Source organism: Dermacentor variabilis, chromosome 10 (assembly GCF_050947875.1).
Source record: "Dermacentor variabilis isolate Ectoservices chromosome 10, ASM5094787v1, whole genome shotgun sequence".
Classification (NCBI taxonomy): Eukaryota; Metazoa; Arthropoda; class Arachnida; order Ixodida; family Ixodidae; genus Dermacentor; species Dermacentor variabilis.
This window is the reverse complement of record NC_134577.1, coordinates 60,009,307-60,081,395: the sequence shown is the minus strand read 5'-3', so window position 1 is coordinate 60,081,395 and position 72,089 is coordinate 60,009,307. Positions and strand designations below refer to the sequence as shown.

Sequence of the window (72,089 nt, the reverse complement as noted above, 5' to 3'; positions counted from 1 at the left end):
TTCCTCCGTGCCCGCGTGGCTTGTAATGGCCACGGCATCATTGCTGCCGCCGCTGCTGCTGTAGACTGGAAGTGTAAAACCGGTGGTTCTGGTTTCTTTGTTGTGTGTATACCCTGAAATCAGAGGCGCTTGATCCACACGGTGTCACACACCTGCTAGGAACGCGAGGGGAGCAATAAGTTTTCGCAGAGTGTTGATGCTATTAAATCCTAACAGCAGTGATTCCGTCTGGAGCGATTCTCTAAATGCAGCAAGAAAACACGGAAGGCACAACGTGACACTACGAAAACGAAAGTACGCGTAATGGGAGTTCATTGTTTCATTCCTTGGTCTGATACCTGGACTAGTGCATGGTTTATCTTACAAAGCCTTATCTTGGTTTGCTTGCTTCTGGTGTTTGGATAAAGCAATGTCTCCGCGATAGGCTACTAGGCGTCGGCCATCGCTTTGGCTTGTCACAGAACAAGATTGAACAAGAATGTATGCACCAATGGCTACACATACAACTGTTCTGCTGTTATTGAAAAGTTTAACGACGGGAAAACCGCATGGTTATATAGTAATTTATTGAACTCGTATTGGCTGCTCATTTCCAATTTTTCTCACTAAATGGGAAAGCATTGCGGAAGATCAATGGGCGGGGGTTCTTATGCAGACGCGAGCCTAATGTAAACTCTCCATTTTTTGCGTCCAAACCCCTCGCACAAGATCCGCCTTATAACTTATGTGTTTACCTCGAAAGGCCGGGAAGAATTCATGAAACAGAAAATTCTCATCCGCCAGGCCAAGAAAAATTTGTCCTCATCTGACATGCTGTTAGAAAAGCTATTTTTAAAAACTTCAAAGCTATCGTTCTTAGAAACGGGAATAATTTTTTCCCGTACATCTGTGGTATACCCGGGTACAGGACAATTCTTCCTTCAAGAAATTCTGCTTAGCTTCGGACACCTGGTCACGTCGAGGAGGAATCCAGGGTAGCTTCCGGTTTATAAATCCTCTTTTTTATCTGCAGAAGAAATTGTCGAAATACCACGCACTCTACGAACTTACGTAACCTGGCACCCAGCAGTGTTTGGAGTTGCGTGAATTCTTACTTCATTTCATTTATTAATAGTGTTAGCCCATTTTTGGGCCGTTACAGGGTGGAAACTATTTGTTGCAATTCAGTAAATGCATTGGCAATCACAGCCTTGCAGACATGCAAATACAAAATAAAGTTGGCGCAGACAACCTGCGGTTCACAACGAAATACAAATGTGGTAGTAGAAGCACACACAGCAACATTCATATATTCAAGTAGGTGAAATTCGCTACAAACGAGCTGTCGTGGTTAATTTGGCAGGTCAAGGTAAAGGTGTATTGATTTTTCAAACAAAGTGGCAGAGTCTGTTTGCGTTATGTGCTGTGGCAACGAGTTCAATTCTTCAATTGTTCGTGGGAAGAATGAATATTTGAATGTGTTGATCCGTGCTTGGAGGGTTGTAAGTTGTTCGTTGTGACTGTTTCTTAATGTTGGGGCCGAGCGCTTCGTTATGTACAGTCCGGTGTTTATGGTAAAGAAGTTACCCCGCAAAAGATAGAGGAACTTAAGTCGAGCAACTATTCGCCGCTCTAGCAGTTGGGGTAATTTAAGTTCTGACAAAATCCCCGAAACTGAATCCGTGGACTTATATCTAGACAGAATAAATCTAGCCGCCCTTCTTCGTACTTTTTCAATCCTTGCTATCTGGTTTTTTGTGTAGGAGTCCCACACGATACAGCCATATTCCAAAGTTGGTCTTGCAAGTGTCAAATAGGCGGTTAGTTTCACTGTCGTGGTTGCCTGCCCTAGTTTCCGGTGTAAAGTCCACATTTTTCTCTCGGCTGCACTACATAAGCTATAATGTGCCTATCCCAATTTAAATTTTCATTCATCGTTATGCCTAGATACTTGAAGTGGCTTACTTTCTGTAATTTGAGTCCTTCAATTTCGTATTCATGTGGAAGAATATCTTTTGTTTGTTATCCTTATAAATGACGTTTTGTTATGATTTATTTTCATTTTCCATTTTGAGCACCAATCATCGATACTACTTAATGCCGAGCTTAAGGTAATTTGATCTTCTTTGGATGTTATATGTGAGTAAAGCAGGCAATCGTCGTCGAATAACCGAACCTTAACACCTGAGGAAACTGTCTCTGCAATATCATTGATATAACACATAATAATAATATTTGGGGTTTTACGTGCCAAAACCACTTTCTGATTATGAGGCACGCCGTAGTGGAGGACTCCGGAAATTTTTGACCACCTGGGGTTCTTTAACGTGCACCTAAATCTAAGCACACGGGTATTTTCGCATTTCGCCCCCATCGAAATGCGGCCGCCGTGGCCGGGATTCGATCCCGCGGCCTCGTGCTCAGCAGCCCAACACCATAGCCACTGAGCAACCACGGCGGGTTTGATATAACACAGAAACACAGTCTGTAGGCAGTAATACTCGCCTTCTGATGGCACAGTAGCAAGACAGCTCAATGTCATCTATCCTCTCCCATAACGAAAGCGCTTGAAAAATTGTATTACCAAAAGGCTCCCTTGGTGGCGCCTTGGCAATTCCCAGTATATAAATGAAATTTGCAATGGCGCCCGGCAAGAGCCCCTTTGATGAGAGGATCCTCTAGCAAGCATTCAACGTGAAGAATAAAACATGCGGTTGGCTTGCTACGCATTGCAAAGCTTGTTACTCTGACCCAATTGCAACATGAAATTCAAGACATATCGAGAAGCCTACATTGCCTTTTCGAATGAATTCATCGCGTTGAAAACGAATTCATTCGAAATTTTAGTCATGTAGAGTCTGCGTAGTGTTGTCTCTATTAGCACTCAATTCATCTGCATGAATTTCACGCGGGCTGCTTAAACAGCAACCGACATAGTGACGCTAGTAAGGTCTCCGTATGACCAATAAAAGCACCGCCGTCATGATCGATTGAAATGCTGCCTCCTCTCTGGGTTGGTAAGCATCTTGTGGGCGGTATCCATGGGGTAAGGCCATGCCGCACATACCATTGACGTCAGTGGCATCAGTCCGGCTGTGCAACGCCATCCACGCCTCATTGATGCATTGCTCAGAAGTCCTAGGATCAGGCATTGGTATGTGCCTTCGACTCTGTGCTTCCAGGAAGAGCAGAAGACATCTGAAGAATGTTTTTGGAAAACAGAATTTGGAACAAGGAAACTGCTCTTTTGTTAATGAAGGTGTTGCTTGTAAAGAATCATTTTATCAAAATTATCACTTGCTATTGACACATGGTTCGTAGAAGATTCCAGCGGAATTGCTGGAGTTTGCGTGCCTTCCAGAAAGCACAAATGTATTCGCGTTGTACGTGCTACTTGATAACGAAAGGTTGAACAACAGTAAAGCAACAAAAAGGTAGAATCGACGATATTTATGGAGAATGTTCTGATGCGTGCAGCTGCGTCACGCAGTGGGCAGAGGAACTTCAGATTTGGTAGTCGGTGAAATGCGCTCACAGTAAGAAGGCATACAACTGCGCGTGTCAATAATGTAACTAAAGCTGTATCTCACTCGCATAGATACGTTTGTCACATCACACTAAAAAATTGTACTGCTCTAAATAGTGTGGAGTACCAGTCAAAAGAGACGACTTCCGAGTGAATAAGAAACTGCACTTTAAAACAGACAGAGGTTCCTACTCAATACAGCAACACCTAAAATATTCGTATTCGTAAAATATTCGACAGTCTAATACAGTTTCACTGTAATCAACAGCATGATAACAAAAATTTTCGGTATGAATACAAGAGCCAAAAAGAGAACCAAAACAGTACGTGCACTGAACACTTTGTAAGGGAAATAAATTTCCTCGTGTTTATGTCTATATATTTCGTAAGAGCTGTCTCTGGAAGGCAGCAAGGCCTAAGGACTTCAATTATTGGCAGATTTTTTTTTAGTTGACAAGAAAACAGTGCTTCCATTTTAAATGGTTCCTAATGAGAGGTGTTCCCTTCTATTCACACTGCAGAATAATTAAAAGGATGGTTAGGTAAAGCTTGTTTATTAGCACACTGTTAGACCGCTTGCACAACTAAACGAGGTGTGAAGGATCTTGGTGCCAATATTTCAACCTTCTAGTTACACAAAGCACGAACTGCAGCCGATTAATGTTTCTCTAGAAATGAGTTTACTAGTGCTACGTTGGCTAACAACATAGTTCTGCAAACAGTGAGCTCTAGCCGCGACCTGCAGTATACTTCGACAATCAAGCATTTCAAATTCTGTTGGAGACGACGTTCTGTCTCGGAATTTGGAAAAATCAAGCGGCATCCTTTGCGTCTTACATGTTACTCAGCAGTTTTAAACGTAAAAAAAAAAGCCCGTCTCTCCACACGATGAGTTTGGTTCGTTTATCGCCCCTGCGGGTGAATGTCTTTTCCCTGCACGGCTTCATGGTCACCTTCCAATGCGAAACCCGTGGGAGATTTACTGCACTTCCGCACTAGTCACGCTGTTATGACTGCCCACCCATATGCTTCACGTGATGTGCGATCAGTTGAGATGCATCTCTAAAGCAATCTGCACAGAATTCGCACATACTATTCTGGCAAAGATCTGCGTCGAGGTTTCGTTTCTTTCCGAACCCAAATCCACATTGCTTGCACTCGTACGGCATTTTGCCTTCGTGAATTGCGTTGCGGTGTCTTCGGAGATGTGCAATGTGCTTATAGGAGAGACTACATGTGTCGCAAAGGAAATGCCCGTCGTTACTGTGTGATTTGAGATGACCGTTAAGTTCCGTTGTGTATTTGAATGGTTTAGTACATATTTGGCAGATATGGGGTTTCATGCCGGTGTAAATTCGTTGATGCCTACATAAATTCAACTTGTCCGCGAACGATTTCTCACATATTCCACATTTGCATGGTTTCTCGCCGGTATGCGTTCGATAATGTCCAGGTAGATTATGAGCCCCACTTATAAATTTGCCACATGTTTCACATTTGTGCTACGACTTCTTTACAGACGATTGATCACATGCTGTGACACCGCGAGACTCTTACTGTTCCGTTCCTCCGGTTGCTGTAGCATTCCTGCAAAACCACGGACAAAGCAGCTCAAAATGGTCGACTCATGTTATGAGACGACAAAAACACCTTTTGCCAATTTAGAGGTTGACAAACTAAACCGCGAGTTAATGGTAAGTCGGCTCGCTCTATTCGAGCGCTAAGTTCCTTCATTGATATTTTGCGCCCGATTTGGACTCTACAGTTACAGAAATTGAACACTAGTGCTTTTGGTGGTCTGTGATGCCTGAACTTGACAATTAGAACCATCTTCGTTCGAGGTGCAAGCAACCTTCCTTTATTTAATACATCACGTATAGCCCACATGAAACAGGTGCAGGTGAGTAGATATGTATGTCAGTGACGGTTAGTTCATAAGCTGACCGTCATAAGTATTAAAAATACATCTCAGTCTTCAACATGCTCACAAGGAGTATTCAGGCAAAAGTCGTGAAATGTGCCCTCGGAAGTGATACGTTATGCATTGAAAAAGACTTGCGTCAGCTAAAATACGTCTGCGTTTTACAGCCCAGATTTTGATTACGCGTTCCTGCAGTAAGAGTCGGCGGCGCAGCCGAGTGAACAAGCACAACAGCGAAAGATGAAATACGCGAGCCGAGAACGACTGGGAGGTGGAGACCAACGAGATATGCCCCTTCAGTGGCGTACGCGCAGGAAACAGGTTTCATGCGGACCCTCCCGACCGCTCCTTTCGTACTAGCATCTGATCTCAGCAAGAACGCTCGTTTCGTACTATCTTCTGTTAGCGTCTGCTCTTGCTTACGCTTGTTTGCTTTGCTTTGTTCGGTTGTCTTGGCTTGCGATTGTTTTGCGATCTGATTGTGTGCGCGACTCGAATTGTGTAGTATTTTATGGAAGCCAACAGGACCAGCGGTTGCACTGGATCATTCAACCAGTCATTTAGGTCTCAAAATCTCTGCCTCAGTATATCCCGAAATGGGGACACGTATTAAGCTCCGCTGAAATATTGCATTATGGGCTATCGTATTCTTTGGTTAATATTTTAGGACGCTTTGTGTGCTAAGACGTGTAAAAAAGTTTGGCAGGAAGCTTTACTCTTCTAACACCTGAAGACGAAAGCCTGTTGCACGCATGCTAATGACTAATGTTGCACGATCGGACAGGTCAGATTTTTGCAACACATAATGAGCCGCAGTATGAAGTAAACGTTTAGCACTGGAGATCGACCTTCTCAAAGTCATGCGAGAACGTAATGGAATACCTGAAGGTCCTTTCGTTCTTGTTTTCATTTTCTATCTTTATTTCCGTCGTTCGTTCTTTCTTTCTATTATTTCTTTCTTTCCATTGTTCATATTTGGCGATTACATCTTTGCTTGCTTACGCGGGTATGAGCCATTCCTGTAATTTTTTCTTTGTTTTTTTGTTATTTTCGCCTTTGTTATTCTGCCTTTTGTATTTCTTTGTTTTATGATCCGTACCATTGAACTGCACCAGTGCATAAACCGCTGGGCCATCCTTATCATTAAAGCCCTCTCTCTGTCGCTTTTTGTGGGCACGAGCCATTGCAACGAGTCACTTAAGTCTTTGGCCTTATTATTAATTGGAAATGGTACAAAGGCGAATTATTTACGTGATTTCTAAAAAGTATAGGTGGGCTGACTACCTTCCGCACATCACACGTCTTAACTCAAGCCCTGCATGTCCAATACGAAGAACTTCCGGGTTCAAGTTTTCGTGCAGCGTTTGTGCCAAGTCTTAAATTTCGACTCGAATTCTGAATGGGCGCCGGTCCTGCTGAAGGCATCGAACTGCCAACGCGTACATACTAACATATGCCCCAATCGCAGCCAGCAGAAATACGCTAAATACTTCAGTATTTGCAATCTTCGTTGATCCAACGTAAATAACCTGTATTTCTCTCCATTTTGTTTCCATGGCCAACGCCATTTTTCTGGATGAGTTAACGCACGCTGCAAGCGTTGAGTTGGGGCATTACTGCTACGACATCTTTTCTTCCGTTTATAGTAGAAAAACAAAAACAAACGGGCTGTAGAGCAAAAATGTGCGCGCAAGCTGTATGTCTTCTCTCCTTCCTATTGCGCTTTTTAAATTGGTCGCTATTGTTGCGGTAATGTGCTATTTACTTGCATACTTGTAGTTATACTTCTTGTGGTTGTTCAGACGACTCCTGCAATGCTATGCTTTGGTTCAAGTCGTGGTGTTACCTTACACGTCGTTTCCAATCATTCCAGCTTGACTGGTGTTCAGACCGAAGTATTTAATAAGGAAACTAACTAGAACTATCAAACAATCAATTTTTTTTTGCTTGAACTAGTTTAATTCCAGCAAATGTATCCATCATAACTTGTGTTTAGGTATGTAAGTGGAAAATTACATAGCTAAATTTAAAAACAGTGGAAGCATACAATCTACAACGTTACTTACTGGACAAAATATATCGCAGTTCTATTAGCTGCATCTCTTGGAGATTCCCAAGTGGACAACTTTCTTTGTATCTATTTGCAGTTCGTTTGAAATCGTAACAACATGTGCGAGCATTGGCGATGATCTACTCGTAAAATAGCAAATTTCAGATTGCAGTGTAATAGATAAAGTTTGTGCACATTACATGCATTACATGCACGTTGTTACTAACTTATATTGTTCCTTTTTATTGTAATCATATGCAGCTTTATGTAGCTAATATGTTTCATGACATTTAGGCTGTGCACTTGGCTGCTGTTTTCATTTGTTATTGTTGTTAATTGTATGTACTTGATTGTATGCCCCCCTTACTCAATCCCCAAGAAGGGGCCTTGTAAGGTATTTTACAAATAAATAAATTATTTGGCGCAGCCTAGAAACGTAGTATAGTTTTCGTTGCAGAGATACAAAGATGAAATTTTGTTTCTTGAACTTCTCAATGCTTTCTTAAGTATATGACAACTTGAAAATGTAATTTCTTGAGTTATGATAATATCAATTTTTTTTAAATGCCACAAGCTTCAATACTCGTACACTGTCTTGCCAAGCACATTCATTCCTCCCTTTCAATGTACTTAGGCAATAGATCCTGAGCTAAAGCTTCTTGTTTGCGCGGACACCAAATTGTCTGCACAGAAGCTGATATATGGCAGTTAGGTCATCAGAACTTCCACCCATCGTACGTGTGCGTCAGTGCAAGCTTAATTCTTGGAGGAATTCAGGTATAAAAGAATTATTACAAAAATTGCTCACCTAGCTTCGTTTCCCGAACTGTCAGATGCTTCCTCGGTGCCAGTCCGGCTGGTACTGGCTACTGCGTAATCGCCACCGCTGCTGCTGCTGTAGACTGGAAGTGTGAGACCTGTGCTTTCGGTTTCTGTCGTGGCCATATGCCCTGAAACCAGAGGTGTTGATTGAGAAGCAAGAAAAATGGTAAACAACAAGTTTTTTTTAGATCTTTGGTGTTACCATGGCGCTTTTATGGGCTGCTCATTCTCAAAATTTTGCTCAATAAATGCAAAAACATTTAGGAAGATCAGTTGCTCTGGCTAAGGTAGTGCTGAATTAAACTGCAAGTTTTACCTTCGAAATTGCTAAGGCATAATACAGCTTAAGAAGAACTAGTTAACCCTAAAAGGCGGTGAAACGTTCCTTAACGAGAACATTGTCAGCCGCCTGGCCATGTAAAATTCGTACTTATCAGGTTTGATGAAAAAAAAGAACGTTTCATCTACTGCAAAGCTCTCACTCCGAGAAACCCGAAAACGTTGTCTTTGTACATTCCTGCTGTTGTCGCAGTTTCGGATGCCTATGGTCATGTCAAGGATGGATCTGCGGTCGCGTACATATTTGTAAAGCGTTTTTTTCTAGAAAAAAAAACATAGTGGAATTACAACGCACCGTGGGAATAAAAGTGATGCGAAGTATTTTCTATTGCTATGGAGCATTTTTGGTGTTCCGCGAAGCCTTACGAAACGGACCAACGTGTTCGAATAAATGGAGTAGTTGAGTGCGGGACGATGGCCACACGATTACTACGTCGAATACGATCGTATGTCGACAGCGACAAGACTACCGCAGCCGTCTGACATGAATTTATACCTGCCAATGATTGGATTCAGCAGGAGGGCTTAACAGGTATTATCGAGAGACTGGTATGGCGACGTAATCTGCGTTAGGAATTAGCCTTATACAACGGTATAAAGTGCTTTTTATGTATGTATTGCACCATTAATGTTGAAACGATGACACCACTTGTATCAGAAAAATTTATTTTCGAATGTGTTCGACCTTGCCCGATCATAAAGTGGCTACAAGGCCGCACAGGTTTTACGAAGCACACACCATACGTTTCACAGATATGGGTGCCTCTAGAACGATAAAAGCACGCCTGCGATCACGGTCTAATGTCTTTTACATCGTGGCCAATTGGGAAACCGGCCTTTTTGCTCGACGGATGATGTGCGAATCAGTCATCGGTGACGTACTAGTCTTTTTATTGAAACAGCCCCAGACAAGTACCTGCCTACCATAATTCATTGATTTAAGTAAAGCGATATCACACTTATGGAGAATTTTTGGTTTTGTTGGAGTTCCGCAACTCAGTATTACAACGGCGCCAAACAGACGAACACAAAAAACCTGCCTGGAAATACGTTCTCCCGGCGTTAAATGAAACGCGAACGGCGGAGCGTGTGATAAGGGCATAGCGTGGCAGTTCAGTAATCACGATTGGAAGGCGCAGACATACTGTTTAACAGCAGTGCGGGAGGACACTCCCCCTATAGTGAGATATTGTCGTTTATGTTCTGGTTCTCATATCTGATAGCGAGAAATGAAAAAAAAAGAAAGCAAGAGCTAGAATAGCAAAGTATAGACCGGGTATGAGCGCACACTGCAGCGATACCGTATGCGCAATAGCGGCGTCCGGTGAAACACGAACAGCGGTTCGTGTGCTACAGTTGGCGCTGTCATCATTACCGCGGCGTCGTCTTTTCTCGCCTCCGAATAAAAGGTAACCGGAAGAGGAAACAAAGCATCACAGTATAGTGGGAGCATCATCGCTCAGTGCAGCGAAACCGGATGTGCGTGCCTGTAAATTGTGATGACTGCATAGCGCGTATTTTACTTTCAGTTATGCGCTCTGCTGTTCGCCTTTCAGTTGACAACGTTAGTACATACCTTGTCTTACGTCGTCTTCATCTACGTCTGCTGTTCCACGTTCCATCTGAAGACTACGATTTTTTTGCACGATAGTATTTGCGTGCAGTCTATGCTAAGAACTTCACGCGCAGCCCAGTTCGATTCATAATGCAGTTACTCACTTCAGTAAACAGCCCCAAGAAGAAGCATTGCTAGTAATCCAAGGTTTTAAGAGGCTTACCGCTGATTTCTCATTTCACGGCGAGGGCATGATATCTTGTACAGTAAACTCGCAGTTGGGACAAACACCTCAAATGGCCAGGAGGTGTCTTGTGGTGCATGTTGCATTCTGCTTTTTTTTTTGCAACCCTCTACTTTACAAATACACATATTGCTTTCATACCTCTGTGAAATGTGCGTCCGAAGTTACTGAAAGGTAATCTACGAATCATCCTAGTGATTAGAAGAATTTTGTGACTATGAAACCAAGCAGAATCTTCAGCTCAGGTTGCGCAGAACCATGTAGCTCCGAGCCAGCGGTGATGCTGTTTGAATGGGTCATGTGCTCCAGCAGACGTTACGTTCATCAATCACCTTCAAGGCGAGACGTGGTATAACAGCAGGTGACACACCTTCTCAGACTTACCGAAGTCGGTGGACGTGCTTTCAGCCAGTTGGTACTGCGTCTTCTCTTGGTGAACCACGGTTCTCTCGGAAATTCTAGAACACAAGACAGATAGTCACATGAGCTGTAGGCCTCAAGTGGGTAACCGGGGTCGAACAATGATTGTAGCTGAAGCCAACGTTTCGGCAAGGGCACGCAACTCACGAGGTACACAGATATATGTAGATACGCCAATGCAGACATTCAAACATCTGGTACACAGATACGTTGATCTGAGGCAATATAACGCAAGCTACGAGATCGAAATGAAAGACTACCTTGCCAAGACGAGTGGCGAAGCTACTACAGATATAGCAAGGTATTAGATCATTAAACAAAGTAGAGCTCGTGGCGTTATAGACAGTGTAATGTCCAATAATATTTCTCTTATTAACCAAACACTTATTGGGGCATGTGCGCCAAGACACACATAGTAACCTAGCGACTACGAACACAGGTAGTCACAACAATGGCTTTACGAGGAAAACCAGTAAACTATAGGTGCTTGTTCAAAACCGAAGATTCCCTGATGCCGCTCCCTTTTACACTTGATTTCCGAAGCACAGATGAAGCCACCTTCAATACTTGGTGATCGGGAAGCCAGTCCGTCCCGAGGAGTTCTCTGCTCGCCGTATCTTGGTCAAACCCCCCCCCCCCTTTTCCGGAGTCCACAGGACTTCCAAGAGTATGCCTCGGCCTCACATGTATCGTGAGACTTAGGACAGAACGGTGTTGGCAACGATGCGAGCAGGCCTCAAGAGTTGCTGTGGCTAAGTTTCGGACAATATTACCTAGAGGGAAAAATCTGGCGCCACCGTCTATGCCAGTTCGCTAACGGGCGTTGGGCCACCTTGGAAATGCCGGAATATGTGTGTCCGAGGCGTCGTTTCCAAAGGGGCATGATCTAAACATAGTCATGGCTTCACAGATAAGTATGTCTTCAAATGAAATATTTGTAAAATGTTTTCCTTAACCACCATTTGGTCTTTCAGTAAACTTTACCCACCTACAGTACATAAGCATACGCTGACAAACTGTTGCAATGCTAAAGCAAATCTTGTTTTTTCTCCAACTTCACCAGGCCGCTAGCACTATATGCGTTGCACATCCCACCCCATGTCACCACAATTCAATAACATTTTATTTGTGCAATTAAAAAGATACTCCTCTGTACGTACTGTACTGTTCTTTAATTACTGATTTCGTAAACAAATGAACCCTCATTTAAGACAAAAAGGAGCTTCCCTGGCCCTGATTAGAGGTCTCCTGGCTACTCGAGAAACGTTGCTCATCCATAGTCCCCACATCTCGCATTCCCATGCATCCAACGGAACGGCGCAGCGCCAGTTTTCTTCTAATATAGTCCGAACCTATATGGCTCCTGTATTTACACGCAACAAAGAGAATGCCCTTTCTTAAGCGCCTACTGCGATTTTTGTTCGAGGTAAAAGAGCTAATGTACAGAACTTGCGATTACGGGACGACTCACCTATGCAGGCGCTTCAGAAGATAGACAGCTTCCGTGGATGCGTGCGCAAAGGTGTACACTATTATTTATGGTGGCCGGAGCTTCAACTTGTGGCATCTTCGAATGCAGCAAGCTGTTCAGACTGTAACGAAGGTCGTTGATGGCTCGCCAGGAACTGTCGAGGCACTTAACGTCTTCCGCTTATCATCTCAAACTCGTGCAAAAAACAGCGACGCTGACCATCTAGCGATTGTTCATGGTGGAGACATGCACACCCATCTGGGAACAGCGCAGCGTCATTTGTCAACGCGTCCTGATGGAGCTGCTAAGGCCTGTATTGTCGCCCTACGGCATGCTATCTTTTTTTTCTCAGACGCCAACCTTGACGTGCTACGAAAGTTCCACCGCGTGAAGAAGATAACGTAGGAAATTGCTGCCGCCACCGCACCAAGTGAGAGTACATGTTGCGGGAAGGGGTAATGGTTAAAGTAAGCATTGCACTGCTTGTAGTTTTGTTATAAAATAATGTCACCTTGTAGCGACCCTGCACACCGACTAAGTATGAAAACTGGGTGTTACAAATATAACTCTTTATTGGGGGAAGTTCCGCCCATCAAAACATGTAGCTCTCATGCACAGTGACAGCAGTCAGCAGTGTCGGCGAATGTCGAAAACTGGATCTGCGGGGCAAGTGCATTGTCTTTTGTGTAGGGGATCCCAGCTAAATTTAGCCAGAGGTTAAAGATATGCCGATGCACTCTAATGCGACGCGACCAAATACATGTTGCTGACTGTTGAATAGAGTAAGTCACACTATATTTTATTCGGCCTAATTGTATGGGGGGGATAAAACTTCATTATAGAACCAGCACTTTATGGTGACCAGGCCTAAGCCTCCCATGAGGGGACGTCGACGGCTTGCCTCGCCGCCGCCTCACGGGAGTGCTGGGTCGCCCAGGTCTGGTCGTTGAGGGCTGAGCTCCGCAGAGCTTCACGGAACCTCGAAGAGAGGGTCTTGGTGTTAATCTGTGTGTGCTGTGCTGGAAACTCCCACAGCATATGCGGAAGCGTAGCCGGATGAGTGCCACAGCACCGGCAGTGGGGTATAGTGTAAACGTCTGGGAATATAAGGTGGAGGCCGACGGGTGAAGTTACGTGTTTCTTTGTAGCAGACGCAGGGTGGTAGGCTGCACCCGGCTGAACGTAGGGTGAGTTGGGGTAGAAGGTTCGGCGACTGAGGTAAAAGGCCTTAAAGAGACCGTTATAAGGGGTCATATTGTCCGCGGTGTCCAATTCGTCTCAGGTGACTTCGGCGCGGTTGACTAGGCCTCTCGCAATTGAATGGGTGCCATCGTTGAGATTGTGAAGGTGTGGGTGGACAGCGCCCGCATGGGCTGGGATCCATGTCAGGGAAATTATGCTGTTTTTAAAGTGTGGTGCCTGGCAGAGAATGCGAAGAGCTTGAGGAGAAATACGGCCTTTGCTGAAGTTAGTAACGGCTGAGCGAGTCACACACGATGGTGTGACAGGTGGGATCTAGAATGACCAGGATAAGGGCCAATTTTTCAGCCGTCTCGGCAGTGGGGCTAGTGTCGCTGGAGGCGTGGTGTAAGACTCCACCGCGTGTGGCAACGGTCACAAATCGTGTGCCATGGGAATATTGGGCTGCATCAACAAACGTGATGCCAGGTATGTGATGAAGAGCTTATATGATAGCTTCGGCCTGAGCTTGGCGCCGGGCCATGTTATATTGAGCGTGCATGTTTCTAGGGATATGGTCTTGTGTAGATCCAGCTACGGATGTCAGGCGGGAAGGATTGTTTCGGGCCCTCTTGCTGATAAGTGAAGCTAAGCGTGGATACAATAAAGCGTCCCGTTTCAGTATGGGTGCGCCGTTCAAGCTGAGAGCGTTGTTGGGCTTCAATGAGTTGGACAAGGGTGCTGTGAACTCTTAGTTGGTTGAAGAGTTCAGTGCTGGTGTATTGCAGGAGGCCATGTGCTTGCTTGTAGACCCCTCGTATGAGGGTGTGGAGCTTGTTTTGCTCAGCCCGGTACCAGTTGAGGTATGCAGCAACGCAGGAAAAGGGACATGAGAAACGACTGCACGAGGGGGAGAAGGCTTTCTTCTTTGAGCCCCCCATGTCGGTTGGACATACGTTTAATATGGCGTAGGGTGTTTTGAGATTGGGCACAGATCTTGTTGAGAGCCAAGGCGTTGGAGCAGTTGGTAGAGATTGTGAGACCAAGGATCCAGATACTAGGGACGTGTGGGATAGGACTGCCATCTTGAAGGCGTAGGTTGATAGCGTCATAAGGTCAGTGATGAGATTGGTGTTTGCGAGGGCGTCCCCACTTAAGGAGCTTGTAGAGAAGAAGCTCTGATTTAGCCGGCGAACAGCGCAGTAGTGTTCCTTGGAGATAGGCTTCAACCGTGTCGATCGCTGTTTGGAGGGCTGACTCCACTTGAACATCACTGCCTCGGTACGCCCAGGTGGTGATGTCGTCGTCGTCGTCGATGGCATGGTTGATATTGTCGACTCGTTCTAGTTGCTTGGCAAGGCCAATCATGACTAAGTTATTTTATTTCATAGGTTAGGTATTTATTACATGCTGTATACCCTTGGGTGCGAGCAGGCGGGTAGTCTTAAAAAAACAGTTATAATAATAACCGACAATACAAGCTGTTTGAAGAAATAACATAGAAAATAAAACACAAAATATCAACAATATAATCTGTTTCAAAATTAGTGTAATAAGATATAATACAACTGAGTACAAAACAACAACGGAATCTGTTTGTAGATTAGTGCAATAATAGTGCTACAATAACAGATGTGAAATGGTGCAACAGTGATACTTCGGTGTGGTAGTTGAGACTAAGATGATGTCTGGATTACTTCGTTCCAATCTAAGAGCGTGCGTGGAAAACAGGAATACTTATAAGTGTCAGTTCTTGCAAAATAAGGTGTTAAAGTTAGGCTAAATATGCCTTGAAGGGTCGGCTTAGTAAGGGTGATAGATACGGTGATGGATCTATCGCAAGGTTTTGTTTAAGAAGCAATGAAATGAAATCGATTCGGAACTGTTTTCGACGCGTTTTAAGAAGGGGAATGTCATTGGCTGTCATTATTTCGTATGGAAAGTTGTTGTTGTTGTTAATGCTAGTTGTTAAATAATTTTTAACGTAACACCTAAGTATTTGTAATTGTCGACATTTTTCAATGACGATGTGCCAAGTCTACGTAGAAGACAGAGGTGTCTTTTTACGCGTTATAGGCGTGGGAGAGATAACTGAACCGTGCGGGGTGCCTTTGCTGTCATGGGGAAGCTGGTCTGATCCTAAATCCCTGGCCGAGCGGGTGGCCATGCGATGGCAGAGGAAGTCAGGGGTGTAATTATAGGCTCGTTCTCCCAGGTAGACGCGTGAGATCTGGACAAGGATAGCTGCATGGGAAAGGCTGTCAAAGGTTTGAGTAAGATCGACCCCGAGGATGGCTTTCGTGTTACGGGAACAGTCGTTTAGTACTTGATGTTTGAGCTGTTACATAGCGTCTTGGGTAGAAAGGTGAGGGCTAACTCTAATGATGGTGTGGGGACAGATAGAGTTGTCTTCGAGGTGAATGTTGACGCGTGTTAAGAAAGCCTGTTCCGGCACCTTACCTACGCATGAAGTGAGGGAGATAGATTGCATAATTAGTCGAGTGTTTGACAAAATTCTCAGGCAAGAAAGTGAGGCTCATAATTTCAATTAGGAACTTTCAGAACACTTTGCAACATGCCAAATTTAACAGTCTCCAGCTTTCTATTAGGTAGTAGCGCTTTTCCGCTTAGTGCATATGCCAGCGAAATACAAAAAGAAACTCCACGTTACATGCCCGCATACCATCTTGATTGCAGCGCTCCTAAAATTTCCTCGTTCCAAAGAACATAGCAGCTTGCTGAGAATCCTGACGCTTAAATGGCGACAGGGCAGTGACGCAGGCTCTGGCTGTGTAACCGACGTCACCGATGTGCTTCCGTCGCGGCGGTTGATGATAGCCATAAGCAGGTGCAGCGGCAGCACATCCGGCTAAACGCTATGTTCCTTTGTACACGGAGTGTTTGGGAGCGCTGCAATCACGTCGCGCAAGCGTACATGTCACATGGTATTTTTTTTATTTCGAGGGCATCTGCAGTAAGCAGAAAGACACTAATGCCAAATATATAGAGAGTGGGAAACTGTCTAATCGGACGTTTTGCAAAGCGCTCTACAACTTTCTTAGCGGAATTTTCTTGCCTGACTTAGTTGCTTCCAAAATTGGTTAATTATTCTTGACTAATCATGCAATTAAGCAGAATAAGAAAAATACTGCGACTTACTCTATGGAAGAGTCAGCATTGCATTTGGTCGCGTCGTCTTAGAGTTCATCGGCTCGTTTTTAAACTCAGGGTAAAACTAGCTGGGGCACTCTTGTGTATGACTCGTTGAACGTTCCATCGTAATCGCTGGTGCCCGCTATCCTTCCAGAAATTACTATGCAATTCGCCTCACGCTTGGAATCCGATTAGGCAGACAGGTTGCTGTGAAACTAAACAGATGCAATCAAAGATAATATTCGATTAAGTTCAAAATAAGGCCGACCCTTCTTTCGCTGAACGACAACACTGAGTTCTTAGCGGGGCAATACAGTCTCCGGAAAAAGATGAATACTGTCACTTCTCAACACCACCAGTGGAGTTAATTGAACGTTTTCCCATGTGTCAAACCAGTACCTCCTATCCAGACGTCAACGCGGCGTGGACAACGACTAAATGCGCTCACACCACCATTACCTACAAACCTGAGAAAAGGCTGACAGGGAGGGAACAACAACGACTAATTGATAGGCGCTGTTATGTAGACGAGTCAAATCTTCCCGCTTCCCTCGGCACTTGTTCAGCCGTTAACACAGCGTGTAAACCGGCTTTTGCAGAGTTCCAAGAAAAGCCCTCAGCCCGCCGTTCACCTAGCAGCCAGAGTGAAGTAGTCGCGGGGGAGGGGGGGGGGGGGGTCGAGCGAACTAGGTGCCAGCAGTTGATTTCTTTCCACAGATCCCACACCAGTTTCTTCGGTGGCGGCTTTACTGCGGGTTGTGTCGAGCATGGGCGTAGTATCGCCACGGAGTCGACGATGGTGATTTGCTACTGGACAGTCTTCAGATTCCCTAGTCGATTTGCCTAGGGGAGACGAAACTATTAAAAGCAGACTATTTTCGAGAGTGAGGACAGCTGGTCCTGATTTGAACTGAGAGGCTTAACTTGCCCCTGCACTGGTGAAATCGAGCCAAGCACATCGACGTGACTTTTACGATTTATTTCTTGCTCTCACAGGAGAGATAGAAAGGAAGTGCCAACTGATATCAAAGTAGGGTCGTCTGGGCTGGTGAGGATGCTGCCACATGGTTACACAAGCAGTTCAACTGGCCGTCTTACCGGTACAAGATACGCATGCGCCCTCTGCCTAACGTAACACGTGTCAAAGTTACATATCATGCTAAGTGCAAACTGCCTCTCAACGACAAGTACGGCATGCTCGGCAACTGATTAACAATGTGCTACCCAATAGTTTTCTTCTTGTGGTCTTTGGAACGTTTTCAGGGAGGTAAAAATATTTAAAATATTGCCACCTGCAGTAGTGGGGACAGGGCAAAAGAGACAGGAAAGAGACGAAGGAAGACGTGCGTGTTCTAGCCAACCCGCTCGATGGCCTGATCCCACCGCCGCTGTTTTTCAGGGGCCAGTGGTCCTTACCAAGCGTCGCCAGTCCTCTTTGAAAACACGTGACTATATAAAACCTAAACTCTGGGTTATTACGTACCGAAACTATGGTCTGATTATGAGGCACGCCATAGTGGTCGACTTCAAGTTAACTTCGAACACTCTCCTAACTGCCGGCGTACCCATGCTGAATTGCCTCGGTAAACTTGAACATATCCCTGTTTCATTTTATGTGCCTTAGATCAGCATCTTTCCTTCACAACCTTTATGTATTCCATAGCGGGGAGTGAGTAAGCAGGTTACAAACCTGCAAGTGTACCGCACATTGCAGCGCCTTAAAACGATGGAAAATCGGGTGAGCTTGTGTAGTTCGGTGGTTGCGGCATGGGGTGTGCACAGTGCCATGTGGTGTTTCCTCCTTACTCTGTGCTGGTCCGGTCGCGTCCTTGCAAACATGAAGTATGTCATTGCAGGCTGCTCTGGCCGAACGCCCAAAACTGCCAATGCAGTACTGTTTGAGCCATCAGAGCTAGACCTCCCAAGGAGAAATTACGAAGTAGAGGCATGATTGTTACACGGGTAGCCATCCCAGTCGTCTTCGAGTTGCTTTGCAGTGGAACTTTTCTAAATGTGAACTTACGTGGCGCCGCCTTCAAAATTGCCTGATGCTTCCTCCATGCTAGCGCGGCTTGTCCTGGGCCTTGCGTGATCGATGCTACTGACGCACCCCAGTTGCTGGTAAATTGTGATACCATTGTCAGGGACGCCTGTATGGCATAAACGTATAGTAAAATGTTCATTCGGCGTAGTGCAAGGGCAATTAATGAAAAATTGATATTTCATGCTCATTGCGCGAGGCAAGAAGCTTTTAGTGGTTGGGAAACTTTACTGTTGTGCTTCCGTACGCAGTGCTTTTTTCTTTCTGCAAGTTTCTTTAATGCATACAAGAATTTCGTGGTGATGAAGAAGCCAAGCAAGATGAAGATTGTGCAGTATTGGAATCTTTCGAGGATTACAACGTTTTATCTTAAACCGCGAGCAGAACACGAAAGTGCTCGAAGTGAAAAACGACATGTCGGTTTCTTGTGCGTGAAAAACTTGACCCAATATATATTTGCTGTGTTGTCCAGTAGTAAGAGCAATAGATGGCTCACGAAATTCTTGCTTGTTGTTCATCTATTACGAGCAGCAGGCCTATACGACAAAGAAAAATTGAGAGGCCGCATTTCTACCGAGGGATTTTAAATTTTTGTTTGATGTATGCCCCTAATTTATTCACCTATGACAGATAGGTGCGTCGGCGAACAACCTACTCGCCTTTCGGAAACTGGTTATCCGAAACCCATTTGGTGACTTCTTTAGTCGAAGTTTGTAAGCACCGGCTGTAAGCAGTGAGTGTTTCCAGCTCATCACGAACGCTAAAACGCCTGTCCTCGCCAGTCTTCGTGTGTAGGCCATCAACAGACTACAGGACATTATCAAAAACATTGCTCAATGCGCATAGGTAAGAGTCATATTGCAGACACCAGGTGAGCTTGGAAAGAAATGTGTAAGTGTGAATTCACGGGGCAATGCCACTGAACTGCGCAACGGAAAGCGTCAAAGCGCGGTAAAAGGGGGGAATGTATGGATAGCGCTGCAAGTATTGTACCTAGGTGCACATGTTCGTTATACCTGTGCAGAAATTGAGTGAAATTGAGAAGAAAACGCGAGAGACCTAAAAGGCAGAAATTACGGCCGAGCCTTCCTCAACATGACCATCGACGCTACTGCAATTGGCTTTAAAACTGCAGGGAACGCTGCATTGTTGAATAAACCTTTAATAAAAATAAGAATGGGAGGGGGGAGTAGGCTAAGAATGTTTATGGCATTGTTATACCGACACGCCTGAGTCTCTGCGCCTTAGTACGTCACAGAAAAGATCAAACTCGCATTCCCAAATACCGGAACTAAAAATTTGAGTTTCATCATCTTTGACTGCGGAGGAACTACAGTGTGATTGCATAGGCGTAATTTAAGAAATTCATTTTTATTGTCTGGCATTCTGAATTTTATCAGTCGCGCCGTTGAAGTCGCAATGTTCGACAGGCGGCGAAAGAGGTTCCAAAAATACTGGCAGAACGAATGGTGCTTTATGTATGCAAGGAATGCTAATCGCCTTACAAAAAAGAACATTCAGTTTGGAATGCCGGTGTTTCGGCATGGCGTAGATTTTCTTGTAATCAAGTCATTACAATTTTGTGGTAGTAGCACACGCATTGGAAATTGTTGGGTGCTGTGATTGGTGCCCTGTCAACACAAATAATGCTAGACAAGCCTATAGTTATTTGGTAACGATTTATGGCATAATAGCGCGAACAACTACCTAACAATTTCGTGCATCATTGTGTTCTATTTTCATTAATTTGTGAACGTTGTTTATGCTGCGGCTGCTACTTGGCTTGCTTGGTATGAAAGAACCAAAGCATAAATGTAAACTGTTTTGGGCTGCCCCAAATTGCATGCTGTAACTTCTGCAGTCGGCCGCAACGGGATACGTCCGCTGCTCGAAACATGCTATGGGTGAGTGATTATCGCACTGTGCCAAAAATGTGCCCGTACCCTTACGACCATCCAGTGAAGACATCTGAAACGCCTCCCTAATTGCCCATCTTACTCTGCATTCACATCGAAGCACTTCATTTGCCAACCAGCTTGATCAGTTTAAGAGAAACATTATCCCGATGCATGCAGGACAAACCCACTGAAATTCTGCTTGGAAAATAAACTTGTAGACCAATGGTCAAGGGATGATTCCTTTACGAGTGATGTAGTCACAGCACGGAATGAACAGTCTCGGCTTCTGCCAATATTTAGGAGTGTCCTTTACTAGCTCACCGATACAAGAACATATTCATTCACCAGCCTCTACTCCATAGGTTATGTATGAATTTGCATGTATTCAGGTAAGCACAAATTTCTCAGGACTGTTATAAGCTGGCTCATGCTGAAACCGTCTTCACAGCACTGGAAAAGTGCATCCTTGTACGCAATAAATGTACCGCTGTCACCGGAACAGTAGGGGCTGTCTCTTGCTTTTGTTATGAAGTGTCTTCACAAGTTCCACCGGTAGCAAATGGCCATCGCCTACGTACCTTCGACATTGTAAGTCCCGTCGGTTATCAGCGTGGGCTGTGTGTTCCACTGGTACTTCCACACGTCATCAGGAATGCTGCGTTAATAAATTATTGGTCAGACAATTACTAGCTGAGACAAGAATGGTTGAATTTACGCTTTATTAAAACAAAGTTCTGAGGAAGTAAAGACGTGTTTCGTAAACGCGCTACTTCCAATGGTTCGTTCTCATCAAAGACTGACTATGCTGGCTGTCTTAGTACGAACGGAACACCCGAGGCATTACACGGAGCTGAGCACTCATCCACTATAGTCGAAATGGCACCTTCACTTGCACAAAGTACTTACAAAGGTTCGCTTACAATGGCTTACAAAGTTACAATGGTTAGTACTTACTTTAAAGTACTTACAATGGTTCCTACGTAGTTGTCTTTATAAAATGATTGCTTCACTTGCCACAGTGAGAGAATCCTAACGATAATTTCAGAATAAAATCTTGATGCATGGAACATATTTTTTGCATGAGTAAATCAGGTTGAAGTATAAGAATGACACTGTGCAGACGGTTTCTGCAATTATGATGAAAACCTGCCCTAATATTTGAAAAATTAGTATTTGCACCTTCCTGATGTTATTCGGCATCACCGTGGTGAACGTGGCGTTTTCCCGTCAATTACGATCAGGACTCATGGATCCGGCGGCTATGACTCATATGTCATAGTTTAGGTGTTATATAAAATTCTGGGCTCAGATGACTTGGACTGAAGAATACGAACAGATTTGTGTCTCTTAGCCAAGCAATAATTTGAACACTGACGAAAAAAACGACTAGATCGAATGAAATAATGATGAGCTAGAATGGTATTCAAAGATATTTGTTTCCAAGCGATGCTAAGTTTACTTCTGTGTCACTCGCCCGAACCTATCTCAGAATTCTTTGAAAGATAAAGCTTATTGTGAGAACAGCATGAAAAATATCCTACGAAAGATACAATGTTTAACAAGAAAACAGCTGCAGTGCGGCGCCCTACTGCATTTGTTCACAAATGGTAAACGGTACCGTAGAATATCATGACTTTCCACTGCTTTATCGGTGTGGCACAAGCTACCCCAAGTTATATAGTTATTTGAAAAAGAAAACAATTTAAAGCTCCGTAATCTAAACTTCACTTGTTAAAGCATTAAAAATAGAAACAAATACCTTCATCGCCCAAACAACTCCAAGCGGGAAAAGTGTGTTTGCTCTTTAATGCGCATTTGTTGCCGTTAAGCAACACATGGAAATGGAAGAGCAATAGTTTTAAACCAACAATAGTTTTAAAACAACAAAAAATAAACCTTTGAAACGGGCAGTACCTTCTTGGTCACAGTTTCTTTTTAGTCTACAAATGACAGTATTGTTGTGTACCTAGACCTGTGCCTTGCGTTGTCTAGAAAACACTTACACGGCGGCGAAGCAAGTGTTCATTGCGGTACAAAATAATTCCGGGGTTTTTCGTGGAAGAGCCACGGCTTGATAAAACGCATGCCGCAGCAGTGAACTGAACGTAAATTTTCACCACCGTTGCTTCTGTAACGATCACATAAATTCAAACACCAACCTTTTTACAGTGTCCTTTCATCGAAATTTGGCGGTCGCACCTGGGATTGAATCCTGGACTTAGAGCGATAGCATTCCGAGGCGGGTTTGCAGTGCAACGATCCCAGACACAAACAAAAAGTATTTTCTTCTTTAAGTACGTTCGCCTAATTTCCTGAGAAATCTTAGCCTGAGCGCTAAACGGCTGACTTTGCGCTGAACATGGCAATATTTTCAGACTGCCCGTGCATTGACGCGTCTTGATCTAAGAGAACCTCAGACTTAAAAGCTCAAGTTTCCTGTCGAAAGGACTCGTTTTCTGTGGGAATAAATGAACAGATATACATGCCTATTTTATGGGTCGTGTCTAAGGCTGACAGTACTGAATGAAAAATTAACAATCTGTAAAACTCACGTTGTGTAGGCGCCCAAAGAAGATGAAGCGCCTGTGGTACCACCACAGCTTTTACTTGCAGTTGCCTCGTCCGTCATGATAAACTCAGGAGGCGTGTATTCGTAGCTTCTTTCATCAGCCATGCCTGATGTTTCGATGGCGTGGAACTGGCGTGCATTCACGGATGCGCAATGTTGAATGACCGCGCATGCGCACTCAATGCCAAGAAAGGACAGAAACTAAAAAAAAAAACTTTTGACGCTTCATGATTTCGAATAAAATGATACCGCACAGCCGGGAAAAACGAGGCGTTTGAATTTCCCACTAGCTTGAAGCGACTGCGCAAAGTACTGAACGCTAGCAGAGGCGCCCCAATAGACCTTGCATGCTATCTTTCCGCCGAATGTCCTACCCAAACTAACCCTCGCTTACAACAACAAAAACGGAAATGTACAGGCGCCGACAAAAGTGGCATACTCCAGGCAGCGGGAGTCGGAGCAGCGGCAAACTGCATCGCAACGCCATCTACAGGCGGCATCTGGGATCGAGACAGCCAATGGGCGCCATTTATTATCGGCAGACATGATCCCAGATTGTGTCTGCCGTCCGGGGAGGATCACGTAACAGCAGATTTGTTGAAGGATGGCGGGCAGATTGTTCTAGAGAAACTTGCCACCCTGTATACGCAATGGGTAATGACCTCGAGCGTACCGAAATCTTCGAAGAACGCTAACATAATCCTAATCCATAAGAAAGGGGACGCCAAAGACTTCAAAACTTATAGACCGATCAGCTTACTGTCAGTTGCCTACAAACTATTTACTAAGGTAATCGCAAATAGAATCAGGAACATCTTAGACTTCTGTCAAGCAAAAGACGAGGCAGGATTCCGTAAAGACTACTCAACAATAGACCATATTCATACTATCAATCAGGTGATAGAAAAATGTGCTGAATATAACCAACCCTTATATATAGCTTTCGTTGATTACGAGAAAGCGTTTGATTCTGTCGAAACCTCAGCAGTCATGGAGGCATTACGGAACCAGGGTGTAGACGACCCTTAAGTAAAAATGCTGAAAGATATCTATAGCGGCTCCACAGCCACCATAGCCTTCCATAAAGAAAGCAACAAAATCCCAATAAAGAAAGGCGTCAGGCAGGGAGATACGATCTCTCCAATGCTATTCACAGCGTGGTTACAGGAGGTATTCAGAGACCTGGATTGGGAAGGATTGGGACTAAAAGTTAATGGAGAATACCTTAGCAACTTGCGATTCGCTGATGATATTGCCTTGCTTAGTAACTCAGGGGACCAATTGCAATGCATGCTCAATGACCTGGAGAGGCAAAGCAGAAGAGTGGGTCTAAAAATTAATCTGCAGAAAACTGAAGTAATGTTTAACAGTCTCGGAAGAGAACAGCAATTTACAATAGGTAGCGAGGCACTGGAAGTGGTAAGGGAATACATCTACTTAGGGCAGGTAGTGACGGCGGATCCGGATCATGAGACGGAAATAATCAGAAGAATAAGAATGGGCAGGGGTTCGTTTGGCAGGCATTCTCAGATCACGAACAGCAGGTTGCCATTATCTCTCAAGAGAAAAGTGTATAATAGCTGTGTCTTACCAGTACTCACCTACGGGGCTGAAACCTGGAGGCTTACGAAAAGGATTCTACTCAAATTGAGGACGACGCAACGAGCTATGGAAAGAAGAATGATAGGTGTAACGTTAAGGGATAAGAAAAGAGCAGATTGGGTGAGGGAACAAACGCGAGGTAATGACATCTTAGTTGAAATCTAGAAAAAGAAATGGGCATGGGCAGGACATGTAATGAGGAGGGAAGATAACCGATGGTCATTAAGGGTTACGGACTGGATTCCAAGGGAAGGGAAGCGTAGCAGGGGGCGGCAGAAAGTTAGGTGGGCGGATGAGATTAAGAAGTTTGCAGGGACGACATGGCCACAATTAGTACATGACCGGGGTTGTTGGAGAAGTATCGGAGAGGCCTTTGCCCTGCAGTGGGCGTAACCAGGCTGATGATGATGATGATGATGCTTGCTAAGCATGTTAAACACAAGTAGTTAATGTAAATCTAGGTTAGAAATTGTTGTCAAGAAAAAATATACCACAGCCAATGTTGCCTTCGATGATGTGCTTGACTAAACTAAAAAAGTGAATTCCAATAAAGCTTCGATTTTGATACTTCGCTCAGTGTTCTCAATAGCCCGCCATTGTGTCGGCCCACTCTGCGACTTACCTTTTCCATCTTATGAAATTTTCCGTGCTACAGAGTCGGCGAAGTATGCCCGGTGCTTCGTTTTGTTACTTTCGCATCTTTTTGCAATCCTCATTCAACCACGGGACCCGTTTTCTGCATGTATTGCCATTCGTTTGTGGAACGAACGTTATTATTGGGATAGCGTTAAGAGTACCGTGTCGCAGAAAATGCGGCGTCGGCAGCGTCCCCTCACGCGAAAGTTCCCAAGCGTATATTAATGTATATGCCACACCTCGCTTTATGGCATGCTGTATATGCGAATTATATTTCAGCATCATTCTGTCAGAGAATTTGATCATACCTTCTCTTACATTTTTACAAGGTATTCTCTCGGAAGTTATAAAATGTCAGGCCGCAAAAAATGACATGAAGCAGAACATGGGCGCCGCATGCCTTTTCTGTGAAATCTGATAAGAGTTAAATATTATGAGTGCGAAACAGCAACGGAAACCAGAAAGTGACGTAATTTCTTTTTTTTCTTTTTGGCGCGGCTGTGCACTATCTTCCGCATCGGCCCATTCAAGAGGCCGCAGCTTCTACCCGAACGCTCTCCTTCGTTCATAGTGTTTGGCACCAGAGTTTGTCGGCAAATACTACGGTTACGTAGTTTGCAGTTGCCGGAAAGCATGTGAAGCATTTGTGGATCTTTGAATGTTATCTCGTTCCGCCCTTAAAGGCGAAGCTTAAGATTCGTGCAAGTATTTGCTGGAACAATAATAAAAGCGCTTAAGTATGCTACTGCGTCGTCTATCCTAAGCTCCCATATATAATATCCCGTTAGGTATGGCGATTCTTTAAAAATCTGAGACCACCTTAGCACTTCTCGTTAGTTCTTAATACAAAAGTGTTGTTGTCCAATTGAAGGCCCTTGAGTGAGCCTTGAAGTTATGAACTCCTCTCGGGCAAGAAAGTGCGCTTTGACACTTGCCCGACGCTTCCGAGATAATAAAATACCGGTGCACTTCGACCTGAGACGTCTTGCTACTCTCTGACTGCCATAGAATCTATGGCGACGCTCCCGAGCAAGTTGTGATTTGGAGGTCACCGCTTTCGTCATGCTGCGTGTGGCAGTGGCAATACCGGTTCAACTAGCCGGATGTCACAAATCACATTGCACAAGGTCTGCTATCTACGAGGTGCTGATTTAGCCCTGTTTGTAAGACACTCGGCTTCTGAGCGTGGGGTCGTAGGCTAGACACCCACTACCTCATGTTTTTCCTTTCATTTATTTTGCCGTTTTTTATACATCAATTTGTTTGTAGCGAAGACTCAGGCGTAGTTAAGACATAGGCAAGAGCTTGCGCGGACAAGCAACGCGCGGAGAACAAAGGCACCCAAGACCAACCTTGACGTGGCGTCGCGGCGGTTCCCTCTCCCCTCTCTAGTAACATATGGCGCACCAGCGCGCAAGTTGGTGTTGCCTTCGCTATCTCTCCTTCTTCGAGGTGTGCATGTGACGTGACACCAATGGTGACGGGAATTTAGGTGCCGTTGTGTTGCTGCAGACGCCGGCTTTTTGATTATTATATGCTTTCGCATCAAAATGCTACCAATCGGCCGAAGCTAGCTCCAACATAACGCCATGCGGAAAAGAGGCGTGTTCCTGCATTAAAGCAAATGCTACTTTTAAGTGGTCCTTTCCTAGGGAACCAAATAACATTCCATTCCAAGTTGGAGAGAAGAGTCGCTTGAAAATCGCTAAATGAATGGAAGAATATGAAATGTGCGTTATCTTGGAATAGGTGGCCTCCTTCTGATCTAATAAGGTTTACCTGAGCTTACAAGAACGTGCTCAGCGAGCCGGCCTGTTAGATCACTCGGAGAGCCTTCCCCCGAATTGTTGATCATTAAACTCACGAACAATAAAAATCAAAATTTGAATAATATGCAATTAGATTGAATTTGGAGAAGGAATTTTAACCAATCTATCAATCTGGATTACTCGCATGGACAACGTCTCCATGGGCATTATAAGTTGTAGATGTTAAGTGGCAGAGCTGTCTAAACATTGTCACACCACCAAATCATGGAACACCATCGTCAAGGTGTTTCAGACAATGGCATATCACCGCAAGACGTTTGATTGCTCCGAGCTTAATTGCCTCTCCTGGACTCAAAACGCCTTAGGCTTGAAGTAAACTACTAGTTTTTGTAGGTTCATTAAGGTTGCGAATTAGTCCTCTCGTTTGGAATACATTATCCGTAATAACACAGTATTACTAATAAAAGGAAATCGTTGCACGTACCTGGAATAAATTGAAGTCTTGTTCACTTAATGTAGCCGTGACCAATAATTTTATTGCCTTTTTCCTGCGGTCAAGTGAACATTACTGAACACCTTCCTTATACGGGCTTTCGTGAAGATATTCTGTTTGACTCTTAGGGCGACGACTTCTTTTTTTTTATTTCCAGTTGCCCCATGATCGTAAATATGCAGCATGGTCGCCATCGCAGTTTACATCTTGCAGTGGGCTGTGTCACCAAACTCGTCGGAGTTGCGGCCTTGGAAACCACGTTTTGCACAGGTAAGCTGGCCACTGGAGCTATGTTGATCTTGGTCATAAATTTGACATTAAAAACATTGTCGCGTGCTTGGAATGTAGAAACTTACAATTTCCAGGTATATTGCTGTTCTATGGTCTATGACAAATAGCTAGATGGAAAGGCCAGTATGAGAAGCACAGTGGGCATTCATTTTTATTTCAACGAGAGCATCACACCGGATGTGTGATGCTCTGTGCTGAACGCAGAGCCTCAACAGCCGATGTTGATGCTCTGTGGATTATTCACCTTCCGTTATTTTTAGTCCTCGAAGAGCTCTGTTCCGGCAACTATTGATAAGATCGGCCTCAGATATTACTCCTCGCGTGCTGCTCATGGATGAGTGGAGTATGAGGGTGATTGGAATACCTCCCAATTTCGCAAGATTGGTTGGCTCTTCGTAGTGCGATATGTAACGAACCTCGAGCAGGTGGTCTCCGCTGACAATTGTTGTCACGCTATCGCCAACGCCTAGGGCGTCAGCCAAAGCATTGCCAGCAACAAAAGGAGAAAGTATTCTAGTTTGGTTTTCAGTTCTTTCGCACTTTGCTACATGGAAACGGCGGAAAGTCTTTCGGTCGAGTGAAGGAGTTGGTAAGCCTCCATTGATGCGTCAACTTATTCGGAGTGTTGCACTTAGGTAGTGAAGGAGATTTCAAGTTTCAAGTTTCAAGTTCATTCATCAACGATGTCAGTTTTACAAAGAATTGTAAACAGAATTAGCACTACACAGAGAGTCCCAGCGTTAGAAATTGTCAGGGGGACTCATATACATGAACAAAATAAAAAAAGACGAGATACAGATCAAGCATTGGTTACGGTGACATTACTGACAATTTCATAAAAATAAGGAACAGTGCAAAAAAAACAAGAATATAAAGCTGTTTAGTAAGACAAAAATTGCGAAGAAAACTTCTGTAGTGAACAAGTAATGGAAATTTACAATAGAATAAAGATTGGAGTAATGTGACATATAACATAATAGCCAAGTCAATTATTATTACAATCACAAAAGTCAGTTGTTAGGATGAAGAGAGTTGCTGCATATGATATTTCTTGACTTGGTTCTTGAATATATGCTCTGTGGGGGATGATTTAATGATATGTGTTATTGAATTCCACAGTTTTATTCCCGCAAATGTGGTAGTGAACTTACCATAGTTCGCGCACTTTAGGTAAAAGACGATTATCGAGTTCAGAGAACCTAGTATAGTGTTAATATTTACAAACGTTTCAGCAACGAAACCATCTATATGTGCAATATTGCTAAATAACTTGTAGATCACGATTGTTAACTCGAACTAAAATAGCTTGTGAAGAGGATGAATGTTTAAACTGCAATACAGTGGTGATGAATTGGGTAGGAAATGGCTGAAAGTCATGAGACGAAGCGCCTAATTCTGCAGGCGTTGAAGTTGGCCGAGGTGAGCAAGGTATGTGTTACCCCAGGCTGATACGCAGTAAGATAAATGGCTGTGAATGTGAGCATGATAAAGGGAATGGATAATGTGCGGCTGAAAATATGAGCGGGTTTTCATTATGGCGCGTAGTCCAAACGAAATCTTACGGACAAGCGACTGCGCATGGAGAGTGAATTTCCGGTGCTTGTCTAAAACTACGGCAAGAAACACTGCGCTATCAGACATTGGTATTAAGTTGTTGTCAAGACACACGGATATAGATTTCGAAATTAGTGTCGGGAAGGAATGAAAAACCATAAAAACCATTTTTAGCGGATTGACGCGCAACATGTTCTTTTGACACCAGGAAGTTATGTTATGCAGATCAACGTTATCGTTTCACTGTAGCTCGACGACATTATTAGCGCAAGAAAAAATAGTCCTGCCGTCTGCATATAATATACAGTCGCTAGTGGTCAGAACATTGGGTAGGTCATTAATAGATAGTAGAAACAGCAGCGGAACAGCGCGTTGCTGCGGGGTGACGTACAAGGAGACGCGCTGGCTTCGTATCCCCCTGGCGGTTGCTCCGGGCATTGTGCTGTATGTATCTGTTGTATCTGTTCGTCTGTCCATCGAGAGGCCCAGTGCCAAGCGAGAAAGGCGGAACAGCAAGGCAAGCGGTGGCAGGTCGAGCATGAGTCGACCGACCCCGAAGTGGTCGGCAGGCGCCGGGCACGAGCTAAATAATACAGGCAAATGGCGGGGGTAGGGCATGCCAATCACAATGCCCAAGAACGAGCCAATTTGGTATGTCAGGCAAAGGGTCGTAGCCCCTAGAAATTCCGAATAAACTAAATAAGATTACGCTGTAATAATCGTTATTCCTCAATATTGTCACGTTGTAGGGAGGGAGAGGCACGCAGTAGCAATAAGCGTGAGTTAGGGAACCAATTTTTTTATTTGTCGAGCATGTGTCGACAAAAGTCACACTCGTGCAATACGTAAGCGCCGAGCACATGTGTCGATCGTCGTAAAACTGGTTTGCGACTCAAGTGCGTCGGCTGTTTATGACGGACAATTCGAAGATTCCAGCGTAATCGCATATGCTTGTGTGCCTTCCAGAATGTACAACACTATGCACGTGACTCATACATCTAACTACCATAGGTCCCACTAAAACATAGGCGACAAATTCAATCAGTGAGGATGACCGAGAATGTTCTGACACATGCGAGCGCTTCATAGCTTTTCACTCAGTCAACGTCGGTGTGTTGGGGTCCAAACGCAAACACCATCGCTGGGCTGCTGCTGCTCCTCATATCTTCGTCGAAGATTGTAGGATCGCCTGTCCATCCTTGGCTAGTACTTTATGGGTAGGCATGCAGGTTATCGCGCTTCTTCGGCACGCTGCAGTAAGGTGGCAACGTCGAGATTTTCTTCTGGGGTGACGTGCGGTAGCATTGCATGTCGGCGTTATCAGCTGACCTCCAGCTGCCTGGATTCGGAGGCATTATCATGTAATCGTAACTTGCACCGACTGCACTGTGAACGATTCCCTCATGACGGAGTAGTCGGCTCCTGTGTGCACTGAAGCGGAGACTGTGTGAACATCGAGCAACACGTCGAGGTTGCTAGTTACTATTGCTGCGTTTGTTATTCCGTTGCGTCGAATGAAGTCTGAAGCGCATAGTCTCCCAGTTAGGCCGCATCCTCTGTAGGCGGTGTGTTTTTCCTTCGGAGGTTCGTCGAAATTACAGCGTGTCGTTGCTACGTCGCGCATTCTACTGAATGTGTCTTCATGAAAATACTGGCCACGTATTAGGCCATTCTACTGAGGGCACTGCTGTGAGAGGACGATCGGGAAAATCGTCGGGCTCTCTCCCCGAGTTGCAAAGTAGTTGGGAATTTAACGCGGTCGCTCGCCTCACTATGGACGACGAGATTTAGCGCGCGAAGCATGGTTGTACCATGTCAAGGTAAGGTTATCGACTGTAGACGTGGCCTGTATTTCCGCTGTGACGGCAGAGCGGGGGGTGGTCGGGTGTACACCATACGTGTGTCTTGCTCAGGGAGTTGAGTAGGCTGATGGGCGGCTGCCTTGGTGGCGGCAACTGGCGACGGAATACAAGAGTTCCAGCACTCTGGTGCCGGAGCGGAGAGGGGCGTCGACGGCGGATGACAGCGACGTAGGTCATCACTTCCTGCTTGAGCTGCGAAGACCCAGGCACTCATAATGGCTGCTGGATAGGCCCTCAGACGATGTCCGCAATGCAGGCTACTTGAGACAGCGTCGAAGCGAACATCCTACGCATTTATTCGCGTACAACGGCTCCAATCGGCTTTGGGAGCTTGCCGGAACCAAGGCCCTGTATTTTTCACTTCAGCGAAAGCACTAGGCGGCTATGTTCCCGAGTGCGCATTTCCAGCGCTTTGTCGATGGGGCTTCTGTTAGAAATTTCGCGGCGGTCTTGGCCGGCTTACGAATCAGTCCGGCGTAAATCTCTCGCCTCAAACCGCGCATGAGGAAACACGCTTTCTTCTCCGACATGTCAGGGTCGGCGGGCCTAACAAGCGGTTCATATCTTCCGTGAAGATCGTGATGTGCTCTTTCGGTAGCTGCACACTAGTTTATATCATGGTTTTAACCGGATTCTCGCTCACGGCGCCCATGAATGTTTGTAGGAAGCCCCTGCAAAGCAGCTCCCACGCTGTTATGCCGGAGTCTCGTTTTTCAAACCCCGTCCTAGCGCTGTCTTTTAATGAGAAATAGTCCTGACACAGCTAGTCGCACTTTCATTTGTTATATGTGGCGATTTAAGCTTCGGTTTGCAGTCAGCTTTCCGGATCTTAAACGATGATCTGTGGATAACGGTGGCTCCATTGGCTGTGGCAGCGTGATCGTTGCTGGCGACACAAGGGTTGTCATTGGGCCTGCTGATTCGGCCATGATGTTCCTGGTATTCTCGGCCACATGAGCGTGCACATGCGCTAGTAGTATGTTGTGCCAAGCTCGCTAGCCGATGACAATGCGTACGTTGTTTTCATGGCTTCCTGGGTGTATCCGGTCACAATAAGCACCTCTACAAGATGCCACATTGTAGTGACGGTGAACAATGCACTAGCAAGAAACTTCAGTCACGCAACTAACTCTTATCGGGTAACGGGAAAGCACAAAACGAGTTACATTCGGGCAGGAAGATAGTGACGAGCGTAGACATCAATCGCCAAATCAGTGATTGGCGGCTAACGTTTGTCGGATATTGATGCATCATTCGTTGAAGATCGTAGCCTAAGCGTTGGTGCTTTCAAGCCTTCAAGAACGCACATTTGTATTCGTATTGAGCATGCAGCTTGGTTACGAAAGGTTCGACCACAGCACAGAAAAAAAGATGTTTGATTGGTGAGGAAGATCTAGAAGATTCTGATACACGCAGGCGCGTAATGCGCTGAGCGGTAACCTAACATTTTTTAGCCGGAAAATAGCGTTCGCAGGAAAAATATAGAAAAGTAAGCGTGCGAACATGTATGAAAACTTGCTTGTCATGTCAAACATTTATTGTCATTTTTGCACAGAAACGTTTGTCACATCAGGCTAAAAAGATTTTACAGCTGCTACTGGAGAGCAGTCCGAGTCAAAACAAATGAATTCCGAGTGGATAAAAAGCTGTCTAATAAACATCAGAAGTCCTGCCACTATAAAACAACTAAATATTTTCCTAGAGGGAGACCATGTCATACAATGAATTTCCAAATGATTTGAGTCAAGTACTGTCTGACTATCGTCATCGGCGTATTTTATGGTATAGAAAAAACATTCTCGGTATGAATGCAGGCGCCAAAGAACGGTCAATGCATTGAACAAACTTTCTCAAGCAGATACTTTTCATACGCGTACGATGTAGATAAGCATTGTCGTAAAAGCATCTGCAAATGCTTTCTCTCGAAGGCAATTTTGCCTCTGGACCTCGATTAATGGCAGAAATTACTTTTTAGTTGACAAGAATACAGTACCTCCTTTCTCAAATGCTTCCTAAACAGAGATATTACATTCTGTTTACGCTGCAATATTATTACGAATGTGGTTCATCAAATCTTCGCTGGTACACTGTCAAAAGACCTGCACAAGAAGTTTCTCAAACCAAATGGGGGTCACTGATCTTTTGTGGAGATTTCAGCATCTAATTACACAAAACGCTATCTTGCAGCCAATTAGTGTTTGTCTGAAAGTCAGTTTGATAAAGCAACATTCACCAACAAGATAGTTCATGAGACAGTGAGCGCTGGCCAGGACCTGCAGTATTTTTCGACATCGAAGCATCCCAAATACTTCTGGCGACGAGGTCTTGTCGCGCAATTTCAAAAAACCAGACGGCATCGTTCACATCGTGCTTTCCTTCTGGCACACATGCCTATCGCGTGTTTCTTGGTCTGCAAATCGACATCTGCACTGCGTACAGTCATATGGTGTTTTATCCGCGTGCTTTGTTCGGTGGTGACGGAGGAGAGTTGATTTGTTCGTAAAGAATCGATCACAGATTTTGCAAATGAAAGCGGTGTTTCCACATTGCGTGTTTACATGTCTCTTGAGGTTATATTTGTTTTCAAATGATTTAGCACATTTTTGGCATGCATGGCGGTTCTCCTCTGCGTGAGTGCGCTCATGTTTACGAATATTGGTCGGCCACTTGTACATTTTTCCGCATTTTATGCAAAGGTAGGGTTTCTCATCTGTATGCGTGCGCTCATGGTGATATAGATGACCAGCCTTCCGGAACATTTTTTCACATATTTCGCATTTGTAGCGTCTCTCGTCTGTGTGCGTGCGCTCATGTTTAGCTAGATCACAAGCCCAGTGGAACTCTTTGCCACAGGCTTCGCATTTGTGTTTTTTGCCAGTGAGGTTGTGGCAATGTTCGACAGACTTAGACATCATCACAGACGATTGATCACAGGCTTTGCAAATCTGGGCTGCGTCATCCGTGGGTTCTTTGGCGCGCCCGTGTAAGGCGTCTGGTCTGTTCGAAACGGTGCCACAGACACCGCACAATTCTCGCTGTTCCCTCCCTCCGGCTCCAGGAGCATTCCTGCAAGGACACGGACAAAGGAGCTCAAAACGGCCCACACTTGTTACGAAAGGAGAAAAACACATCTTAACAATCAGGAGGTTGACAAACAAAACCTTGCGTTAAAGATAAGGCGTCGATCTGAACCTTAGCGCTAACTTGAAGCATTTAATCTTGGCGCTCGATTGTGGCTCTAGTTTGCGTAAATTGAAAATTGCTGCCTTTGATGGTCTGTTTCGCTAAACTTCACAATAAGAAGACCCGTACCTGTCGCATATGGGCTATACATAATGTAGTATGTAAAGCGTGTTTTTGGTATTTCTTCCCACTCGAACCGAGAAGAAATGCCTGGTAAGGGTGGTTAAATAAAGAATTAGCAGATCCAAACACGATGATATTTTTCTCTCACTGCACTAGAGCCCCTGTCTCGTCGGTATAAAACATTGCAATTAGCGATTCACGTCTCCACCATAAGAAATGGAAATGGCGCAAAGGCGAACTATTCGCTTTAATTCTGAAAACTAGCTGTCTGTGGAATTAACTGAAGTCCTTCACATCGAATACAGTGAGCAACTTCCGGGCTCAAGATTGCCTGCAATGTTTGTATGAAGTCATTTAATATTTGACTCGCATTCGAAGTGCACACCGTTCCTACCACAGGTATCGTGAGAACGACACACACGCAATCATTTCCCCATACGTAGCAAGCACAGATACATCAAATGCTTCAGTGTTTTCATGTGCGATGGATGAAATATGCTACCGAAGAAGTTAGTATTTTCTTTTGTTTTTCTGGGTAAGATAATGAACACTGCAAGCGTTGTGTTAAGGCATTGCTGGTACGGCATCTTTTCTACCGGTTAGTGAAGAAAAATACAACGGGCAAAAGAGTAGAGACAGCGCGTATGGTGCATATCTTTTGTGCAGCCTGTTAATCATTCAAATATCTACGCTAAACACTAGATGAAGATTGGTCGCTAACCTTGCGTTAATGGCTTTTTACTTGTATACTTTTATTTATTCTGGTAGCGGTTGTTTACATAATTCATGAGCTGTTATGGTTTGGTCCCAGTCGTGTGGTGTTACCTTGTACGTCGTTTGGAATTATGCCAGCTTGGCCGGCATCAAGACCGGATTATTTATTGAAGAAATTAGAACTATCAAACAATCAAATTTCCATTGATAGAGCCAATTAAATCCCCGGCAAATTATTCAATAATTATTCAGGGTTGCAAGGGGGAAACTTATGAAATCACTAAATATCCATTTCAACACTGATGGCAATTTGCTTTAGTGTAACGTAGATAACCTGTACATTTCTTTATTTCTTTTGCTTTAGTGGCACATACTTGGTTTTATTCATTAAAATAAGGAACATTTCTAGCTATTACTTCTACCTTTTATATGTGATACATTAATAATATTTGTGGTTTTACGTGTCAAAACCACTTTCTGATTATGAGGGACGCCGTAGTGGAGGACTCCGGAAATTTTGACCACCTTAGGTTCTTTAACGTGCACCTAAATCTAAGCACACGGGTGTTTTCGCATTTCGCCCCCATCGAAATGCGGCCGCCGTGGCCGGGATTCGATCCCGCGAGCGATGTGATACATTAATATATGAACAATTGGAACTGTAGGGCGAGTTTACGAGGTAACATAATTGTAAATCTGCCCTTGAGAGGCAGCGCGCCATCCCGTTGTTTTTCTCTGGGTGCGCCCCTGCAGCTGTTTCAGAATTAGGTTTGTGTAGCCGCATTTATTCTGCTACTTCTGTTAAGGCGACTAAGCCAAATATGTGCCAGGATTCAATCCGCGTGATGTTACTTTGTAAGCCTTTCTTAACTCTACTGGAAAACACGGGGAAGGCGGGAGTAGACAAGTCCACTTGTCGAAACGTAGGCTCCAGCTTTCACCTTGTTCTCGTTTTGCTCATTAACTCTACTGGTTTATGTGGTATCTATGTCGCAATATGTACTTAAGTAAAAGGAGGTAAATAAACCCCATAAAATGAATTGATAAAATTAAGTAAATATTTATTTCATAAAGAACAGCAAAATTTTACCTGAAGAAATATATAAATCAACATTTAGGCAGAATTCTTCTCGCGATCAACGTCAACTTTAATGCGACTTAAAGCACTGCTTATTTTCCTGGGGTTGAGCAACACATACAAAGGTAGACTATTTACCGCACAAAAAAGTTCTCCGAGGATTATTTTACTTCCTAATGCCTAATTTGAGGCCAGCTCTATACGTGTTTTCATTTCGCGATATATTGTCTGGCGCGGACAGTGTCTCGTGGGGCACGTTGCAAACGGAGCCAAGTGAGGCGCGACTGCCTCGCTAATCGGGAGATCGCGAGAGGCAGCGTGATTCACAGCAGCTGCCGCAGTCGTCACTTCAGTGTCGTAATCCCATTGTCGTCATGCAGTCAGACCACGCTCGTTGATGTATCGACGTCATTTTTTGTGCGTTATTAGGCCGCAGTTCGGCTGTCGCTATCGTGTGGGGATTATTCCGTCGTTGTCATGCCAAAGTTGTCATTGCGTCGTCGTCACACAGACGCTATCATGCATTTGTTGTCATACGGTATAGTCATCGTGCCACCTTGGCGGTGCGGTCGTCGTCATTGTCGCCATTGTCGCTTTTTCATGCGCTTGTCTTACCGTCGTCGTCATGTCATCCTTGTTATACCATGATCATGACTTAAGATTGCACCTGTCATTGTCGCCATGTCGCCGCCATTGTACGACTTTAACATTACATCACTATCACTCCCTAAATTTTAAATTAAGTTAGGAGGTTTTACGTGCCAAAACCTTGATCTGATTATGAGGTACGCCGTAGTGGGGGACTCCTGAAATTTTGACCACCTGGGGTTCTTTTACGTGCACTTGAATGACTACACGGGTGTTTTTGCATTTCGGCCCCATCGAAACGGGGCCGCCGTGGCCGGGATTCAATCCGGTGACCTCATAATATCATTCCTTCTTATTCCATCATCATTGCGTTGGCGTCATACAGTCATCATGTCTCCAGGCTCATAGGTTACCTTGGTAAGCGAAAGTCATAAAGCGGCGCAATATTTGAGCATTTGGCATATAGTCGAATAATTGAAAGTCAACGCTGCATTCTGAAATGAACGTCACTTAAGCAATATGGCCTCTCACTGCGTTGCTCGATTACTTTAGACACCCGCCGTGGTTGCTCAGTGGCTATGGTGTTAGGCTGCTGACCACAAGGTCGCGGGATCGAATCGCGGCCACGGCGGCCGCATTTAGATGGGGGCGAAATTTGAAAGCACCCGCGTCCTTAGATTTAGGTGCACGTTGAAGAACCCCTGATGATCAAAATTTCAGGAGTCCTCCACTACGGCATGCCTCATAATCAGAAAGAGGTTTCGGCACGAATAACCGCATAATTTAATTTTGTCTTTAGACGGAGGCCTTTCTATTTACTATCTTTAGAAAGGAATATGGCGTACTACGTACGCATTTGACAAACTTGCAAGAGCGCTGAGCACGACAAGCATATTATCACCACATCCACCATGCCGTGTGTTTTGAATAACGGTTGATTTTGTGCACGTTTCACATATCAGAGCTCTCCTCCATAGCGAAAGTGCCACAGTGGAGGCACAGTTGTACCACGGGCAGCATTACGCACCGCCTGTGATTTGCTTTGTGCAAAGCAATTTTTAAAACGTGGGCTCACCTAGCGATGTTTTCCGGAACGGCCGATGCTTCCTCCATTCCAGCGCGGCTCGTACTGGGCTGTGCGTGATTGACGCTGCTGCTGGACAACATAGGTAGGGAACTGGTGATTCCGCTTTCAGTGACATGTGTATGGCCTGAGAGAATAACACAGGTGTTAGTTCGTCACTGTGCAAGGGACATTGAACGAGCGTGAACATGTCGTGCTGAAATAAAAACACGGAGATTTAGTTGAGGTTTAGTGATAGGGTAACCTGATTTCAGTGCTTCCGTATGCGGTGCTCTTTCTGGAAATATGCCTTCAATACATATGACGAAAGACGCGCGTGACGGAATTTATGCAGAGTTGAATTTCCCCCAAAATATGTGCTGTATTTAGTACAGCAGAATAGAACACGACAGTGTTCCATGCCGAAGATGAGAGTAGGCGTTTTTAACGTGATAGCACTACGGGCCTCGTGTAGCAGATAATTCGGTGTCTGCGGCCGGCGCCGGCGTTGACCGTCTTGTGAGCAAATAATCATTCCGAATCAGACATATCGAATCACGCAGGTCTCCTGTGTAACGCGAATGCGTTACTGAACTAAATGAATTTAGGTAAAAGGCGTCTGAAACAGTAAAGTACGACTTACACGCAACCAACAGATATAGCACCAGATTGTAATTTGAATGTACGAGAAAACACTTTTACGCGGAAACTCAAGCACAAAGCAATTTTCCTGCGTTTCTACCACTCTTGTAGCACGGACAGTGGCGTACCCACCACCGAGAATCCACGGCCCACGTAATAACCGTGGTTTCTTCCGGAAAGCTCGCTTTCGTGCATAGATTTTGCAGCCAGCGTTTTACAGTAAACGTTACGGTTACATAAACTTCAGTTACCGAGAAGCGCGAGAAGCAGCCAGGGATATTTGAATGGTATCGAGTTTCACTCTATAAGGCGAAGCTAAAGCGTCCTTGAAATTCTGTTATGTCTGTAATCGGAGTCAAATTTTGGCTCTACAGTTGCAGCAATAAGCATATTTCAGGCTTTACTAAGGTGGCGATGGAAACTATGCAAAATTTCGTAAGCTAGCTTTTGCACAAACCTAACTTGCCTTAACCGTAAAGGCCGCGTTCTCATTGTAGTAAAGCTCCTTAGTAGCGAATAAAACTAAAGTTTAGCTCTGGCGATTCTGTCTAAACATATGAGAAGTTCGCGGTAACTATTGCACTAAATTTACCGAGATCTGTTGCACTTAAAAGAATCAGTTCAAATGTATTGACTGGACCAAACGAAGTTTTGTTTTGGCTGTGAATGTTTTTATAATTTTTTTTCAATATGGAACAATTTCTAAGATATGAACAATATGAAGCTTTCCAATCTAATACGGAAATAAGAAGGATAACATAGTTTTGGATACATCTAGTATCACCTCTGAAGTGGTCAAAGTGATATAATATGCTGCGCTCTGAAATATGATACTATGTTTTATGTAGGACTTTTGCAAAACTTTCGCAAACAGTCAAAATGTTTGTAAGTTAGTAATTCATGAACCAATTTTGGCCACCTCAGGTGCTCTAGCACATGCAGTTTTGCAGAGCTGTGATATCTGCTTCTTCGTTGCGGGGTGGGTATGCGGGCAGAGCAACAAAGCTGTAAACTATGTCCTTGTGAGTTGTGTCGTCCAAGTATGGCTATCGCGCTGTATGGCTTTCACGCACCAACTTTCCCAATCAGCTATCCTGTTAATTCGAATTGGGGCTGCTCACACAGAAACCGACATAGTGACGCTCATAAAGTGTGTCCTCTTGTGCAGCAACTGCAACGATATCGTGGCCTATGTAAGTGCTCTTTCCGTTTGTCCTTGTCGACCTTTCTTGTTTCCTTGTTTTTATCGCGCTAAGTTACTACTTGAATTTCCGTTGAGGCTCGTTAAGGGTCCTCGCGAGTGGTATCTATGGTCGAAGGCCAAGCAGTACATACCCATGATGTCACTGGCATCGTTGTGGCTGTTAAACGCGTTCCACAGGTCTTCGAAGGAGTCGTCACAAATCCTAGAACTAGACATATGTATTTGTATCGGACGCTTTGCTTCCAGGTAAGCCGGGAAATATGTGATGAAGTTTTTGTAAAAGAAAAATTTGGAACAAGCTAACTGCTATTTTGTTAATAAATGGGATACATGTAATGTTTCATTTTACCCAAATTCTCACTTGCTGGCTTCGATAAAGGGAAACCCTGTGTAATACGTGTAGTGGGGAACGCCTCTTTGACTTACACGAACATGCAAGTCAAGTTTAGTTTACTTTAGTGTAGAGCTTGATCTTTTGTTCACTTACGGCGTTTCTGATTAGTGCATTGTAGTTGGGTATAGGTGTTCGGTTTTCAAATTGTCGTGGCGAGGACTCGCGGAGGAGAATCGGAATGATAATTTCCGAATAGGCACACCGGAAATTTTTTTATCTAATTGTTCTATAAAATAGGACGAGGCTCAAAAGAAGAAGCTGCGTGAACTCCTTGCGTGCTATGATTCAAAGCAGCGCTGTAATAAAAAGAGATGCTCCTTCCGCGTCAGATTGGATTCGAAATCGCCGTGCTTGTATTAGGATTTTCACAGCAATTTAAATGAATGACCAATCATGGATCCGTGCCATGAGGAATCTATCTTCTAAATAATTAAAATTACGAGCAACATGGCTCTCATAGAGTAATAGAGAACCAACAGTTGCCTCTTAGGGAAGACTCAGTCTGAAGACTTGAGAAGAAAAGGACGCAGTCAGTTGAAGTTAAGCATATGTGACAAAATGTGTTCTTGCCAGTTTGCTTCACGTGTGACCCGTGGAGCTGCCTTTCTGAAAAATTAAGTTGAGTTACAGGGTATGAACAAGGCGCAATAGCAGAGATAAGCCTCTGAAAGAAAACGTAAATGAAGAGACGTGCATGTACAGTTGTAAACCGCAAATCATTCTAACATGGGACTTCTTTACCGTGGCAGCAAAAAAAGTTGTCGAAGGTTTACTCTTTAAAACCTGCTTTAGAACTTAAATATACTTATAACTTTCACTACAGCTAACGAAGCAAGACATCACCAAGGTGACAGCCGCACTATAATGAGCGGCACGTGTGAACGGTTCGGGAGTGTTTTTAGGTTGGGTGTTAAACTCTCGTATAGCGGGCGCATCGGTCGGCCGTGACAGTCACGCATCACGAAATGTTATTTCAGAAATCTCCGTACGTTTATGAGCAGGCGCGAGTGAAACGGGTGCGATAGGGAAAATATGGGGGCTTTTGCTCTTTGAATATCTGGCTTAGCCTAGGTGGTGCGAAGGAATAATTTCTTTGCTCGTTTTGTATGCGTTTGTCCCGGTTTGGCCGGCATTGCGGAATGAGATCGCGGGCTGGAAATGCCCATGCACTAGCTTATTTATGCTCCGACACTAGCTGCCGGCGCGGTAAATCAGGTGAAGCAGTGGGCACTGACGGGCCATGTGGTGATCGCTGTTTCTAAAGGTACATCGGACGTACGCGAATCCCAGAATCTAAAGATACGTCGGACGCGCCTGGTTTGCTTCGGTTTCACTGGCTCCGCGGCTCCCGCCTACCGATATTTTGCACATATTTTTCTTAAGGACGTTTATTTAGCTCAAAGAGGACCATTAGAAAAATATGCTTTTGTAAGGTCGCGGCGAGCAGCATTCGAAAAGCCTGACACGAACGAAATGATGCTTCACCGCCCTGGGTTTCTATAACAGGCACGTAGGTCGGGGAGTGTTTTTGCAATTCACCATCAGCGATGGTAGGCCGTTGTTCCAGGAACATCAGGGGTGACCTCGAACTCGGCAGGCCAATGCCGTAGCCACTGTGCCACCGGAACAGGTGTGCGACGCGGTGACCAAACACGAGCGACGTACATGTTCGTCCATAGAAGCATTTGCTTCCCGCAGTGACATAACTTTGGACCTTAACGATAAACAGCCGCAGCTATGCTTCCCGGGAAGATATTTTGGCATCACCCGTGCATCGACGCGCTAAAAAAAGCTAAGAATGTCGCCAATGTACGCAGGCTGAAGTCTGTCAAAAGCCTGCATTGAAGTGAGAACTAATCTATAGCTATCAACGCCTGCGTTCTGGGAAATACCTACGGGAACAATATTCATCGAGAATTTTTACAAGCGGCAAGACTCGCGTAGTGCTACAGTCGGGGGTGCCCGAAGATCCCTCGAAGAATTCCTGGATTGTGTTCGGAGTTACTTCTTAGCGGAAGGTAAACGCAGAAGGCGTGTTTCCACTTTTACTTTCTTCAGCCATGGCTGCTTCGGCGCATCTAGAGCTTTAGCGTCGGTTTCGTGAAAGAAGCAGGCGGAATCATTGCGCATGCGCAGTCAGTGCCGATGAGTAAAGGGAAGAAACGAAACGATTGGCTCTTTCGAAACTAGAAGGCAGCCATGGAGCTCATGTGAAAAAGAAGACGATAGAGTGCCGCCACTATGTCGACGCTAAAATGCTAATCTGAACGGTAAAAGAGGCGTTCTAAAAACTCGCGCTGTCTTGCCACCAAATGATCAAAACCGTGTAACCCCCTCTCCCAGTTAAAAACTTGAAATGTCTCTCTAAGGGCAAAGCCCTTCATGGGTCATGGGTTGAAAATTTGACCCTCCTGCGTTATGGCGTCAACACTCAAGCGCATGCGCCAGCATTTCTTTACCAATAAAAAAGGAAAGAGTTCGATCACCTTTGTTCGCGTTGAACGGACGCTCTTCTAAATAAGCAGTGTGGCCACAAGAGTGTGTGTGCGGTTTCTCCTGTTTAGTTCCTGCCTGGCGAGCAACGTACACATACGTGTCTTATGACGTTTTGAGGAGCATCAGTACGTCTGCGTGAACTGGAAATGCATCTGTCGTTGAAAGTTAGCGCTGTCTGTTTGCCTAATTTGCCTTTCCGTATCCCTCTCATTCTGTGCTAAATGAATATATAAAAGCACATGAAGCTACGTTCGTCGAATTAAGCGCTAAAATCATTCAGCGAACCAGCGTTTGTCTCCCAATGGTCTTCATACACTTGCCACGGCCGTTCTAGCGGGCCTTTAACCACGCAGGAACAGTGGCGATGCATAGGCGACCAAAAAAGAGCACAAGAGATAAACGAGTTAAGCGAAAGAAAGTAACAGCGCATTCGAATGACAATGTCAAAGTAATTTAAGGAATTTCTTGCGAGCGCGCAGGATTCAGCCTTCAGCCTCTTTACCGTATGCTAAAGTGACTGAAATCTTTTACTTTTTCTTCTCTAAGTGAAGTGCTACGGCTTCCAGGGGAAAATTGGTCCACGTTAAGTAATTCTGGAATATATATATATATATATATATATATATATATATATATATATATATATATATATATATATATATATATATTCCCCGTCTGTGAAGGGGCGCTGCGGTCGAGGGTAGGGAGGTCGTGCTTTCTCGATGTTGGTGTTGACGAGCTCTTCTTCCACCCTTCTTGCGTGGACAGTGGGCGGGTTTTTTTTTTTGTATGTTAATTCTGTGAACACGTGGTGACCATCGACAGCTTGAGGGCATTTTTTGTGGAAATATTGGAAGATGCTTCGCGCCCGGCTATAGCCTTGAAGCCTAAGTGGCTTTCATTGATGTTCTATAGCTTCTACTGGATGCCTGACACGTGGATGCACCTATTCTTTGTTCAGGCATGTCATAAGATGCGAATGGAAAACAGATGCCAGGTCCGGGACCCTGCGGCCCATTTGGAGTTCTTTCCAGGGATGGCGTCAGTGTCTTTCACACTCGCTACATGGAGCGGTGATCTAAAAAAATGTCGTGCTGCTTGCATCGCGAGTCTGGAAAAAAGTTCTGTTGCACGCACTTTCATGAAATATGGAATTTACAAAACGCTGCAGAAATTCCGACTATTGTTTCGTAATGGGTAGCCGTTTTTTGGCTCTGCTGTTAGTTCGCTTTTCTTTACTTGCTTGTCGTACCTTATGCATGTCTACCTACCGATCGCTTTTCTGATGTCTAAAATGCTTGCTCATTAGTAGACAATTCTCAGAATTTCGGTAGCATTTTGTGTTCTTTATCATGTGTGTCCTGCATAGACCCCATCATGCTACATAGTGAAACTCTCGGATTCGAACTGGTTCAGCAAGTCACATATCGGAAATAGCCAATACTTGGTTACTTGGATGGATACATGTGTGTAGAGTGAGCACTACGAGATTCGATGTTGGAGGAAACCAGCGACAACTAACCCTTTGATTTGGCCGGAGCTATGCACTGGTTAGCCTCACTGTACATGGTCTGAAGTCTCACTTTGTTTAAGCGTTGCATTTCAGAAACGAGAATTCCGTCATTGCGGTTATCTTTGCGTAATGAAAGGCGAAGACATCCTTGGCAATTGTGAGATACAGGCCTTCCAAGCTGGTTATTCTTGAAGGGGCGACGTAGACAAATTTCAGAGGAGGAAAATTTTTTAGGCTGCCAATCATCTACAATCCCACTATTATCGCATTTCCCAACCAGCCATTCTATGATTATTCATACTCCGCACCCCAAAGCACGCTTCTTTGCATGCGCATCTTTAATGAGCAAAAGTAAGCTTTCAAGGAGACGACAATAACGGGTTTCCTTTTTTTTTGTCGTTTTCCATTGCTTCTTTAGCTATTCTAAAGCGACCAATCATGTACATTTACCCAATTTTAACGGTAGGATGTGCTAACTTCCCCAATTACGCATTTATTTTGCAGACAAGAGGTTTTTGGAGAGAAAAGACTTTTCGTGTTAATTACGGATTCTGCTGGGGTAGTCAACAGGGAATGCTTACGCATTAAAATTGAAGAGTGCGCTTAAGCGAATAAGGAAGAGTTTATTGCATTGCCTGTGCTGATTATGCACCTGACGTGTACGGTCTATTGCACCTCTTCATTATCGGTTGAACTAAATGAGTAAGTTGGGTCACTGAAGCACGCTTTCAGCACTTTACGAAAGAAAAATGCACGCACAACAAAAGTTCCTGCTACTCTGCACTTCAATGAATGGAGAGACCATTTGGAGGCGATTCGTCGATTGTTTGAACCTGAAGTCGATTTCTTACAGGTGCCCGTAAATTTCGATTGCTTCAACAGCTACACAGCTCCTACTATGGAAGGGCGTTTTTGCTCCTCGTTTACTCTTTCCCTTCCCATTTTTTCATTACATTGAGCGTAGGGTAGCAAACGGGAAGCTCGTCTGGTTGACCTGCGTGCCTTTCCTATCCTTGCATTCTCTCTCTCTCTCTCTCTTTCTAAGAATTTAGGAGCCAGGATTTGTACCTTTTGCTTCGGGCCGTGACTTCTGCCTCTTGAACGACGGCAGCCCGACATTCTTGAGAAGGTCGTCGTAAAGAAGCTGGCTGTATCTCACTTTGATCCCGTGATGCCTTATTTCTAGCAGAACTTGTTGCTGGGCGAGTTGGTTGAGATCTAACGAGTACATTGCTGCGCCAAAAGGAGCACAAAGACTTTGGAGGGAGGGTAAGAAACTACTCTCGACCGCTATCACGACTCTCAGCACTCGACTCCTGTCGCTTCTTACTCTCCCTCCTAAGTCTTTATTTTCCTTTTGGCGCAGCAATGTATTCGTTAGATCTTATTTCGAGCGTAGGTTTCGTGCAGTACATCGACACGCTGAGAACAGATATAGACGCACCAAGTCGATTGTATACCTGAGGGAGGCCAGGCGGACGCAGAAGAGAATACATTGCCACATGGACCAAATATACAACGAACAATGGAACTCATTCTGTAGCTAGGTGGACCCCCGCAAAGCACTGTCTCGCGTAAGGCTTAATCTCCAGGGCGTACGCGTTTCTGCTCGGCAACGCAACCACTTTAAGGCACAGGCTCTCCACCAAGGCTGTCGAGAAGTCAATGTTGGAGAAGGATTTTGTGAGAGAATTGCAGGTGACAGAGTGTTACGAAAGGATCTTTAATTGTACTAAGTTCCCTTCACGCAAGCTTCGGCAACGGACGAACCTTTCTACATGGAAGAATTGAAGGCTGCTCTAGCAATATGCAGGCGTTCCTCTTCGCCCCTGACTAAATATAGCGCCCGCTGCGGTACGCCTTCTTGAACATGAAGAGCGAGAGGTCCTGCTGTGTCATCCCAACGTTTCTTGGAGTAACGGAAAGAGTCCCCTTGAACTCAAACCATATCTGCCTCTTGCTCTCGCCAGCTTTGTTGGCAAGTTAATTGAGAAGATGATCCCCACGCGCCTCGAATTGTTTTTTGAGCACTGCGATGTTTATGCAGACGCGATGACCGGCTTTTGACGTGGCTTTTCGTCGGTCGACAACGTCATTGATTGTGCGTATTCGACAACAGCATACACCCAAACGCCTCTCCTTAGCGCTATCGTAAGACATGACTGGCGCTTATGGTAACGTCTCACGTGAAGCCATCGTTGACGCGCACGTATCCGTTCAAATCGGAGGTCACGCTATTCACCGAATTGGGAGCAACCTGACCCGAATGAGCTTTCTTTTTGTATTCATCGAGGATGGTGAAATTACCGGCCACTACACCACATATTGTTCGACATAGCTCTGATTTGGCTAGCGGAATCCCTGCCATGCTCGGTCAGACTATCAATTTATGCAGATGACATTTGCATCTGGGCTTCAGGAGTAGCTGCTCCGCAGGTTCACGCAAGATTACAAAAGGCTGCAACGCGGACGGATGCTTATGTTAAGAGACAGCGCCTCGGCATCTTAGCAGCAAAATGCGCATTAGTCACCTTAATGCGAAAATGAATGGCCGGATACCCGGTGGCTACTAATGGCCAGCATATCATGCACAAGAGAACCAATCAATGTTTGGAAACCATCGTTGACCGTGACCTCTTGTGGACACCACCATGATACCTAAGTGACCGTTTAAAAGCAATGGATGGAAAACATGGAGACCATCGATGTGTTCTGTGCTTCAACTGTACAATGCGCTCTTCATGGATTTCTAGCGTTGCAGCACTCCACTGTTGTTAAGCAACAGGAAAACAAATTTCAGAGTGCTTGGGAGCATGCAAGTTCCTTCATTGATTCATTTGTTCGAATCAAGTAACATAAAGCATATAAAGGAACATAGGACGAGGAGGAAAGAAGATTGCCTCGGGCTCCTCCGCGTCCACTTTCGGTAATATTTGAGACTATAAGGTGGCACTGCTGGGAAGTACTAGGTAACAACAAGAAGCGCAGCACAGTTTAATTCATCATGCAGTTAAACAGTTCAATCAACAATAAGCAGCCCCTAGATAAAAAAAAGGTTTCTTCTAATGGCAAACCTGAAGGAGCCTTGCTGCTGTTCTTTAGCGACGTCGACACGATAGCAAACTGGGAATCCCTGCTTACTGTCTTAATTACTGGCTTACTAGTACTTTTCTCAGCAGGAGTACAGTACCGTACAGACGCGAGTAGCGTTATCGCCGCAGCGATTCACCCAACAGATCATCTCAACCGTGAGCCTAAGTTCACGAGGCAACAGTTACATTTCTTATATTAGAAGCTATGCAGAATGTAGATCACAGATTGAAAGGTGCAGAACCGCGAACCCGTGAGCCAGCGGCGATGCTCTAGAAATGTGTCGTATACGACTGCAGACAGATTGCTGAGTGAAGTGCAAGGCGAGGCGTTGTATACCAGCGGCTGAAAGTCTTCCCACACCTACCGTAGACTGTAGCTGTTCCACTATCCTGGTAGTATTGCGTACTCCATGGCTCAGCGCCGGTGGCCTCAGGAATTCTAAAATGCAAGAAAGATACGCACATGAACAGTGCGGCCTGCGATGGTAAAGAAAGGTAGCTGAAGATTTTAGCGGAAGCCAACGTTTCGACAAGGGGACGGAATTCATGAGGATAAGTGCCCTTTCAGAGGGAGACGTTTGCTTGCACAACGCTTAAGGCGCACATACGTGTTGCTCGGAGCAGATACACGCGCGCCCGGTGTATGTATGCTTTACCGTCTGTTGCTCTTTTGAAATATCTGTGCTAAGCTTTAGGTGAACATTGTTTGCTATTGTGTGGGTTATGGGCTATTTGTATACCTATATTTATTGCTATTGTTGTTCACATGGCTAATGGAATTTTGTGGTCCTGCTCAACTCTTCTGGTTTATATTGTAAATCATGTCAGCTTTGCCGGCCTCTAGACTGGCTTATGTCGTTATGAGATTAGAACTTCGTCGGCGAATGAATAATGAGAACCCATCAAGGCAAAGGAACAATGGTCTTTATTATCTTCCGTGTGAATTCCGTTGAAATATATTGCATTTGATTGACGCAGTTAAATTCCAAGAATTGCCTGAATGAAAATTTTGGTTTTGATTTCCAACTTGAAAAAATTCTGAAATCACCAATCCTAAAATAGACGCGTAAAATAGTTGGCATTTATTCGAGCATTTCCAAAGTATCTACTCATAAAATAGTTTATTTCTGAGTGCTGTGTAATGCATCAATTTTGGGCACTTTAGATGTGATATTAGGGCAGCTTAAATCATCATTACCTGTTTTAAATCTGAATTATGTTGTAATTTCCATACTTGAGTTACAATTTTCTTAACAAATCGAAAATTAAATTCCTTTAATTTCAGTATTATTATATTTTTTTAATACGACACAAGGTTTACCAATGTTGTTGCGGTGGTTGCGGAGCAAGACGATTCATTCTCTCACATTTACGCCCTAGGTAGCAGATCCCCAGATAAAGCTTGCTGTTAAAGCCACTGCCATATTGTGAAAAGAAGAGCTGATACTTGGAGCTTCAGGCATCAGAACTTCAATACATCGAACAAGTTTGTCAATTCAAGCATAACTGCGCCATATACGGCGTTACATGACGTCTAAATTAGTTGCTCTATTGAAAGGAATTCCTGCAGAAGTTTGGCTCACCCAGCATCATTTCCCAGAATGCCCGATGCTTCCTCCGTGCCCGCATGACTTGTACTGGTCACTGCGTATTTGCCGCCGCCGCTGCTGCTGTAGACTGGAAGTGTGAAACTGCTGCTTCCGGTTTCTTTGTTGTGTGTATACCCTGAAATCAGAGGTGTTGGGTCCACACTGTGTCACATTCCCTGCTAGGAACGCGAGGGGACCAATAAGTTTTCCTAAGTGTCTTGATGCTAATAAATCCTAACAGCAGTGCTTCCCTCTGGAATGCTTCTCTAAATGCAAGCAAGAAAAGCTGGAAGGCCCAACGTGGTGCTACAAAAAAGACAAGTATACGCATTGGGAGTTATTCATTGTTCTATTCCTTGGCCTTTGATGCCTAGAAAAGAGCATGGTTGATCTTACAAAGCCTGATTTTGGTTTGCTTGCTTCTGGTGTTTGGATAATGCATTATCTCTGCGATTGGCTACGAGGCGTTAGCCATCGCTTTGGCTTATCACACGATAAGATTGAACGTGCATGTATAGACCAATGGCTACATACTAGTGCTCTGCTGTTATTGAAAAATTTAACCACAAGAAAACCACATAGTTCTATAGTAATTTATTGCACTCGTATTGGCTGCTTATATTTAGTTTATCTCACGAAATGGGAAAGCTTTTTTTTTGTAAGATCAACGGTTTTGGCTTTGGCGAACCCGAACATAAGCTCTCCTTTTGCCTTTGTGTTTATCTCGAAAAGCAAGGAAAGGTTCATGGAAGAGAAAATTGTCATCCGCCAGGCCAAGAAAGATTTGTCATCATCCGACATGCTGTTAAATAGACAAATTTTTTTTGTAAACTGCAAAGCTTTCATTCTCGGAAACCCACACAGTTTTCCCGTAAATCTATGGTGTACGCGTGTGCGCAACAATTCATTCCTTCAAGAAATTGAGCTTAGCTTCGGGCACGTGGTCATATCGAGGACGGATCCTGCGTAGCCTCAGGTTTTTAATGCCTTTTTTTAACTGTAGAAGAAATTGTCGAAGTTGTTTTCCAATAACGCACAGTTGTCTTCGTCTGCGTTTGGCATTTCTACATTCCGTTCAATTATTACGACTATATTGTAGGATTTTTTTTTTCGACAAATCTAAGGTAACAACTAGATGCGCAGCCGAGTTGAATTCATCAAGCGATTATGCACTTTAATAGGGAGCTCCAAAAACAAGCATTGCTACTAATGCAAGGCTTGAGGAGCGTTACCACTGATTTCATTCGTCGCGACGTGAACATGATATGTTGAACAGCAAACCGGGACAACCTGTCTCCTAGTTGCGACAAATCTATCTGACATGGCCAGGTAGCGCCTCATAGCGCATGTAGCATTCCGCCTCTTTAATTGGGAACGGTAAACATTATAAATGCCCATATAGCTACCATAAGTCTGGTACATGGGCATAAGGAATTGCTCAAGTATAATCTACAAACTATCCTAGCGATTAGAGCAGAATCGCACACGTGCGTGCAGCTTGATCAACGCAGCGAATAGTCTGATCTTGTCACAGGGGAGCCTAATTTCGTGGAACGACAGTTCAATTTAGAATATTCTGCTCAGATTTACATGCGCAGAACCGTGCATCTGAGAGCAAGCAGGGATGCTGTTTAAATGTATCGTGTGCGATACCAGACATCATCTTCCTGAATCACCAGCAAGACGAGGCATGGTAGACCAACGTCTAAAAACCTTCTCACACGTACCCTGTATGGTGGATGTGCCTGCAGTCGGGTAGTACTGCATGTTGCTTTGGTGAACACGCGTGGTCTGAGGATTTCTAGAACAGAAAACAAACGAAAAGTAAGGCCTGAGGTGATTAACAGTGGCGTAACGAAGGTTGTTTCCGAGGCCAACATTTTGGCAAGTTGAAGCAACTCATGAGGACAAGTCCCCTTCTTGAAACGTTCGCGCCCTGCAACCATAAGCTACACAGATACATTGATCCGATGCAATATACTGCCAGCTACGAGATCAATTTGAACAAAAAAGTTATTTGGCAAGACAAAGGGCCATCTATACCAAGGTATAGGTTCAATAAGCAAAGTCAGTATCATGCTATTACAGACACTGCATATTTGAATAACGACTTGGTCATTAATGGAACACTTAATGTTACATTTGTGCGAAAACGCGCCTAATAACTAACTAAATGACCACAAATACTGGCTGGTCACATCGATGCCTTTATGAGAAGAACTTGCGAACAAGGCTACAGGTGCTTGTCCCAAATTGAACGTCCCTTGACGCCACTCCTTATTACACGTGATTTCCGAAGCACTGATCAGGCCACCTACAACAATACATGAGCGGGAAGGCAGTGTGTAACAATGATTTCTCTGTTCGCCGCCTCCTACTTGCAGATGTTCACGGGACTTCCAGAAGTCTGCCTGGGCTACACATGTGTCGTCATACTTAGGACATAAGGGTGATGATTACGAGCAGGCCTCGATAGTCCCTATCAAATTTTCTCGCATTATTACCTAGAAGGACATCTGGCGACACCATGTATGCGAGTTTTCTGTCGGACATCGTGATGCCTATGGGATGTCGGGATATTATAGAGGTCCACGGCGTTATCTAGAACGTTGCATAACCTGAAACATATTTATGGCTGCCTTGATATAGATTTCTTCAAACGAAACATTCCTAAAATGTTTTTATTCACCGGCAGTATATCTTTCAATAAACTTTTCTCACCTACAGCACATAGCATACGCTGACAAACTGTTGCAATGCTTACGGAGATCTGTGTTCTCCAACTTGAGCGCCCAGTTGATACTCTGTGGTTTCGCATATTTGGACATAACAGCCCATGTCCTCCTGATTGAGTAATATTTTTGCGTATGTAGCAATAAGAAAAAGCAGCTCGTCACGTACTGATTTAGGAAAAGATTTTAACCTTTATTTTGCTTCGCTTGCCAGGCGCGCATTGAAACTGTCCTGGCTCTGCGAGAACGATGCCGATGCAAAGTGACCCTAACGCGCATTACAATGCATTCAACAAAACAGTGCAGTGCCAGTGTCTCTTCTACGTAATATAGTCGGAACCTGCAAAGCTTGTGTTTTGCAAGATCTAGCTCTTTCTTAAGCGCATACTTTGATTTGTCTTCGGGTAAAAAAGTCAATATACAGAACTTGTGGTTGTGCCAAGGGTCGCCTAAGCAGGCGCTCTTATGAACACACTGAATACACTTGGGTGCGGGCCCGTGGGTATACACTGAGTTATGTATATCCAAGAGTCGTCTTAATTCAAGTGCCTTTTCTGCGAGTTCACAACACCCTTTGAATAGGGTAAGAGAACGGACGCAATGTGCACACAATGATGTTAAAAAAAGGGAAGCCAGCTAATACTCCACGCAAGCAGGAAGTAGCCCAGAACCTAACATAAACCATTGATTGGTCCCCTGAAACTGTCGAGACATTGTGGAATATGTTCGGCCTATGAACTCAAAGCTCGCCCAACAAAACAGTGCCGCCTGTCATTTAGCGATTGTTCATGGCGGACACGCGCACACAAATCTAACTATCAGGGAAACGAAGAAGAGCCATTTCTCAAGCGTCCAGGCCAACCTGCCACCGCCGGTTTTGTCGCTCTAGCGCACGTTTCTTTTTTTGAGCACACGCTACATTCCCTCGGTAAACTTTGATACACTGTTTCATCTTATGAGCCTTGATTTGAATTAACATCTTGCTCCTCATTATCCATATGAATTCCATAAGCCGGAGTAAGCTAACAGGGAACGAGCCTTCAACTGTGCCGCATATTGCAGCGTGTTAACAGCATGGAACATCGGCCGAGTTGTTATGGCTTCATGATTGCGCCCTTTGCTATTCTCCTCCTTTATGACGGGAGCATGGGAATTATGGGAGGTACATGGATTTGCCTTAACTTCCCCCTTCTGGCTTGAAACGGCATAGTGACTTTGTAAACTCGTTATTTTCAAGATTTTCCTGCATAAGGAATAATTGAATAAATAATATTAAAATTGTCCGACAGCAGGATTCGAACACAGGACCTCCAAGCACATGGGTCCAATATTGAATATATTACGCCACGGACGCATGTATCGACAAGCAATGTGAAACGCCTTTATATAATTATTGCGGCCAAGCCAGTGCCTTGAGACACTTGGCGCATTTCGATTTGACCACCTCGACAAGCTCAGTCGTTTCCATTAGTACCGATTGTACGTATTTGCACCGTCTTCCTCACTTCGAAGTGCATAGATTGCTCTGATATTTACGATAATGAAGGCAGACAAAGGTTAATGAACGGCTCCACAACAACATGTGGATAATCAGAGAAATCTATGTACTTCCCATCATTCCGATGACGGCTCAACGATTGATGTGTCCGAGTACTCTGAAGTATACTGTTGGAAACCCTATGCTTTCTGCTCTTTTCCTCTCGAGTCGTTCTCTTGCAACAAGGAATATGTTAACGCCAACTCCGCCTGCCGAATGCTCAAAACATCTGATGCAGTTTCTGTTTCAGACATCAGAGCTAGCGCTCCCCTTGAACATATAGAGAGGGCAGGCACTGTTGAACTCCGGTAAGCATTCCCTGTAGTCTCCGAGTTCTTTAGCAATGAAACTTTTCTTAATGTCGCCTTACCTGGCTCCGTATTGTAAAGTTGCTGATGCCTCCACCATTCCAGCGCGGCTTGTGCTGGGCTTTTTGTGATCGATGCTGCTTGTGGGCCCCAGGTGCAGGTGACTAGGGCTACCACTGGAATAGACACCTGTATGTTATCAAAGTACATAAAAAGTGTTAATTCCCAGCTTTGCAAGGCCAATTCATAAGAAAGGTCTTTTTTTGTCGTCGAGCCAAAAGCATTCAGTGGTAGAAGAATCCTATTGCAGTGCTTGGATATGCGGTGCAATTTTCTTTATGAAACTCGGTATTGAATGCATGCAAGACTTCGTGGCCATAAGGGAGCTGACCACGCAAGATTCTGCAATGTTGGCCTCTTCGGAAGATTATTACGCTCCATTAGATACCTCGGGCAGAACAAGATATTGTTCGAAGCGAAAATGAACATGTCCGTTTCTTCAGCGCGCAAACCTTGACCCAATATATTTGCTGCATCATCAAATATTATGCGCATCAGATGCTTCACAATGTTCTTGCTCTTTTTCATCTATTACCGGCAGCAGACATAGCCCGTTGTAGACGAAGACAAAGAAAAAAATGAGAGGCTGTATTTCAGACGATGTACTACAAATTTTTCTTCGAAACCTGTGCAACCTGTGCAGAATTTGTTGACCTGCTATGATTCATACATGCGTCTGGCAACGACGTACTCGCATATCAGAAGTAGGTATCCGAATCACATTTGAGGACTCTTCTAGATAAAGTTCGTAAGAAAATACTGGCTACAAGCGATGTATTTTTATGAGCTCATTAAGAAAAAAAATTGCCCATGCTTCTGGAACCTCGCGTATATGCAAGTATGAAATGCCTTACAGAAAGGAAGACTGGTTGAAGTAATTACGACGTGTACTCACAACCATTTTAACCCTCACAACAATGCGCGGCTCGCCCGACGCTGCCGGCTTGGCCACGCAGCGTCGCGCCATCTTTTGCAGGCGGCGCAATATCCGCGCCGCGTAACCCACGGGCCTCTGCCGTTGAAAACACAGGTAACCATATCTCAACGCCAAAAATGAGTGAATTGCATGGGGTGCTGTATTTCTGTTTTCAACTTCGCTATTCGAACTGACCAAATAAACTTCAGCGTACAAGAAATTGCAGCTTGAGTGATGTTGTAAGCAGGCAAGAGTAAGAAATTGGAGTGAGTGAAAACTTTATTCAAAATGTTGGCGAATTTTTCGGAGTGGAGCTATAACCACCCCGAGCTAGGTGACGGCCCGGGGCGTTTGACACGGGTGGTATCCTCGGCATGCCGAACGCCCCAAAGTTGACCGGCGAGGCCGTGGCTGAGATGGGCGACCTCCCATAGCGCCCAGTGGTTCGAGACTGACATGTATACCCCTTTCACCTGGGACTCCTTCTGCTCGCTATCATTGGAATCAGAAGAAATATATTTTTGACTTCTTCGCGCAGTAACTAGCCTATGTATTGCGTTCCTGTACAGGGAGTTCAAAGCAGGAGACCGCATTTTCTTAATTTTGACTGGTTCCTCGGATAATCTCGTTTTGATCACCCAACGATGCCCATTTGTTCTAGTTTTGTTCTCGCCCCATTCACCTCCCATTCTCGTCTTGATTTCCTGGATAACGGCTCTGGAGTTTTGCTCAACGACTCCTGAAGGTTGCGAAAAAACGGGAGCTGCATGTATTTTGTGCGTGTGCGTGCGCTTGAGCGTTTGTGCGAGTGTCCGTGCGCGTGCGCGTGTCCGTTCGCGTGTCCGTGCGCGTGCGCGTGTCGGTGCGCGTGCGTGCGTGCGCGTGCGTGTAGAGAAATATGAAGAGAGGAAAGGATAAGACGCGAGGGGCCAAGCATCGATGCTCGGGTACGCGGTGTCGCAACACAGCAAACGCCTGGTGACGCAGACGCCCCTGCGGGGCTACGTGTTTTTCATGCTTCAAGCGGCTGTCATTCCCTACATCCCTGTGTAGGCCATCGATAGACTATACGACAACATTAAAATCTGGCAGATCCCACGCCCTGTGGGAGTCGATGTTATGCGAAGCAGTGTGCGCGTAGCCTACAAAGTTGATGAAGCGACTGTGAGAGCACGAAGATGTAGGTGGATGTTTGATGACTACATGACACGCATGTCATGAGTTTCACTCATGACATCACCAATCAATTACAGGAGAACTGTTAAGCGCTAGTTCCCCAAGGATCATAACCGCATGGAAACACAAAATCCCGAAGACCCGCCGCGGAGGTTAAGCAGGCGTTAAGGACTCCATACGTGGGCCGATCCCGAAGATAGCGCAATGCCGGGTCAACCCGCTGCAGCGGCGCAGTTCGCCATTAAGGGGCCCACATACACAGCCTCCTTGGTCATCCCTCTTCACAGATTGGAAGAGCACCGAGTTTTTATGTTCATCATACACTCTTATACTATGCCAATTTTGGTACATACCAAGACGCAGGCGGCTGTTTCATGACGTACATGACACGAAAATTATTAATTTCCTGTCATGACCTGTCATTTCTGTTCGTGATAGAGTCTTGACATACTATGCCAATGGTTGTAGATACCAAGTGAACGAAACTACCATTAGAGCACCAAGATGTAGGAGGCTGTTTCATGACCTACATGACATTCGTGTCATGATATACGAATTATGCCCTATCATTGATGTTGTTCATGCGTTCTAGTGATATTATGCCAATGTTTGTGCCTACCAAGTTAACGAAACGTCCATGAGAGCACTAAGACGTAGGCGGTTGTGTGATGACTTACGTTAGACGCGTGCCATGATATTCATGTCACGATCGATTATTTATGTTCGTCATATACTCTTTCATACAATGCGTATTTTTAGTTAACGAAACGACCGTAAGACCTTCAAGGCGTTTGATAGCTAGCCACACACACACACACGCACACGCACACGCACACGCACACGCACACGCACACACACACGCACACACACACGCACACGCGCACGCACACGCGCACGCACACGCGCACGCACACGCACACGCACACGCACACGGACACGCACACGGACACGCACACGGACACGCACACGGACACGCACACGGACACGCACACGCGCACGCGCACGCACACGCGCACGCACACGCACACACATAGATAGAGTAGCAAAGTTTGACCGAAAGATGCTTTGCATTTAAAAGATTCGTCAATGCGCATATGTAAGAGTTGTGTTGCAGTCCTCATGTCAGCTTGGAAAGCAATGAAGAAGTGATAATTTTTGAGGCAACGACACCTTACTGTGCAACAGAGAGCATAAATGTACAGAGAGCAAACGTTCTATCTAGGGACACATCTTTCTTAACTTCCCAGAAATTACGTGAAATTAAAAAAAAGGAAAGCGCGAGGATTAGTAGCAATAATTACGGTGGAAGCTTCCTCATGACGACCAACGATGATAGGGCAGTGAGCATTAAGCCAATGTAGGGACAGACGGCGAAACTGAATACACGTTCATTTACAATGTGAAAGGGAGGGGAGAGTCTAGTAAGAACGCTAATCGCGTCTTCGAAAACCATAATGAAAATTTAAATAAACGGGGCTTGCCAACCTCCGGTACTAAAGATTTCAGTTTTAGCATCGCTGAATTTTAATGAACTATAGTGTTGTTGCATACGGGAATATTTAAGGCAAATTCATTGTAGAACGTTTCTACTTGTATGAGTAGCACCGTTAAAATCGCAACTAGTATCAGTCAGATCAGTGAAATCAGTGAAGGAGGTTACGCAGGTACTGGGAGAACGAAAAATGCTTGAAGTAAGTAAACAGTGCTAATCATCTTGAAAAAAGAGAACGTATTCATTTTGGGAAGCAGTGGTGTCTTCATGCCGTAGACTTTCTTGATACCAAAGCGCTACAATTTCTAGGTAGTAGTAAACTTATAAGAGGCCCCTGAGTACTGTTCTTGTTAATATGGGCATAAGGTTAGAGGTTGTTAAAGTTTCAGAAGCCTATAGTGGGGTTAGTTTGGGTAGATTCATGGTCTCAGAGCTTAAGGAACTTGCCCACAATTTTGAATGCCATTTCGCGACATTTTCATTAAAATTTCAAAGTTGTATATGCCATTGTTCCTCGGCTTGTTAGAACCCAGAGCTTCAATATAAGTTTTCTTGGGTAGCCCCAAATCATATGCCGTAATTTTCGCAGTCAGCCGTAGCGGGATACGTCGGTTGCTTGTAGCATGCTACACTTGAGCGATTCTTCCGTGTAGTACCGTTCTGCTCCTCCGGTATAGCCATCTGAAACACCGCCCTAAGTGCACACCTTACTCTGCATTCGTGTCAAAACATCATTAAACTGCAATTCTGCGATATTATTGGCCGAAATCTTAGGAATAAATTGGTCACCTGGGGCTCGTCAACGTGCGCCCAATGGACTGTACACAGGTCTTTTTGTATTTGGCCGCGATCGAAATGCAGCCGCCGCAACCACCACTTTACCCATTGACGCTGTGCTTAGTCGCGCAATGGCAAAGCCACTAAGCAACCACGGTTGGTATCTAAGCAATATCTTTGTCCACAAAGTTCAATGGGTTTCAGAGAAAAATTATGGTGCCAGCACGACGAACACAGATTCTGCTTGACAAATAAAAAAATTACTGACGATTATGTTACTTCCTAATGCGAAATTTGAGCGCAGCAAATAAGCTGTTTCACCTTTTGGATAGATTGAGGCAAAGAAATCGAGCAACACATGTATGCGCTATCACAGAATTTTTTTTTATTTTTCACACGTATTCCTTTAACAAAGACTCCACTAACAGTTCTTGACAGTCATGAAGGAAGCTTTGTGGTCGGAGAAATAGACTGATATATGTTCGACTTGGTACACCAATGCTTGATTCTCAAAGACGAGATCTATACAAGTGCCTCGCGAGGTTGTCACAGCCGTGGGGGAAGCAGAGGCTAAGCGCCGCCGCCGAGAAGACCCTGCCGTTCGCGCCGCCGAAGCGGAGGCTCATCGCCGCCGTCGAGAGCAACCAGCAGTAAGCGAGGCTGAAGCAGAAGCTCATCGCCGCCGCCGAGAAGACCCTGCAGTTCGCGCCGCCGAAGCGGAGGCTCATCGCCGCCGTCGAGAGCAACCAGCAGTAAGCGGAAGCGGAGGGGGGCGGCGTGTACACCCAGCGGCAAACGATGGGGGCAGAAGCGCGCGCAGCAAGCGGACAACACGATAAAGGGAGGAGGGAAGAGATAGCAGCGACTGACTGATGCCTTTGACTGATACTCTTTCTGCATGGCGGCGACGGTGTTCTATGCAGTCACGTTATCTTGACTCTCTAGCGGCGTCAGCGGCATCCAGCGGTATCAGTCGGTCGCTGCTAGCGCTGGGGGGATGAAAGGGGGGCGGAGCTGGTTACGAGGCCGACGACGACGACGACGCCGACGACGACGCCGACGACGACGCGAAACCCAGGAACGGACGCCAAAGAGCTGCGCTCTAAAATTGAGATCAATGGTGAAGCGCCGATTTTATTGCTACTGAATTGATGACTGCGTAAAATATACAGGCTGGGCCTCTGCCTCGATCACCTGGGAGCATGCCTTTCCACTTCACTGATGTGAGAATAAATGCATTCAAACATAGGTTCTGTATGAATTTGTACGCATCTGCACAAATTTCTTACTCCTGCGGAAACCAACTTGGCGGCTTTAGTGAAGCGCGCCTTCATGCGCAATAAATGCACCACTGCAAAGGTGGACGTAGGGCATCCCTCCTATATTTGTTGCAAAGGGGAATGGCCATCGCCTACGTACCGTCGAGGCTGTACGTCTGGTCCGCTATCGGCCTGTGCTGCGCGTTCCGCTGGCAACGCCAGGCGTCGTCAGAACAGCTGCAAATTAAAAAAAGTATTGGTATGAGATACATACAGCTGTGACAAAAAATTGAAATTATCTTTTATTGCAAGCAAGTACCGAGAAACCAAAGCTCTGTTTGGTAATCTAGCTGGTTCCAATGTTTCGGTCTCACTCAGAGCCCTTACAACGGGTCAGCCATATGCCTAGGTTATGCACAGGATCCGCATCATCGAGGCACCATAAGTAGCCAATTGATACTTTTTGGCCCCGTAATCTAGGCGTGTTCCAATTAGGCATTTGTATATGTTTGAGGAAGTTCTTGTGACTATACCCCACGTTGTTTGCGACAGAATTTTAAGAATGTTCATTGTTTTTTTGGCATTTATTTTCAAGGTGCTTAAGGACTGAGCGACTAACTGTCATATAGAGCAGAGAATTCTTGCTGCGTCGGCGGTATCCACTTTCGATTTTCTCTTCTCTTAATCTTGCCTCCCCCCCGCCCGTTTTCCCTTCCGCAAGTGAAGGGTAGCCAACCGGGCTCATTGTTGGGTAACCTCAATGCCTATATCATTTACCATACCTCTTTCTCAGGCGTTGAATAAAGGTTAACTTCGTGCCTAAAATGCTGCCTTAAAATTTAGTGCTCTCTATTCACAGGTAACTGTTACTCGTGCACCTCAATATGGGAAACCGGAACGACGCCTCTATTTCTTGAAAAAAGGAAGGAGGCGCTTCTCAAGAAATGTGGCTTAAATCAATTCTGTGCTGACGTTGACGCTTTGGTCAAGCCGATTTCAACTTGTCTTTGGAGAATGCAAGGTCACACGAGTTAAATAGAATCGGCAAGTCATGAACATCTATGGATTAAAGCATAGGTTGCGGAATAAATGAACGTGCTAAATTCATTTTTCACAACAACAATGATACAAATAAGTCGCCCACACCCTGGTAACCCAGTATTCTCGATGAATAACCTGGACGGAATATTGCCGGCAGAAATATGGTACGTTAGGTTCGATAAATAACTTTCTACTAGATTAAGCATGCTGCCTCGAATGCCCATTTCCGAGAGATGTCGCAAACTTCCTTAAGGCAAGGTGGGGCGTCAAGCGTTTTCGATATGAAGAAACAATGACAGAAATAACTGTTTTTAAGCAAAAGGTTTGCTTATGTAAGACACAATCCGCACGGGGTGGTAAGTTGTGGATCGGCTGTCTTTAAAGCATCGTTCATAAACGTCAAGTAGTTTGTCTCGTTCAAGAAAGTAATAGCCCACGATTGATCATCTTTTGTAATAGATTAAGCGAGCAGCTTCATGACGCCATAGGCCACTAACTTGCCATAGAAGATGTATCCTAGCCCTGTTTTATGATGGAGAAATAAATAGCCTCTTTCAGTGCTATGGAAATCGACATTGTTGCCCACATGGTGTTCAAAACTGGCGATAGAGCAATTTGCGTATCAGCGTGAATGTGTTTTATTATCGCGTACATAGTCTGATCAGTTCCCGGACCAAACTCCTCACGAGTTATTTAGGACGTTCCACTCTAGGTAGGGCATGAATGCTATGCTGATGTTTTTCGAGGAGTATGCTTTATCTCAAGCTGAAGAATTTCGGCTCGTTATCAATAAAGAGGCATCCACAGGAGAAAAAATTACAGCGAGAATCTCCCCAAAGGGGGCTATGAGCATTTTCATCTCGAAATATTATGTGGGTTTCCGGAAGTTCATCCATAAGGCTCTGAAACTGCTTCGCGAATTTAGTGGTAAGGAGGTATGCAAATGGAAGTGATTTTTACCAGCCTATAGAGCAGCAGTGTTCGGGCAGCAACAGCCTCAAAGGTCGTTCTGAGTTGTAATTGGTGGCAGGAAATTTACTATTATAGCGACACCACCCGAGAGACCGAGACCATCGTCGCGGTCTCTCTTAAATATGACATTCCCTAGAAAAATGTATGTGTCGATATTACGTGTTTCCTGAAAACAGAGCTTTGAAGAATTGATAAATTATGCGGTTTTATGTGCCAAAGCCACTATTTGATTATGAGGCACGCCGTAGTGGGGAACTCGGGAATAATTTAGTCTACCAGGGGCTCCTTAACGCGCACCTAAATCTGAGCACATGGGTGTTTTCACATTTCGCCCCCATCAAAATGCAGCCGTCGTGGTAGGAATTTTATCCCGCGATCTCGTGCTTAGCAGCGGAACACCATAGCGACTACCACAGCGGTTCGCAGCAATATTGCACTAAGTTTCTAAATAGGCTGTTTGACATCATATAAATTGTGTAGAAGTCTCCTTACATTCCTCTGAAATATTAGTGTGCACATATTGCAGAATACATTTATGCTGCGTGTCTAATATAAGACAGCTAACTTAGCTTACAGAGTCCTTTTGGTTCCATATGACGCAGGGTTACTATGAATTATACGGCTCGAAGGGAAACGGTGGTGCCGTTCGACTAGTAATCGTGTTCAGCGCCATTCTCGGAAGTGTTGGTTTGGAAACGCCTCGCCTTGAGTGACAGTATCTTTAAATGCAACAAACGTAGAAGTTCATGAGGTTTTCTTGGATGGCGGAGCAACGCTGGGCTGAACCCGCCGAAGGGGCTTGTTGCCCAACAGTTGCCACATTCTTCGAGGGGAAGGTTGCCTCGGCACTGTCCCTTTCTACACCGCATCAGCCTACCCTGTTGTATGGAGAAATGAGACGAGTCTTTTGCGTCCTAGCAGCGTATTCATGCGTCTTTGAAACCTCTTCCCGCTTCTTTGAAACCTCTTCACGCGTCTTTGAAACCTCTTCACGCGTGTTTGAAGAAGACGTTTTCTTTTGCTTTTACAGTAATGATCTATTTTGCTATTTTATATGTGGCATAAAATCGGGAGAGAGAGGCCGGGTCGCCGTCGCAGTTTGCCCAATGGCTAGATTGCTTTATGTCAAGAAATATTTCGATATGTTGGCTCACCTCGCGGTGTCTTTCGTAGGGGAGGATAGTTTCTCGATGTCAGCGTGGCTCGTTCTGAGCCAGGCGTGATCGGCACTAGCGATGGACACAACAGGTGCGTAGTTGGTGCTTCCGCTGTCAGTGGCATCTGCACCGGCCGTAAAAACAGCAGAGGTGTTTACTCGTCGCTGTGCTGAGGTTATTCAAAGAGCATGAAAAATAAATGGTGGCATGCAAAATGTTTCAGTTGGGCTTTAGGGATAGGGAAGGCTGGCTGCTGTGTTGGCGTGTGCAGTGCGCTTTTTCTTTCCGGAATTCTGGAATTCAGAGCTCAGAGCACGAAAAAGATTCACATTGACGTAAGAGACAATCACGTTGAAATTAATGGAATGTGGATTTTTCTAAAAATAAATACGCTGAAAACAATACAACAGGTTAGAACACGCCCATTTTCTAAGCGAAAGACTATAGGTCGTATTCCTTTAGTGCGCTACAAAGGTCAAACCTATGTTTCCAATTTCAAGCAAGCTGTGTGCTCCATGCTTCATTAAGGTCGCAAAAAAACGCATGTTAAATTCAATGAACAGGCTTTGGCACACGTTAAACTTGCTTTTACCAAGAAGGACGCGTTCTAGTTATTGCAAAGCTGCTTAGTTAGCAGCGCCCACAAGGAAACTTCAGCGCGGAGGCTTCTGTGTAAGTACGTGGGAGCAGTGATATTGTTTTTCTCGGTCACGCTTGCACCAGATTTGATGCAGGCTATCGAATGTGAAAAAAAAATGATGAAATCTTGTAACTGCCATAAACTAACCTATTGTTGAGATGGTGAGTGTCTTTATAAAAAGTATTGAATGCGCCAAAATTTGTAAAAAAGGAATATCAAACTTGCAACTGTGTAATTGAGCAATAAAAACGATATCATAATTCTGGAATGTACATTGACTAATACCAGTAAATTGAGGAAAATGATACGCAGCGGTCTGAACTTTACTACAATGTTGTAGCTAGGATTTCTGAAAAACGCCCGGAAACATTTGTCATTTCTGTAAATTGTAAATTCATAAATCAAACTCGGCCACTTTAGATATTGTACATCATGCGGTTCACAAGACTGCCATACTTGATTTAGAATTAGAGTGACTAAATTGCATAGGTTGTGTTTCAAAATTCGCGGAACTTGCCAATTTCCGGTAATTTTGGCATACCGTCCAGGCCCTAAATGTGTAATTCCCTGACTGCAGTCACTAGAACATTCTCAAATGCAGCGAACATCGTTCATGTCAGTCTAAGAGCGGTTACTCAAAGCATTTTGGCATTTCACATGTTGAGCATGAAAATCTGAAATGTCCCCCGAGCCGGAGCTTTCTATTAAAAAGAAAATTGTTTCGAAAGCTTGTGTGGGGCAGCGAAAGGATGACTGCCGAATGATGTCACCAACCCGCGTGTTGACACTTTCATTACTATTGTACCCCGATATCCACTAACTTGTATATGTCAGCGGGTTGTGTGCAAAAGTGAACCTACAGGTTCTGCATATCACCAATTCATTGTTAGCAGAAGACAGCCTGATCGGGTCCTGGACGAAGTAAAAGTACACAGAACCAGCGTAAAAACTCCATTCAAGCTTGAATAGCCAGGAAAATAAAGTCATGATGAGATAAATGCAAGCTTAAACCAACAGTGAATTATTCTTCAAGAGCCTGGCTATCCCATGCATATATTTACCTACGTCTGTAGCTGTAGTTCCTAAGAATGCATTTACAGTTAGCAGCGCATGTTTATCAACTAATTATAAGCAAAAATGGCTGTGATCCACTGCACGCCTTCGAGACCTTTCACACTGATTAAAATAGGCCACCCAATGCGCATATGATAGGGCCGTGTTGCGGACATCTGATAAGATGGGAAAGATTTGCAGAATTACAAGTTGACAGGGCAGTATGGTTGGATAAAGTAACAGCAGCAATCTCTCCACACTCCGGTAAACATAATGACCGTGTGTTTTCCAGAATACTAATAAGGTGTGGCTGGTTTTTCGTAAGGTAGACAGCTGTCTTAAAGGTCCTCTCACCAGGTTTCGCTGTTGTAGATACAAAAGCACGGCTCGTAAATTTAGCGGTGGCTACCGCGTGTGAAACGTAGAAGTGGCTGCGTTGCAGGAAACATTTGCAATTTTGAACAGTAGGCCATGTGCCCTTCATCTGGAAGGTGCTGAGCACGAGGTCGCGGGATCAAATCCCGGCCACGGCGGCCGCATCCCGATGGGGGCGAAATGCGAAAACACCCGTGTACTTAGATTTAGATTCACGTTAAAGAACCCCAGTTGGTCAAAATTTCCGGAGTCCTCCACTACGGCGTGCCTCATAATCAGAAAGTGGTTTTGGCACGTGAAACCCCATAATTTTTTTTTCATCTTTTTCATCTACTGCACGGGAATTTGGTTCATCATCCAATGACTGAATGCCCACAAACAGATGGGCCGTACGACAAAAACTTATCGGAATAAATAATAGAGCAGGGGCTCGTCACGTTAACATGACATAGGCCCTTTGCGGAGAAGGCAGGGAAGCAACGCTGCTTGAGGACGCCATTCGAGGCAGAGAGGGAGACTCTAGAAGTAGTAACACTAGCCTGCTGACGGCACAGTAGCACGACAGCTCGATGCCATCTACCCTCTCCCATAACGAATGCACTTGAATAATTGCATCACCAAAACACTCCCTTGACGGTGCATTGGGAATTTCCAGCGTATAATTTAAATTTGAAATGGCGCCCGGTAAGAGGCCCTTCAATCACAAGATCCTCTAGCAAGCATTTAGCGTGAAGAATAAAACAAGCGGTTGGCTTGCCACGCATTGGTAAGCTCGTTACTCTGATCCCATTTCAACACGACATCCAAGACATATCGAGAAGTGTTCATTCGTTTTACGAATGAATTCACTGCGTTGAAAATGAATTCTTTCGAAACTTGAGGCACGTGAAATATGCGTAGTGTTGTCTCTGTTAGCACTCAATTCATCTGCGTGAATATCACGATGACTGCACAAGCAGCAACCGACATGGTGACGCTAGTATGGTGTCGGTATGACCAATAAACGCACCGCCGTCATGATCGATCGAAATGCTGCCTCCTCTGGGCTTTCTTAAGCATGTCCGCGAGTGGTATCGATGGTTAAAGGCCATGCCGTACGTACCATTGACGTCAGTGGCATCGATCTGGCGGTTCAATGCCTTCAACTCGTCATCGATGTACTCGTCTATATACCTGAAATGAGACATACATATTGGCTTTGGCTCGGTGCTCCTAGTTACGGCAGAATATACCTGAAGAGTGTTTTTGCCGAACAGAATTTACAACAAGGGAAGTGCTTCTTTATTAATTAAGCTAAAACCTGTAATGTATCATTTTATCGAAAGTATAACTTGATAGCTGGCATAGGTGAACGACGCACTCTTGTATTGCATAATTTCTTAAATCGTGACATCAAGCGTCAAATATAAGAAAATAACGAATGCTGTTAGAATCAAGTTAGGAAGATGCTAAGTTGCAAGATTACGATATAATTATGTAGTGCCATCCCCTCCAAGGTGTCCATTTTAGACTACGTGCGTATAGCTCTACGACGCCATGCGAGTCAACTGGAAAGCGCTAGTCATACACATTGTGACAGGATGGCCGCACCATGAGTACCGTGCGGACATGGTGGACGAGAGCTTAAAATTATGCTTTGGGTAACGCAACGTTATGTTAGGTTTGGCTGCGTTATATTAACTCTCGTACAAGGGCCGTGCAAGTAGGCCGAATCACTCGCCCAGCCACGTCCGCAACAGCTGTGCCAGCGTGCGACCACGCATCTTAAGATTTGCAGTCGGCAACTACTCTCGCCATTTCAGGATTACGTTCGCACGCTCTGCCAACGCGGCCGTTCGCAGTCGCACCAAAATGGCGTGGCCGTCACGGCGTCTGGGTAGTGCTTTCCGATTTACCCTAACATGACCTAAAAATGAACACAGCGTTCACTTCACAGACATATGGCGTTTTTCTTCAAGCACAACTTATATTTCCTGAAAGACAAGTAACAGCAAAAAGTTCAGTAGTGTTCTCACTTGGTCACGCATCTCTTGCGTGGAGTGTGCTCACTCGACCACCAATGTAAGTTCGACGTACTGTTTTATTTATTTATATCTTTGTGTTTTACGTTTCAAAAGCCTGATCTCGCTATGACGAACACTTGGACGGATCACGGAATTTAATTTCGCTACCTGGGTTTCGCTAATGCGCACGTAAATCCAAGTTACGGAGCCGTCTTGCGTTTCACAATGACGGGTGAAATGCCACTGCGCCTGGAATATTACCCGTGATGTCGATGTTGAGCTAAGCAGCTCAGCATACGCGCCAATGGGCTACTGCTACAAGTGTGGGATGCCGCGAAAAACGCAAGCTAAATTATATATATATATATATATATATATATATATATATATATATATATATATATATATATATATATATATATATTCTTATGAATGATGTTTATATACAGGGTGCAACGAGGTCCAGGAGGAAGCCACAGGCGAAGCCCAGAGTACCCCGAGATCACGTGCGTGCACCCTACATCTTTTTCTGCTTTAGTCGCGCAGTGCTGTGACATTTTGCCCGGGGGCGGACGAAGCTCGATGAGCGAGTTAAAGGGACCTGTGATGGTACTGCTTGAGTCTGGCCACCTGAACAACTTACGATTACTTGCAGTGACTTTGGCGACGATATAGTTCACATCACTCAAGCGGCTGAGTAAAACGAATCGTCCGGTGTAAGTGGCAAGAAACTTGCGGTACCATCCCTTTTTGCGAACGGGTGTCTACAACCAAACATAATCACCGGGAGTAAAGCTGACGGGGATATGCCGCGCATCATAGCGAATCTTGATGTTGCCTTGTGAGGACAACGTCCTACGATGCGCCAGCCGACGTGCTTCCTCAGCACGACACTGAGTTTCGGCGATGGAAGGATCTCCTTGGCACGATAAAGGTAGAATAGTGTCCAGAAAGCTCTGTGGAGCGCGTGCGCACAGCGAAAAGAACGACGCATATCTCGTAACTTCGTGCTTGGCACTATTGTACGCGTACGTGACAAAAGGTAAGACGCCGTCCCAGTTCTTGTGGTCTGCAGCGACATACATTGATAACATGTTGGTAAAGGTTCAATTCGACCGCTCCGTGAGGCCACTTGTTTGCGGGTGGTAAGGAGTGGAATGACGATATGCAGAACATCAAAGCCGCAAAAGTTCTTCAAAGACGTCGGTGGTGAATTGCCTTCCACTGTCACTGATGACAACCCGCGGAGAGCCGTGACGGAGTGTGACGTAATGCAACAAAAAATGAAGAGCCATCTGCTGCAGTGGCAGATGGAAGTGCCGCCGTTTCCGTGTAGCGAGTAAGGTAATCTACGCATACTCTAATCCAGCGGTAGCCAAATGACGTCTTTGAGAGCGGGCCAAGCAAGTCGATGCCGACTTTTATAAAGAGTAACGTCGGTGACCTAACTGGTTACAAATAGCCTATTGGAGCCGTCGTCGTTTGCTTGTGGCGCTGGCAAACGTTACAGCGGGCGACATACTGTTTCGTTGTTTTCCAGAGATTGGGCCAGAAAAATCTGTCGAAGTCGGTGTAGTGTGCGTGCAAAGCCAAGGTCCCTGGACATGATATCGTCACGCATGGAAGGAAGGACGGCGGGGCGCAGGTTTTCAGGCACAACTAAAAGCAATGGAGCACCATCAGCCAAGTAATTATTTTCGCATACCATTACGAAAGGTACACGGTGTTGTTCCTGCTGGCTGATGTGTAGCAGCCTGTAGGGGTCTCAAGGTAGGGTCGCAACATTGCTCCTTCTCGAAGGTACTCAGGTCTGGAAAGTCGGAAGAGATGGAAACTAGGTAGTCAACGAAGTCATCATCCTCAGCTTTAGTTTGCGCCAAAGGGAGACGGGATAGGCAGTCAGCATGCGTGGGACAGCGTCCGCTCTTGTAGTTAACGGTAAAGCTGTACTCTTGAACGCGCAAAGCCCAGCGGGCCAACCGGCCTTACGGGTCACGCAGCCCAACGAGCCAGCAGAGTGAATGATGGTGAGTCACTATCGTGAATGCGCGGCCATGTAGATACGGACGGAACTTCTGAATGGCGAAGACAACTGCTAGACACTCGAGTTCAGTAATGGTGTAGTTTGTCTCCGCTTTTGTTAGTGCCCGACTAGCGTAGGCAATCAAATGCTCACGGCCACCGCAGAGCTGAACAAGCACAGCGCCAACACCCACACCGCTGGCGTCAGTATGCAGCTAAGTTGACACCTCCGCATCAAAATGCCGCAGAACCGGTCCAGAAGTCAACAAAAATTTCAGCTGTTGAAACACCGACTCACACTTAGCACTCCACAAGTATGGAGGGTCTTTGCGAAGGAGTGACGTGAGAGGAGAGGGAAGCTGTGCGAAATTCTTGATAAAGCGCCGGAAATATAAGCAAAGGACCAAAAATTTTCGCAGATCGTTCACCGTGTATGGCTGTTGGAAGTCGCGAATCGCTGCTATCTTTTCAGGGTCTGGTCGTATGCCGTCTTTGTCGACCAGAAAGCCTAGTACGATGGCTTGACACTCACCGAAATGACATTTCTTCGTATTTAAAATAAGGTCACATTGCGGGTTACAGTCAAGAACGACCCACAGGCGCTGATTGTTCTCGTGAAATGTCCGACCGTAGATCCTGACGTCGTCTAAATAGCACATGCAAATTTTTCTTTTGAGTCCGTGGAGCACGGTATTCATAAATCGCTTGAATGTCGCTGGAGTTTTGCATAAGCCAAAGGGCATAATGTTGAACTCAGAGACGTTCAGGTGTCACGAAGGCTGTCTTCTTGTCTGAAGGGTGCATGGGAATTTGCCAATATCCTGAACGCAAATCAACAGAAGAGAAGTACGGCGTGGAGTGGAGGCAGTCGACGGCGTCGTCTATTCGTGGTAGGGGGTACACGTCTTTTTTGTGATGGTGTTTAGGCGGCGATAGTCCGCACAGAATATCCATGAGTTGTCTTTCTTTCTTGACTAGGATCACAGGAGCAGCCCAAGGGCTACATGATTCCTGGATCATTCCTTTCTGTAGCATTTCTTCGACCTGCTCGGCAATGACTTTTCTCTCCGAAGGTGGACTTTTCTCTCTGAAGGCGAAACGCGATAGGGCTTCTCACGAATTCGCGTCGCTTATCCTGTAGGCAAGCGGTGTTGCATACGAGACGCCGGTGGTGTATGGGATGCTCGTTGGCCTTGAGCAAAATCAAACACTGTGGCGTAGCGAGCGAGCGCTCCTTCAAGCAGACACTGCTCACTAGAAGACAGCGACTTGTTAGTCATGCGCTTAAAGCCAGCAGAATTATCAGGGTTGGAATCGGGGTGGGATTTCTTTTCGGCAGTTTACATTTCAACCAGTCCGACGCTGACAATGGCTTGTTTGGCAAAACTTGCCATTTTAAGTCCTAGCGGCAATGTTATGGATTCGGTTGAAACGTTCACAGTCCACAAACGAGCACAACCATCAATGGTGGCAACGAGGCCGCGAGGGACTATCACATTTTTCTTAGGCGTATTGTTATAATCGGGCTCGGCTAAACCACAACAACAACCTGTACGAGGCTGAGAAGTATTGACAGGTACAAACATTGTCGTCTGAGGGGGCAAAAACGCATCTTGCAACACGGAGAGAACGTCGGCGGCATCACTGGTGTTATCTGTCATTGAAGTTCGCACGTCGCGGCGAAGAGAAATCGAGCTACTTCCACAATCCAAAGTCTCGCGCCCCTCACGCAAGAAATCAATTCCTAAAATTATGTCACGGATTGTACGTGCAAGCACAGTAAATTCACTTCGAAATGTCTGTGCCCCTATCGTAACTCAAACAGAACGGACCTCAAGTGGGCGTCATATTATATATATATATATATATATATATATATATATATATATATATATATATATATATATATATATATATATATACTGTGATCGAAAAACACGACACACTTTGTCGTGGTCATAAACAGCCGCAGCCACGCTGAACATAAGTCGTACTCGAAAACGCCTACTTCAATGTGGAAATAAATGTATAACTGTTAAAGCCTGTATCAGAGGTAGTTTCTGTGGCTGACAGTATCCAAATAAACTTTCACAAGCGGGAATACTCACGCAGGGTAATCGTAGCCAGTGCCTGAGGCTCCTTCGCCGCCTTCGCAGCTTGTACCCAGGATTGCTTCTTCGATGAAGGCAAACGCGGGAGGCGTGTGTCCGCCGCTTCTTTGTTCAGTCATGCCTGGTGACGGCGCTCCGGAGCACTAGCGTCTTTCTGAGACAGAACGTTGCTGAATGATCACGCATGCGCAGTCTGTGCCAAGGATGAAAGAATCAGTAAAACGTCGGGCATTTGGGCAACTCGAATGCAATCGTAAAACCCATCTGGAAAAAAGAGACGATAGAGTGCGCCACTAAGCGTCGACGATGAAGCGCTAATATTCGAACACTAAAAGAGGCGCCCCAGTTACCCGTGCTGAATTGACAGCGAATCATCAAAGCAAATTTCCCTAAAGCCCTCGCCCAGCCAAAAACTGTAGGCGCTAACGTGTGCTTATTACTGTTTCTTTCTTTCAGAAGTGCTAAGGCTTCCCCGGGAGATATTGGCAGTCGTGGCGCAAGTAATGGATACATAGAATGAGTCAAAGCCAACACGACGTTTCTATAAAGTCTTTTCCCCTATATTTTAGGCCAAATTACGCCGGTAAACGTGAAGACAACATATGGGAAGTCAACGTTGGCTTTATCATTGGTTTTGTAGCTACTCGAGCGGCGATTTACTTTAGACATCTAAGGCACGTATAAGCGACCTCAGTGCTCTCTGTTAGCACACGATCGCTCCTGCTCGCTTCAGTGTGTTTTGGTTTGTACATACAGCCTTCACGTAATGCTACAGGACGGTTTCTTGCGAAAATGCCTCATCCCAAAAGTCTTTTTCCCCCCAACCATGTTCGAGGAACATAAGCGTCAGCGCGCCGAGGCCACTTGCAGCCATGCGGCTCAGATAGCACAGACCCCACTTGTAGCCCCTGGAATGAAAAATATTTACCGAACGTAAACGGTAGGTGCGCCGAGCTGACAAGCGACGTTACTCCAATTTAATAAAATAGTTCATATACAACAACCACCGTGTAGTTCCTGCTGCACATGTGACCAGCTGGCACCGCGTTACAGTGGTCACCGTTTTCGCTCCAGAAAGTAATATTGGTTATGGCTGCCAGAATTTCCTTCTTCTAGTACGACAGGCCCTGTCGTCAACTTGAATCCTCATCCACGAGGCAATGCTACGTGAAATGCAAGAGTCCTGCGCAAGGAATGGTCGTTTCTCATCTGTTTGCGTCCCCAGATTATTCTACTAGACAATCATAATCTCTCCATATGATCAGAGGAACAATCCTGAATGGAAAGGGAAAATTTTGATGTCTGAACCGTGCAGACGGGACCACATTTCTCAACGGTATGTTGCGGTACAAGTTTAATGCTTGACAGACGCAGCAGCCGTAGGAAGGAAAAATTCAAAATAAGT

At 45.0% G+C, this 72,089-nt stretch overlaps 1 protein-coding gene across 1 annotated transcript; it reads right to left on the bottom strand.

The window, feature by feature from the left end:
* Window positions 1-47,734: 47,734 nt before the first annotated feature.
* On the bottom strand, window positions 47,735-70,812 carry LOC142559262 (uncharacterized). The gene is made up of 8 exons (XM_075670887.1): window positions 70,682-70,812; window positions 65,651-65,721; window positions 62,478-62,604; window positions 59,471-59,547; window positions 53,693-53,819; window positions 50,781-50,854; window positions 49,048-49,189; window positions 47,735-47,903 (listed from the first exon to the last, which is right to left on the bottom strand). The coding sequence occupies exons 1-8, from the start codon at window positions 70,801-70,803 to the stop codon at window positions 47,735-47,737; spliced, it is 909 nt and encodes a 302-aa protein (XP_075527002.1). The 5' UTR covers window positions 70,804-70,812.
* Between the last annotated feature and the right edge of the window lie 1,277 nt (window positions 70,813-72,089).

Coding starts and splice junctions, on each gene's coding strand:
- LOC142559262 (XM_075670887.1), bottom strand. CDS start 70,803: ATGACTGAACAAAGAAGCGGCGGACACACGCCTCCCGCGTTTGCCTTC. Junction 50,855..53,692: donor ACTTTACAATACGGAGCCAG/GTAAGGCGACAT, acceptor TTTCTGTTCTAG/AAATCCTCAGACCACGCGTG. Junction 47,904..49,047: donor ATTCTGGGAAATGATGCTGG/GTGAGCCAAACT, acceptor CTTGCATTTTAG/AATTCCTGAGGCCACCGGCG.